This window comes from Candoia aspera, chromosome 14 (assembly GCF_035149785.1).
Source record: "Candoia aspera isolate rCanAsp1 chromosome 14, rCanAsp1.hap2, whole genome shotgun sequence".
NCBI lineage: Eukaryota > Metazoa > Chordata > Lepidosauria > Squamata > Boidae > Candoia > Candoia aspera.
In genome coordinates, this window is record NC_086166.1 from 4,615,882 (window position 1) to 4,675,034 (window position 59,153).

At 43.0% G+C, this 59,153-nt stretch overlaps 2 protein-coding genes across 3 annotated transcripts; both read right to left on the reverse strand.

The window, feature by feature from the left end:
- Nucleotides 1–318: 318 nt before the first annotated feature.
- SMURF1 (SMAD specific E3 ubiquitin protein ligase 1) lies at nt 319–44,594 on the reverse strand. 2 transcript variants are annotated; one of them, XM_063314602.1, is made up of 18 exons: nt 44,276–44,594; nt 25,949–25,987; nt 24,907–25,015; nt 23,480–23,613; nt 23,289–23,354; nt 21,136–21,211; nt 20,158–20,402; nt 19,426–19,510; nt 19,042–19,188; nt 17,771–17,972; nt 17,209–17,312; nt 14,152–14,266; nt 10,887–11,065; nt 9,946–10,083; nt 7,395–7,515; nt 5,826–6,027; nt 5,076–5,151; nt 319–4,123 (listed from the first exon to the last, which is right to left on the reverse strand). In XM_063314602.1, the coding sequence occupies exons 1-18, from the start codon at nt 44,328–44,330 to the stop codon at nt 4,024–4,026; spliced, it is 2,193 nt and encodes a 730-aa protein (XP_063170672.1). In that variant the 5' UTR covers nt 44,331–44,594; the 3' UTR covers nt 319–4,023. The 2 variants fall into 2 exon arrangements, with proteins under 2 accessions (XP_063170672.1, XP_063170671.1); XM_063314601.1 differs by having other exon boundaries at nt 5,076–5,160; nt 44,276–44,593.
- A 3,532-nt stretch (nt 44,595–48,126) lies between these two features.
- KPNA7 (karyopherin subunit alpha 7) lies at nt 48,127–55,738 on the reverse strand. Its single transcript, XM_063314687.1, has 10 exons — nt 55,673–55,738; nt 53,722–53,856; nt 53,035–53,120; nt 52,237–52,505; nt 51,624–51,706; nt 50,663–50,926; nt 50,285–50,518; nt 49,535–49,717; nt 48,686–48,835; nt 48,127–48,210 (listed from the first exon to the last, which is right to left on the reverse strand). The coding sequence occupies exons 1-10, from the start codon at nt 55,736–55,738 to the stop codon at nt 48,127–48,129; spliced, it is 1,554 nt and encodes a 517-aa protein (XP_063170757.1).
- Nucleotides 55,739–59,153: the final 3,415 nt, after the last annotated feature.

Consider the following 59,153-nt stretch of genomic DNA (forward strand, 5'->3'; position numbering starts at 1 on the left):
CATCACCATCATAACTATGATGGTCACTAAATGAGGCAGTTGCTAAATGAGGACAACCTGTATAGCCATAGAGCTCCATACTCTACATGCCTGCAGAAGACTCTGCTTATGATCCCCAATTAAAGGATCACACAGAAAGTGATAGGGAGACTCTCCATTTAGGGACCCTGTTAGGCCTTCCCCAGCAACGGAAAACTCAGCTGGGATCCCTGGACACGTTGTTCAGCATGAACTGAGAAAACTGCTCATTTTCCCACAGTACATTTTAACATCATATTTCAGAACATGTAGTAAATAATAAAAGTCAAGACGCAGAGCTAAAGTTGTGAGAGTTTATTGCATATGTAACAAAAATGGACATGACCTTCCTGGGCCCAGCCTACTACACAATCACTGTTTATTCCAGCCGGCTCCATAACACATTAAATAGAACTAGCATTTCTTTTAAATACTTTGATTTAGACATAAAATGACAAAAAAAAAAACCATTAGTGTACAACTTTTTTTTTTTTTTACAAAATAAAATCTGCAATAAAAATGGTGAGAAGAGTAACAAGTGTAGCAGCAATATTTAAAAACCCAAGACATTACAAAAGAATAAGTTAAAAAACACATTATAAAGTGGTTAAAGAATGATGATAACAACAACAAAAAAACGAGAAAAAGACGTACTGCAATTCTGGAAAACTTTCTGGGCTCTACAGTGCAGAATACTGGGTCATGGTTGAGAGAGGGAGGGGATTTTGAACAATTGCTGAGGCCTGAGAACCAACGCCGAGCAAGCAATCCCTTTAAAGCATCAACAAGCAGGACGTTGGTTCAAGAGGTACTACTCTGAACTTGGAGCTGTTCACGCCCTTCCAATTTGTAATGCAAAACAAGTGCTGATTTCCTGCGTCCCTGAGTGCATCAAGGCAGGATGAGGCATTTCAGGGCAAGTAAACAAAAAATGCACACAGAGAGATTTTTGCATCCCTGGACCAGGCGCTGCTCATCTCTGGCTACAGGTGCTGAAGGCTGTTTCAAGAGGCTCCGGATGGGATAACCTGGCGGAGGAGGGGACTAGAAACGCAAGCCCTTTCCCCCTTCTTTTCCCTCTGAGCTGGCATCACAACTAAACCAGAGTTTCCTATCTCCTCATGGAAAAGCAGCAAATGCTTCTCACAGGGAAGACTTTGGGGCAGGGTCGGGAGTTTCACGCTCCGCTCGCACGTAACCCAGACTTACGGTGGGATCCTGCTGGCCTGCCCTACCACCTGCTGCAGGTGGTACCTGTTCATCAAGAGCAACACCAGGGCTTTAACGTGTCTCCTGTAACATGTATGCTTTGCCTTAAGAGTTTACCCGTCACAAAGCTTTCAGCAGAGGGGATCCTTCAACCGACCTGACGCTAAGAGAATTCCACCTCCCCGTTCGTCTTTTATAGATGCTCTCAGGGGGAGGCAATGTGGAGTGCTCAGCTGGGGCAGAAGCCGAAGGTCCTCCAGGCCTCTCCTCAGAAACAGGACGTGGCTCCTTAGTTTGCCTTGCCCTGCCCTCCCAGCCCCAGCCGATCCTGCCTCAAAACCTCAAGGGACAGAACAGCAGCTGGGTCTTGGTTAATGACCAATGACACCGCTAGGAGGAGAAAATTGGGGGAGTGAGTAAAATTGTTAAGGGATACTTTTTCCCATTCTCCACACTACCATCATGGAGAACCCATTCGCACCACACTATCCTCTCCTCCTCAGGCGAACTTTCATGCGATTTGGGGACTGCGACAGCCTGCCTTTTGCATTTCAAGTTCCTTGACTCGTTCCCATGTCCTTGGTTTTGGACGTGACTGATGCAGAACTATGAGACAAGAATGATGGAAGGATTGGCCTGTAGATGCCATGGTCATATTTTTTGCTAATATTAGGTGGCCAGCCAGTGTAACGGTCTGGTTTGAGGAGAATTTCCCACCCCTTACACCTGGGAAACAGGCGGTGGAAACAATTTTAGTGGGAAGAGGAATTCACATCTTTACAATTCTTTGCATGCTTGAATGCCACCAATAGGATGAGTCGTGACCCACAGAAAGCATATTATCTTCAAAAGCCCTTGGAAAATCAGGGGTGGTTGATTTCTACTGTCCAGAGGTCTGTTAAGGTACTTAAAGATTTGAAAAACCCTCAAATTCTCTCGATCTAATCCCAAATTATCCACAATGCATTTAAATGGTCTCTTAAGTGCAAACGGATCCCCGAAGGTCACTGCAAGTCAGTTAAGTCAACCACAAAACCCAATCTTTTGCCACGTGGTGCAAATATCACAAAGGTAGATTTCCTTTCTCAAATGGACTGGTTCGTTTTCCATCAGCAAAATTGCGAGACTTACAGTCAACTGAATAAACAGGAGGAAACGATTTTGGGATTCGGACAAGTATCTAATTTTGGTTTGTCCTATCACAGTTTAAAGCTATTATCAATGTCAATTTGTTTTATAGGTGACGATAAGAAATATCCTTGTAGACAGACAAAAACAAACAAAAACAAGCCCACACCAATATGACCCACGTATGAAGTTCGACACCTGTTAATATGCTTCTTTGTAAAGGGGGGAAGGAAAACTCTCACAAAGTGTCAAAGTTACACTTGATGATTAGTGGAATTTTTTGACCCCAAGAAATGTTATGTTGTTACAATGACTGCCATCTTGCCTGTGCAAATTAAAAAGAAGTGTTTGACAGGGGGATCTTACCACTTTTGATTCTTCTCCCCCTGGAAGTCGCATGGAGGAAAAACACATTATATCAATCGTGAAAATTGGGCTGAGATGTATCAGGGACAGGGAAAAAAGGAGAGAAGCTGGAAACAGCTATTTGGGTTACTCAGTCTCTGTAGGCCAGTGTTTCTCAGCCTTGGCCACTTGAAGGTGTGTGGACTTCAACTCCCAGAATTCCCCAGCCAGCCTTGCTGGCTGGGGAATTCTGGGAGTTGAAGTCCACACACCTTCAAGTGGCCAAGGCTGAGAAACACTGCTATAGGCTAAGGCCTCTGTTAGAATTTTTCACAAGAGCCGCTCTACATTCCAGATGGCTCAGAAACGGAACCAGATTCCGTTATCTTTGCTATTAGCTATTTCCTCTGGAAAGAATTTCTGCCATTTCACATCACAATGAAAGCATTTAAAAAAAAACAGAGCGAGAAGAATTTTATTTGCGGGGTGGGGGGGGAGGTGGATTCTCTTAAGAATCTGAGCCATGCCCTGTTTCTCTTAACCTACGCCAGGGACCACAAAAAGAAAAAGAAAAAAATATTCCACAGAACCAATCTATCTTCTGTGCAAAGCATACCCCCAAATGAAAAAAAAACACAAGAGTATTATTCAAGATGGCTTGATTCTCTTTAATTTTTTCCTCTTAAGAGCCAAGTCACCTCATTCACATAAAAAGCTTCCTGTCAAGGAATAATCCTCATTTGCCTAGGCTTACAGAGCTGTGCTCTGCTAGCCATTCCTTAACGGGTCTCCTGAAATGTGCTATTTGGAATTACAGTGCCAGTCTCATCTCCATCTCCATTGCTTCTGGACTCTACAAGGGTTCAGGGCTGCGTCGAAGACAAACATCCACGTACACCTACCAATCAAAGTCCTCAGCAAACCAACGGCAAGATACTCAACTACAGTTTGATTCTCCTATAAAAAAGACCACAGGTCGTTGACCTTATCACAATATGTGTTACAAATCTAGCAGAATATCTCGGGTAACCAAAGCCAAATGCTGAACCTGGCTGCCTGTTTTGCGTTTTTCCGGGGAATGAAGAAAGGAAGGGGAAGATTATGGTACGACGAAAGGGAGGAAGTATGTTTGGGAACTTCCAAAAAAAGAAAAAAGAAAAAGAAAAAAGTCTCCCGCCCTTCCCCGATGCTGTCACAGCCTTAGCACCCCTCGTCGTCAAGCATCCCAACACTTTGGACAAAAAGAAGTTCACAGCAAGCCTCTCCTTACAGCTTTTGATTTGGTGGTCCGTGAGCTAGTATCTGTTTCCTTTGGTTGCCTGTTCACTCCACCGCAAAGCCGCAAGTCTCCTCCACGGCTGTCAGTAGCTTCTCGTAAAGCTTCTCGTAGGACTCGTAAGGCGGAATGTCAATTCGGTTAAAGCTGCGGAAGGTAAAAACAGCAAAGGGGGTACTTTTCTGGTCAACCCTTTTACCTCGAAGACAGTGCCGCTTACAAGGCACGTGGGTGTGGCACCCATCGAAAGAGGAGGAAAAGAGCCGCGAGCCGCAGCAAAAGAGGTCAGAGGTGTCGGCTGGGCGGCAAGGCAAGGCACGGGCTGCGCTTTAAGACAGTCACAGCAGTCTTGGAGTTCTTTTCCTGGGAAAATTACAAGGCTTTCGCAGAACATCCTTAAGATTTTCTGGGTCACAGAGCGTCCAAACATGTTACTTTGTGGACCGCAATTTTGACCAGAGGAAAAAAAAAACCCACAGGCGAACGAAGACGCCATCGCTAAGGCAGGCCTTTGATCCTCTTGCTCTACGGCACATCGCAAGAATGCATGCGTCCCTGGCCTGTGTTCTTAAACCTCTCCCTTTGAGGAAGGCACACAGCCAGCCAAGCCACCTCTGCCCATAAGCAGAGAATAAATCGGTGTGAGTGTCGGGCTGGAGAAGGTGAATCCCGACACGCTCAACACATCTTGGCGCAACCACTCCACCTGACCGATGTCCATAAAGTCACCATGCCTGGAGTGGGGAGAGGAAGAACCACTCTTGAGGCTGGTTGGTTCCCTAGTCCTGCCAGGACCGGTTTTGGTCCCCTTTGGGGGGAATTAGATCTGCCATCGCTTGGATTTTATTATATTTTATATGCATATTTATTGATATTATTCTGATTTTATTGTATTTTATACTGTTTTATTGTGAACCGCCCAGGGTCCCCCGAGTGGGGGAATTGGGCGGTAATAAAAATATGAGGAAGGAAGGAAGGAAGGAAGGAAGGAAGGAAGGAAGGAAGGGAGGGAGGGAGGGAGGGAGGGAGGGAGGGAGGGAGGGACAGACCTTTTGCAGCACCGTCTGCTCCCGACTGGCAGCCGTACAAATAGACTTACCAAGTATGAGCTTTTGGAAGGTTGTCTGTATTTGCGTCTATCAAATGGATAGTGAACAGCCTGGGTCCTGCGGCGCCTGTAGAACCTTGCAAACAGACATTCTAGTTAAGGCCCTTCAAAAGTGTAGCTACATGCCATGCTGCCCTCGCCTCCGATAACCTCTGGTATCAACCAAGCAGAGAACAGGACGTCATGACTCCTGGTTTAAGGGCGTGTACATGCCTGCACCGTGTGCTAGGAGTTAGGAAGAGGCCCTTCTCAAGGCAGTTCTCTTTTGGCCCAAGATTCTGGAGGGCAGCTGCTTCTCAGAAGAGGCCAGAGCTGTTCAACCAGAGGCCCGGAAACATCCGGGACCTCAAAGCTTTGGTCTGCTGCCAGATGGTCATTTTCAACGTGGGAGAGATGTTAATGCAGAGGGAGTTATCCTATTAACTAGGTGTCATTCAGGTTTTTGTCCTCACCCACCCCCCACCTCTTTGTTGCGACTCCTCCTATTGCTTTTAAAGGAGAAGCCCCGTACAAAGTCCATGTGGGGCCCTTTCCCAACTGGTTAACACAAACTCCTGGCTTGATTCATTGTAAGGCAGCTCGACTTGTTTTAAATGGGAAGTCACATGTTTTCCCCCTGGATGATTAGGTGGGCCAGTCAGGAAGTAGACTGGGAAGTGAAGGCCCATCAGCTGGACTGGGGAGGGAGGTCCCCGGCTCCCTCTGGCCCAGGTCTGCTAACTCAGCCACCTGATCAGTCACCTTGCAAAGCCTTGAAACCCTGAAGGGGGACCCGTGTGGAGCCTGTCACAAACTGGAGCAGCCGCGCTCTCCTTTCCTCGTCAAAGGCCTCCACGGCTTGCCAGAACCACTTGACAATATTGCTGTCAGCCATGCAGTGCTTCAGACGCGTGTTGGACTTCCAGTCATTCAGATCGATCTTATCTAGGCCGCCAATTATGAGCTGGGGGTAAAAAAGGTCCGTTTCAAAGTAGCAAGCACCAGGACAACAGGGGACCACACATTCACACTTGCCACCCTTAGCTGCTATGCTGCTGGCAGTTTTTGAACAAAAACACAACTTTCCATATCCACAGGGGTGGGCTTTCCATCATGCTTTTTTTTTTTTTTTTTAAGTTTCTTTAAAAGATGAGGTTCGCTAAGGACATGGCTATTTAGATCTGTTAACTGCTGCACGTGTAGAGCAAAAGATGTTTAGATGGTCAGCTGAGTCCCCACACAATTTCCAAGCAGTCTACGTACATTAGAGCAAGGTTTCTCAACCTTGGCAATGAAGATCTGTGGACTTCGACTCTGAGAATTCTTCAGCCAGCATGTGTGGACTTCAACTCCCAGAATTCATGCTGGCTAGGGAATTCTGGGAATTGAATCCACACATCTTAAAGTTCCCCAGGATAAGAAACACTGTGAGAGAGGACAAATGAGCTGATCCAAGTGGCCTGATATTTCAGGATTTTTCCAAGTTAGGAACCAGAAACTGGGCTTCCAGTGGGGAATGGAGGACTGAGTGGCTGTGCCTGCAGGCTTAGTAGGCAGAGCTGACATCGTGGCAACTTTTTTCAGGTTCAGGCAGGTTCTCCTGAAGCCCAGAAATGTTTTCCGGATAAAGGAAAACACCTGGAATCACCCCATCTGTCCTCTGGATGGCTGCTTGCAGCCAGAAGATCGCAAACAGCATTTTGCAATTGATTATGGAAATTTTTGTATATCCTTGCTGTTAAAAGTCAGAAGCCACATTTTTTTTGTAAATTTGAAAAAAATTCTCTTGTGTTTTTGCACCTTTTTAGTCTTTTTTTTCCTTTTTTGTAGTTTTTATTCTTCTCTTGAAACTTAATAAAGTTTATTTTTTAAAAAAAGGAACCAGAAACTGCTTTCACGGCTATTATGACCGCTTTGAAACCTATTTTACTCTTAAGCCATGAGTCATATGCTCCGAAAAAAAATCTTGGGAAATTGACTCAGCAGCGGAATCTCCCAATTCTCTACTAGGATTTTGCTTCTGCATACACTCCCATTCTCCCTAGCATTTACAGAAGACCATATATAATAAACAGACAGCAGATAATTTTTCTTTCACTGTAAGTTTTAGTACTGAAACTGCCCCGAATTGGAGCTTGCCAAGTCAAGGCCTCCAGTTAAGAAATATTCTTTAAAATTAAGCTTTCTGGGCATTGCTCCTTATCTATTAGTTCTGGACAGAATTCTGTCTGCCACATAAATTCAGAACAAGGAGAAGGCACGTAAAGCTTTTTTCACTTTTGGAGCCACACAAACCACAGCAGGAGTTAGCTTGAAATATGCAACTGATACCTCAAGTTCCTTCTGGTCAAAAGGCTTCAGCAGGTGTTGAGGAATGAGTTCATTAAAACCTTTCTGAAGGGCCAGGAATTGGGCTTCAATTCCTCTCATGAACCGCCAGTTCACATACAACCTGGGAAGTAGAATGATAAATCTGAGAATTATGCTCTGGAATGGTAAGAATTTTGCAAGCGGATATAAAATCTGGCCCTCAAGAAGTCACAGCTTGCCCAAAGAACAAAAGAATCAGGTCTCTTTTGAGGAAAGTCCAAACCCTGGTGACATCATGGACATGTCCACATGGTATTCCTGGAAGCATCGGAAGCAGCCTCTTCCGGGACATTGTTCAAGTTCTGTTGAGTCTATAACTCTGATGTTTTTTCGTGGTCTACCATGGCTATCACTGTTTAGCTTCTGAGCCTAGACAGGTTCAGACTTGCTTCAAAACAGGCACAACACCAAGAGAAATGAACTGGCACTTAATACAGATCTGATCCCCGTAAGTGGAGGAGGCATGTCTTCACCTTATTCTATATCCAATATCCTTAGACCAGTGTTTCTCAACCTCAGCAACTTGAAGATGTGTGGACTTCAACTCCCAGAATTCCTGGCTGAGGAATTCTGGGAGTTAGAGTCCACTCATCTTCAAGTTGCTGAGGTTGAAGAACAGTGCCCTAGACAAAACACCAGTAAAATTTTTAAGGAAAAAAAAGGGGGGAGGGGAAGAGAGAGAGAGATGGCACTAACATATTGTAGCTCGAGAGTCTTAAATTCCCATCCCTTATAACACCATCTAATTTGTTTTTTTAAGAAAAGTTTCAAATTCTATGCTCTGATTTTACTGGTGAACAATTTTATCTTTTTTAGGTCATACCATGTCCAGTTTTTATCTCTTCTGTCACTGACCAATATAACAATCTCACTTACATATATTTAGTAAAGGTAAAGGTTTCCCTTGACGTAAAGTCCAGTCGAATCCGACTCTAGGGGGCGGTGCTCATCTCCGTTTCTAAGCCTTGGAGCCGGCGTTGTCATAGACACTTCCGGGTCATGTGGCCAGCATGACGACTCGGAACGCCGTTACCTTCCCGCCGAAGCGGTACCAATTCATCTACTCACATTTGCATGTTTTCGAACTGCTAGGTGAGCAGGAGCTGGGACTAGCCACGGGAGCTCACCCCGCCGCGCGGTTTCGAACCGCCGACCTTCCGATCGACAGCTCAGCGGTTTAACCCGCAGCGCCACCGCGTCCCTATACATATATTTACATTCACATTAATTCATGTTTCTCTATATTTACTTAAAAGTCTAACATTTCATAGGTAGTGTTTTAGTGTTTTACAACTGGAGTATTTTATTAATTAGCCATTTTGTTTCTATTATTCAGACTTTGCTTTTAGTATGCTGCTAGCTGTACTCAGTGCGTGGCAGCAAGCTGTTTTATGCATTCCTACTGATATTTTAAAAACATTTGGGGCCTTCACCATTTTTATTGTCTTCTCTAGACAATATTTTCTCTACTTATGCCATGGGTCCTTGCACTCTGTTTTTTCTATTCTTTTATAAATCCAACAAACTTGCTGGTCAGTGACTATAATAAAGATTTTCTTTCTTTTTTCAAAAAACTGAGGTCTCACCTATGCTGCAGGACCAATGGAGGCTACCGCAGACCTCCAAGCCTTCAGCAGCAATGGTGCTTCATAGCTCTACCTGTGATCGTTCTGGATGCTACCACTGCAGCTAGATTTTAAAGTCAAAAATGGAATCTTTCTAGCAATAAGCAGGCAAATACAGCACCCAGAGTTGACACAAACCTCACCAGCTGCACTACAGAAATTCTGTATTCCTTTCTCTTTCCGACTGAAAGAGAAAACAAGAGCTAGGCCATCTGTAGAGGGCACAGGGAATGGCCTTGAAGGGCAGGAGGAAGAGCCACCAACGAAGGCAACAGTCTAATAAGTGGGACTTGAGCCGGGGCCAAGAAAATAACTTGAGAAAACGTCTCAGACAAGCCCCTCCCTAGTTCACACCAAGATAAAGGGAGCGAAGAGGAAGCACATTCAGACTTGCAAGACTCTGTTACTAGAGCTGTTGACTACAGGTACTCCTCACTTAGCAATAACCAGAACTTTGGTTGCTAAGCAAAGCGGTCATTAAGTGAATCTGACCCAATTTTACCACCTTTTTTGCAGCAGGCGTTAAGCGAATCACCGCGGGCATTAAGTGAACCAAGTAGTTGTTAAGCAAATCATGCGGTTCCCCATTGATTTTGCTTGCCAGAAGACATCCAGGAAGGTTGAAAATGGCAATCACGTGACCACGGGATGCTGCGACGGTCGTAAATGTGAGCTGGTTGCCAAGCGCCCAAATCGTATTCACGTGACAGTGAGGACGCTGTGATGGCTCTAAGTGTGAAGACCAGTCGTAAGTCTGAACTGTCGCTAAATAAATGGTTGTTAAGTGAGGACTACCTGTACATGTTATTGGTATCTTAGTCTGATCTACCTTGTTGGGCTGTCACTATCTCATTGACAGGGGAAAAATCATCCTTCCCTGAGGGTACCTGACATATTCTTTCTTGTTCTCCTCCGTAACAGAAACATTCCTCCCATTCGGTTTGAGTTCATGTTGCAGAATTCTGCCAAAAGCATTGTGTTCCACGCAGAACGTATGGTCCAGAACCGGAGTGATGTCATTCTCTCTGTCAACAAGAATGCAATGTCTACAGTCATTTCTGCAGGTGAAGGTATTTTTTATTTACCCAGACCTATTTAAACATGTAATTTAAGCATGTAAAGAGCAGAGCTCTCTGTGGCTGATCCACATTTTACTATACGGTTGTGCTGCTGTGTGGGCTTTAATATTTCTCCTCGCAGAGGGGAAAAAAAACCTATGCTGCTATTTTTGATTATAGCGCTGTGTTTATGTATTTCAAGTTACTTCTATCAACTGCATGCAGGAATACTGCTGTGCAGCTGATGCAATGTGAATACAAAATAAAAAGACCTTTTATGATCAAACTCTGCCCCCAAAGATATTTATCAAATTTTGCCACCACCCATCTCCCTCAAAAGAGGAACTTGGGGCGGTTATTCCTTTGATGTACTGTCTGTTGATTTCCAGAGATGCCCAGCAATTTAAAACAGTTTTCCATGCCTCTGTTGTGAGCAAGGCTGGTTCTGTTGCATGGCTGAAGATTAATTGAGGAATTACATGCAGATCAGGTCAATCCAGAATCAAAATTAAGCCAAACAGTTTTCTAATGAAGTTAAAGGATTATTTTCCCCTATCAAGCAGTTATCCAGAAGTCTCACTGCTGGTTGTTTATAAAAATTATTCCAACTTTTTGCCGGGCACTTTTGCAAACCCTTGAGTACCTCCCCTCCCTAGGGCAGCTTTAAGATCTATGTATGCACCGGGGATTGAGGTCATGGAAGCTTTCTCGCTGGAGCTGGTCCTCCTGGTCCAGTCAAAGCATTACACGTTATTGGACTGAATACTTACAAAATCCAAACTAGGCTTTTATGTAGCTCTGGGTCAACTGATTCCAGGTCAGATAACTGGATGGGCTTGCCCAACAGCTGTTTGTAGAAAGGAACCGTGAAACCCCCATTGATGTAGTGCCCGTGGAACACCGCCAGCCCCATTATTCGACCAACAAAGTGGAAGTAAGACAGGTGATCCTGAAAGACACGCCAAGCCACAAGGCTTCATTCCCTGGAAGAGATGCCCACACCTGACATCATGGGGCTACACGACTGGCTTTTGCCAGACTTGTACAATTATGTTTTTGCACTATAGGTAGACCTGTGTCTCTCAACCTCAGCAGCTTGAAGACGACTGGACTTCAACTTCCAGAATTCCCCAGCCAGCATCGCTGGCTAGGGAATTCTGGGAATTGAAGTCCACACATCTTCAAGTCGCTGAAGTTGAGAGACACTGAGATAGATTTTCACTAATCAGCCACTTGTAAGAAGCCGGAACAATTCTTTTATGTCTCGTTGAAGAGTCACCTAGCATATTCTTAGCTTCCTGCCCTTGAGGCTTGATGTCAGCAGGTGTTTAGCCAGTAGCAGAGCGATTCATCTTAAATGCCAGGTTAAGAGAGATTGTAGTTACTACTGGAGGGCAAACTCAAGCAAAGCAAACTCAACAGTTAAGGTGAAGCCCTCCTTGGGAAGATTGCTGTGCCGGTCCTTCTCTAACGAATTTCCATTCAAAATTTCACCTCACTCAAACTCCTAGCACATGATGGCCACCACTGACTATGCACTGTCCTCAACCGGGCTGTTCTCATTTTTGCACTTCTTCACGGCATGGGGTTTCTTGAAGGTGTCAAATAGCAACCTTCCTGCACCGGGATGGTGTCCTTCGGGGTAAATTATGACTGACAGTGAAGGAATGAATTTATTAGCATATGGAGTGGCGTCTTCATTCTCCACTGCTTCCGTTAATGCTAACTCTGCTCAAAAGCAGGGACCCAAACTTCTTACCTTTGAAAGAAGGGCTCAGTTAAACAAAATTGTGCTTCAGCTATCCGTGACCTGGTATTTGTATCTTGCCTTTCCTCCAAAAGCTCCAGGTGGCATATTTAGCACCCCGTTCTTTAATTTTAACTCCACAACAACCCTGCAAGGGTTGTGATAGGGTGAATGTCTATTGTTATGGGTAGCCTTGTACTTGGATCTCTCCAATTCAAATCAAGCGATTGGAGCATCACGGCGGCTTTACAAGTTCCGCCCCGAACTTGAAGGTTAAAAAAAAAAAAACTTTAGGATTTAAATTTCGGATTGGATGGAGAGGCTTTAGAAAATACTGTTATATAGTAATCCAATATGTACACAGTGTTTGTGTGTTTATGAAGCTGTTAATATGTGCAATGTTTATTTGAAGAGGTAAATTCTAAGGAGCTACATATGCAATTAATATGTAGTGGGAAACTTTTAAAACAGGGGCGGGCAACCTATAGCAATCACGTGGTCCTCCCCTCCGACCGCTTCATGCAGCCTTCCTAGGGTTGCTGTTCATTATGAAAATTGGATTGGGAGGGGAGGAATTCCTTCCCCTTTGAAAGAGAGCCTGGAGCAGCTGAGACAGCTAAAAATAACACATTCCTTTGGGTTGCTGCAACATCCTAGGATACTTTTGGGTGCTTCCTGTGATGCTTTAACCACAAGCTGCAAGTCATGGCTGAGTCACAGTTTGATGCTGAACTACTATGGCAGGAAAGGAAGTCTCCCCTCCATGAGAAACATCTCCTTCTTCTTCCTTAGGGAAGCCGCCCCCCCCCCCCACAAAAACCACAAACCTAGCTTGGGTGACTTGGTTAAACACAGGATTTGTTTCCTTCCTCCTCTTCTTGCCAGGCATCTTCCCCAGATCTTTCACTCTTCACGACTAAGAGAAAAGCTCTGTCTTCTCAAATGCTAACTTTCTAATTCTACTCCCCCCAATAACAGCCACAAGAAAGGCCAAGTCTTACCCAGGGAGGGAGGACAGGACTGGAATAGGCTGGCAACCATCTATTCTAAGCCACTCCCCCTTTGGCCTTGCCGACTTTTTGCCCAAGCTGATTCCAAAGGGGGAGGGCAATCTGGACACGATCACCCCCAATGTTGCCCACTCCTGCCTTCATGGAAACAAGTCAAGGCTGCACAAATTAGTCCATTAGAAGCAAGCTCATCTAGGTCAGTGATCCTCAACCATGACAACTTGAAGATGTGTGGACTTCAACTCCGAGAATTCCCCAGCCAGCGATGCTGGCTGGGGAATTCTGGGAGTTGAAGTCCACACATCTTCAGGTTGTCCAGGTTGAGAAACACTGACCTAGGTAAAGCTCTCAGCCCTATTTAGTACGCTTACCTTCAGCGGTCTACGAGGACTCGACTGAAAAATAGACATTAATCGGTTCGCAGAATGTACAGAAAAATCAAGTAAGTGAGGAAAAGCTCAGATTTCTCTTTGGGGCCCCCACCCCAGTACCAGATTGTGCGGAAAATCAAACCGTTGGTGGACCATAGAAACCAGGATGCCTTAGCTTGCCCTAAAGCAGCAGACTGGGCCTGCATGCCGCAGTTCAAAAATCTGCCAGCTGTGCAAATGTGATGGGAGGGATCTGCCCAAGTCCGCTGTTTTAGGCAGAGAGTTTCAGCGTCTGCACAGAGTTTACAGCTCAAGTCCAAGGCCTACTGAGTAGCCCTCAAAAGCATCTGCCCTTATTCTCAGTGAACTGCTTGAGCCTATTTAGATTCTGAACAGGAGAACCAACGCAGGGATCGGCAACCTTTTCAGGCAGTGCCCCCCCCCCTGCAACCTGAAGCATCCATTTAATTTAAAAAGTTCAAATTTCACAAGATTTCATCTGTAAGGTCTCAAAAGAACTCATGCAAGAGTACTAATCGAGGCCACCTCGGGAGACTAGAGCTATTTAAATGTATTTCTTTTAATTTGGGGGCCTTGTGAGCACCATTTACGAAGGTTGAGGCGTTCTGTGACAATGGGCATGGGGCTGCCAATCCCCTACTCTACGCCACTTTTCATCTATGCCACTCTTCAAACTGCTCTGAAACTTCTCCAATTCAAAAGGGCTTTGCTACGGAGCACAGGAAGCTACAGAGTCTGCTGTAATATCGTGGTGAGATCTAAAGCCAAACAAGCTGATCATTGAACTTGTCCTACATACAGTTCCCCTGGTTTCAGAGATGGTTGCTCGTTCTAATGTATATCTTCAAATTAACACAAAAAGATCCTTGGCTTTTAGAATACTTACCGGGTTGATGGAGGAATCTGGATTTATTTGCAGCGTGTAAATATTATCAGTTGAGTACTGGAAAAGCCCATAATATGGATTCAGCATTTCGTGGCACAGAAGGTACAGCCATTCCCTGCCAGACATAATTTTCAACAAGATTAAGAGATGGGGGGAGAAATGAAGGTTAAAGTTTACCCCACTTCAGAACTAGATCAGTTTCCATGACTTGGTGATGGTCTGTGACAATGTTTTTCAACCTCAGCAACTTTAAGATGTGTGGGCTGAGGAACTCTGGGAGTTGAAGTCCACACATCTTAAAGTTGCAGAGGTTGAGAAACACTAATCTATGAGACAGTAGGACACTTTTGAAAAAGGCTGATTACATATACAGCTAGCAAGGTTGTCAAAATTTAAGAAAAATAATGTGGATCAAGTGTCCATTCACAACACTATCAGCTTTTCTGGATCCTTCTTGCTTTATTAAGGAAGGGCCTTCGACAGGAAATAGCATAAGGACAGACAATAAAAAAACCAGCTACCTTTTAAAAAATCGAGTGCCTGTAAAATTACAAGCTTTACTCAAGGATCAGTTAAAAAAATAAAAAATTGTTCCCAATAATAATCTGTACTATTAATCTGACTTGACATATCCAGTGCTCTTTATTCATATTATTTACTGCTATAGTTCAGAAAAATAAGACCAAAAGAAATGGTTAAAGGAAGGAATGACTGCATGGCATATGGCCTGGATATCTGAGAGGCTGCTTGCCTCCAATCATATATTCCAGCAGAGTGGGTGAGCTCCAGGTCCCCTCTGTTAAACATTGCCATCTTGTGGGACCAAGGAAGTGTGCCTTCTCTGTTTCACCCTCCCCAGGACCAGCATCCCTCGAGATAAGGACGGTGCCCTCTCCCCTAGGGTTCCGGAAAGCTTTGAAACCTGGCTTTGGTCCCAGGTCTGGGGTTGATGGTTATCATTTGTTTAACAGCCCCTGTTTTGTTTCATGGATTTTGTTATTTATTAGATCATTTTAGTCCGGGTTGTCTGTTTAATTCTTTTTAGCCGTTTTTACGTGGTTTTTTCCCCCTAGTTTTGTACGCTGCCCAGAGTCCACTGGAGTTGGGTGGCCAATAAATTTAAACAAATAAAACAAAACAGCAACAACATTTTATAGGAAGTTTTTTTTTTAAAGAACTGCCAGGATAAGTGATGAGCTAAACACCTGAGATAACAGAGGAGCTTAATTGCATAATGAGGATCTTCTGCCTACCCCACCCCCAAACCAAATGGAGACATCTGGTTAAGGCATGTTAGAGGATTCAGCATTTGTCTAGACAGTATTAAAGTGCAGACGAGATAAACGCTGAAATTCTTGCAAGACAGTGGTGATGACAAGGGAGAGGTCAAAAGCAGAGACTCCCCGACTGGAGAACAAAATTAAAGAACATTATCAGGAGAGTTAGACAAAAAGAACACCACAACAAAGTATTTCAGCAGCCATTTAGTGGCCAATGGATTCAGCCCCCAAACCCAGGAAATGAGAGCTTAAGATGCCAGAAAGTGATCAGCATTACAACAGGATGCCAGGAAGAAATACAGCCATATTCTTGGGTGAGAACCACTGAAGTAGGTGGATCAGGAGAATCTCCTCCAAACCAAGTTAGAAAGGGTGGCTTGCCGACGCACATTAAAGGCAAAGAGGTCTATGGCAGCACATCTCACATTTCAAAACTGGCAGGGCAGAAGCAGGGTAAAAGGGAAGAACCTGTCTTTGGGTGTCTCCCACTGAACTGATGCCGACGTACCATCAGCCTTCGTCTGCTTGAATATGATTCCGATGGTTACAACTGCATGAATCTCAGGGATGCCACACCTTTGTTCACACTAAGGTAAATCACAGGGCAGCATCTAAAGGAATAGCCTGGGGAGTCTTAGGCTCACGTGGTTCTCCGTCCCTGCTGAAAGCTCTCAGAAACTTTTATGCCTATCTTAGGAGAGGTGTGGCTTGTTCAATTGATAGGTGTAATAGGTTTAGCCATAATTATGCTGTATTCCACAAACCAATCTGAATGAATGAAAACTGGTATCTTTCAGTCAACTCTGTTTTAACCACAGATAGGCTTTTGGATGTCTCGTTAAACTGCATTTATTCCCCCCCCAAAAAAGAAGAAGAAGAAAAAAAGAAGCAGTTGATTCTGATGTCTCCTAAAAGATATGCTGGAGGGGAAGGAGGATCCATGTACTTGGTAAATCTTTTTCAGTACAGGTAATCCCCGACTTACAGCCACAACTGGGACCAGAACTTCGGTCGCTAAGCAATGTGGTCAATAAGTTAGGCATCACATGACTACGCCCAATTTTACAACCTTTTTGCCACGGTTGTTGTCAGGCCCAGCCCAAGAATGATAAAGAATCAATCCAGTCAAACTTCAGTTCTTTATTTGCTCATACCGTATAGACAGAATCTTGCCAGGCTAAAGCAACTCTACCTAACCGAAATAACCTGGGAAGGCTCCAGGGCGGGGCTATTCTGAACCTCTTCGTTTTCCCACAATTGCTTCCTGGACTGTGTTTCCTCTTATCTTGTCCCCCTTCTTGGAATGTGCTCCCTCCTTCCTGAGAACCAGCAGCATTACTGAAATCCACCATAGTCATTAAGTGAATAACGTGATCATTAAGTGAATCTGGCTTCCCCCATTGATTCTGCTTGTCAGAAGCCGGCTAGGAAGGTCGCAAATGGCAATCGCGTGACCCTGGGACGCTGCAACTGTCATAAACATACGCCAGTTGCCAAGTGCCTGAATTTTGATCATGTGACCACAGGGATGCTGCGACGGTTCTAAGTGCAAGGACTGCTCCTAAATCATTTTTTCAGTGCCACTGTAACTTTGAACGGCCGCTAAACGAATGGTCACAAGTCAAGAAGTACTTGTAATATTAAACCAATACCTTGCAAAGCAGCCATTTTTCACTGGAGTGACAGCAATTTCTTTCATTTACAACTGAAATATTTGAAGCTCCCTGTCAAGGTGCTCTTGGGTCAATTCAAGCCCCTTTAGGATCCTGGCGTTTACCTTGCCACTCCGCCATAATCTAAGCCTTCTTCTCCCCGAAATTTCACCATCAGTCTCTTCTTCAGATCTTTTGGCCTCATCTTCATTATCTGACGGTAAGATTCCTATGTACGGAAACAGAAGCACATTTCAAAAACAAAAACCCTGTTTTACCAAAAGCAGCTGAACTTCTCACACCTCTTTCCTACTAATATTAGAGGAAAAGGACAACCTTTTGGCTATTTCTTATCTAAACACGGTTTCGTTCTCAATACTCAACAAGTTGCTTGAGCCTCCTGGGAAACTGGCATGATGTAAAACTGGGGCAGACTACCTTCTTTTAACCGAACTGCTGTTCTTAGCCCTTGGAGGTGCATTGCAGTTCCTGCACTGTTCCACTGGAAAGGATCACAAGTAAATGAAAACACCAAGTACTTGGAAATATCAGATCCACCGGTTTCTAGCTTGGACGTGAAGCACACCCGTAGCGCTCTTATACGTTTAGACCTGACGGAAGCAGTTTGTCTCTTAATGCATACAGAAGAAACCCAGACCTTTTCCAGCTAAGCTCACGTTGGCGTACCTCAAATATTTCTTCCCTCGATACTTCGATGCGGCAGTGACCAGCTTGGGGTTGCTGGAGGGAGAGTTCATGTCGGAGGACCTTCAGCTTCTGCACCAAGTCACGCTCGTATCTCTGAGCAGGCAACTCCTCGCCGTCATCCAGCGACCCCTCGTTTGGTCCTTGCAAAGGCTGGTTGGGTTCTTTTAGTTGGCATTGGTGACTTGAGTGGGGAAGGAAAGGAAGAGAACGCATTACTTTCAAAAACAGAAAAGGAAGAATGAGGTAATGGTAATGTGTGTTTATTGGTTTATTTAAAAGATTTGTATGGCCATCCATCTAAAAACACAACTCTGGGTGGCTCACGACAACAGTAAAACCCTGACCTCTAGAAACCATAAAACACAACCCAAACCCAGGGCCTCAGTCATCCCTTTGGAATGCCCCACAACCAACTCCAGACATCCTCACCCTATCCCAGAGCCTGGGTAAGAAGCCAGGTCCTGATGGCCTTCCAAAAGGCTAAAAGGGTGGGGGTCTGCCAGATTGCCGGGGGGAGGGTCTTCCATAATGTAGAGGCAGCCACAGAAAAGACACACTTTTGAGGTTCCACCAGATGGCAACATTTCAGGGGAGGGACCTGGAGCAGGCCTATCCTATCTGATCTGGCTGGCCGACAGATTCTCTCAGGGAGAGGTGGTCCTGCAAATAACCCAGTCTCGTGCCACGTAGGGCTTTAAAGGTGACAACCGGTGTTCGCATAGGGCGCAGGGAGAGATTAGCTTCTTGACAGCAACAGTTCACTAAAGACAATCAGACAGATTTTTCATTTCTTTCAAGCAACGTGGCGCCTTCTAGATGGGTTGGCCCTGCAATTCCCCACCAGGTTAGCTGCATTAAAGAATTACGCAACAAGAGCAATGATCCAAACATGTATTAAGCTTGGGATGAGAATGACATATTGCAGAGGGGAAGCCGTGTCACCTGTTACAGCAGGTCTAGTGGTACCCTTTAAAAGGTAATCTATTCTGGCGTAAGACTGACTCATACTGCAGCATTCAAAGTGGGAACAACCTGTTGTAAAAAGGTTTCAACATACCTTCCATGTTATTCAAGCTTCAACATTTGCTTAATGGGATCTGTTTTTAGGGATCCCAAAAGGTATTGAAATGATACTTTCTTACGCACCCAACTATTTCACTAGCTTCACATATATTTACAGGGTCCTGATAGGACTAATCTTGTTCTGATTCTCAGCCTCAAAATCAAGCAGCAACGTTTGAGTGGCGTACTTCATTATGTGATGCAGTCTTGGGTCTGTGAACTGTGTGGTTCTGTTATTATGATCTACAAAATATATTCTTCCTGATACTGTACTTCTAACCTCCCAGCCTGGAGGCAGAGGCCCAAGTTCATCACAATTCACACTGTTAAGGTCTCTGCAAAAAAAAAAAAAAAAGGAAGAGGAATAAGGTTCAGCTCAATGCCAACATTACCGTAATTATCTGAGCATGTCTAGAGAAAAGAGATGCATTTTAAAATCTCGAAATCTTAGGATTCAAAGGCACTAAAAAGCATCTACGGAGATGGGGGCGATATTCCAAAGCCAGGGTCCAAAGCCCAGTTTAACTTCCTGCCAAAATCCAAATGAACTGAAAAGAGGCAAATCCACCTACCTTGGTATCCTGGGATCATGCCAGGTGCTAACCCCAGTTTGTGTATGCAAAAAGTAAACTTGTCCCTGTACTGTTGTCCTTTGCTCTAAAGAGACAGAAACAAAAAAGAGGCTAACAGAGAAAATGTCCAAATCCCTCACAAAACCTTGTGACTGAGGCCAGACCAAGTAAAACTGAGCTGAAGAACAGCAACGGCAAGAACTGCATCGCCGTTTCCTCATTTTTATTTATCGCTCATTCAGAAAACCGGTGCTCTGTTGGAGCAATATATGGTCTTTTTTGTTTGTTTGTTATTCGCGTTTCAGAGGGCAGCTGTTGGAGGAGCTGCAAAATATTTGCCTTGCCCCCTCCCAACGATCACAACAATCTGGTTTTAATCTTTGCTTGCCAGTATACCATGTGAACAGCCCAGCTGCGAAATACCGAGAGATTCATTTGAGAAATACAACACTGACAGTGTTAAACTATCATCTGGCCGGCTCCAGGAAAAACCCTCCCACTTATTCTGCCTCTTAGACAATCACACATCAATAGACATAAAAATCTCGGGGGGTGGGGAGACTCAGAGCTACGGCTCCAAGTGATAAATCCCTCAAGGGAAGTCTCCAAAGTGAGGCTGTGCCATCTCTGGGTGCACGACAGGACACAGAGGCCTCTCCCCAGCACCCCATCCTTTGGCCTTGCCTTGGAACTACCAGGACAGGAACAGGAAGGAACCCTATGCAAACTCACCATAGCCTTCAGGCAGGTCTGGTGATGGTGACTGGTGGCCGTGGGGCCTATTCTGGGGGGTCTGGACATGGCTTCTTACATCAGGACCCCTCAACCGCTGGACCTGCAACGTCTGATCCTGGCCAGGGGATTCCACAAATCGGCAGTTCCCTCCCCCAGCAGCTCCGGTGCTGTCCGTATATGGGGCTGGCTCTTCCATGTAGCAGCTCAGGGGCCTCCCAGGTCCTGAGTCTTCATAAACCGTTCTGAAAGGAGGGAAGCTCATGCAGTCAACAGATTTTCCCACCAACTGAAGAAAGAATTCTCTTTAGGGGAACGGGCCCAGCCTTTCCCAGAAGCCCTCACTCTCAAGGCCCGCGAACCAAGAAAAATGTCTTCAAACACAAAACTCATCTAGTGCTCAACTGCGAGATTTGGGGTGGGATGGGGGAGATGTGCACCGAAGACTAAATTTGCATTTATCTCTTAAATGGCCCGATTTCCTCCAGTGAGTCTCTTAATGACGATAAAATGCTGAGGGAAAGCTATTTTGCTTTCTGCCCCCCCCCTTTTTTTGCTAAACTGATTTTCGGCCCAATAGCTAAACCTAGCTCTCAACTGCTAGTCAACACTAGAACAGTCTTTTGGGGGTGGGGGGCAGAAGAGAGGAGAAGAGAGAAGAGACTGTGATCTGTGTGTCACAACGCAAGCCACAAACGCAAGCCACAAGCAGATCTCTGTACTGGGGGACGCAGCGCTCATCTGACTCTTGGGCCGGGATGGATTAAATCACACTTCAAGCAGAGATGTAGGAACAGTGACCAGCTGAGCAAACTGTTGTTCACCTAACTGAAAGAGATTCGTTTCAGAATTTTGCGTGCTATTTTGCTTAATGCACGGCCATCTTCAGAAAAGGAAGAGAATGTTCCAGGAATGCGTTTAATTATGCAGCAGTGACGGGAAGAGAGTCGTAAACTGACCAGAAGCCAGGATACCTACCCTTCATTCTCCAGGAGCCCCCTGCAGTCTACTACAGACCCTCCAGTGCCTATCCTGTCTCGTGTCTGTAGGCTGACTGGAATGAGAAAAAGGAAGACCAACATTCAAATCCAAAGCTTCCGTTTGCAAACAAAGTACAGCAACTAACACGCAGGAGCATCCTGGGGAGTGGTTTAATTTGATGTGGCAAGCATTTGTACATTTTTTTTTTTAATACTCTCAAGTATTTGGCCAAGACCCACAGGCAGAGTTCCTCCCTACAAAGGCAAGTCTGAGTAGTTTGCGGGGTGGGGTGGGGTGGGCTTGTGTCTTAAGAGGCCATGCATTTTCACATTCTAGTAATTCAATCAATCCTTAATGACAAAAAGGAAAAAAAAAATAATATAGTAAGCCCTCTATTCCAAATGCATCCTTAATATTTCAGGGATTAAGACCAAGATCAATTGAAAACAATTAACAAAGCACCCACTGCACAATCATTTGGACTAAAGTCTGTTTCCAATGTATAATACTAAAACACACAAACCCTTCCATTTTAATATGCAATTGCAAAATTATCTTTTTCCTCACAAGAGCAAGGATACCAACTTTGTCACACTAGGTGGCACTCTAAAACGGAAGACATTTTTTACCACCTCTGTATTTCTTACTTCACAGAAAGCAGTTATCACGTCATCCCCCTAATCACAACAACAATCTCAAGGCAACTAAATATTAAGATGCTTAAGAAAATTTACAAATTAGTCTTACTAATCTTTGGTAAGGGTATTCTGCTTGCATTAACTATTCTGTATTTGCTGCAATAGACTATATGTATGATTATACATTCATCTGACTGGTTATCACTTCAAGGGTTGATCAAGAAGACATTGGGGGGGAAGGGGAACCAAAGGAGAAATTACCATTAAGCGAGGAAATTGAATAGGAAAGATGTTTTTTTCTGATAACTTTTAAAGCTTCCCTGTGACGGAGCTTGGAAGTTTGCTGAGAAACAAATAAGCAATTCAGAGAGGTATTAATTGTACCACGATGCTAATCAACAGTACAAGTAGTCCTCGTTTAGTGGCTGCCTTGTTCAGCAACCATTTGAAGTTACGATGGTGATGAAAAGTAACTTTGCGACCAATCCTCGCATTTATGACCTTCAGAGGTCTGTAAAGCAAAGGAAATCTGAAATGAGATCGTAAGCACAATCACTGTTTCACCTAGCGACTGCTTCACTTAACGATCAAGTTGCCGGTCCCAACTGTGGTTGCTAAACAAGGACTACTTGTAAGGTTCCACATCTGGAAATAATTTTAGAACTGTAGCACTGTTAATGGAGAAATGCATCCTGAGGCCATCGTTCAGCATTCCCAACCTGACACCCTCTACATATATTGGATTATAATTCCTAGAATTCCCAGCAAAACTGTAAGCACAAGATCTCTAATGGCTGTCCAGCTTCCCAGGGTAATCTGTTCCATTTTTTAATAGCTCTGTTATCAAGTGTCTCCTCTCATGGAACTTTGCTCCAAGGAAGATCTCTAAAAGTCTGCAGAATACACTTTTCAGAATGAACTAGCCTGATTTCCTGGTGTAACATGTGAATTAGTAGACATTTAACCCTTGCTTTGTGCATTCCTACCAATTTTTAGATATTGCTTCTGCAATTTATCTACCATACCAATCCTCATGGACCGCAGGCAGTTTAAAAATACTAAATACTAGTAAGGAAATACAGGACATTTGAAATCTTGAACAAAAAATGGAACAAGTAATATTAAATAATTAGTAAAATATATACATCTATGGTTTTACAGTCAGTCTCTAAAGGCTTCTGGAAAAAATGTATCAGAATGTGTTAGGTAAAAATGTATGCACTTTATGGAAAAGTACATGTTAAAATGTGTGTGTGTGTGTTTTAAGCACAACTGATGCAAAAATAGGACAGAACAGATTTGTGAATGAACACATGCAAAACTAAGAAAGGAGGGAGCTAGACTGATCTGCCTAATTTCCTCCCACTGGGTTGTGGGTGCAATAAACAATCCTGAAAGCTGAACATAGAGTACATTCCCCAGATACTCTGATTTGAGTGCCTCCATTATATCCAGAACTGAACAAAACCAGCTATATTTTTGTTATCTGTGCAGACAGAAATGTCTTCTTACCGACTATCTGGCCTCGTACTGCATCAGTGTCTGTGGGATTTAGTTTGCATAGATCCAAACGCTGGTCTGAAATGAACAATGGGGGGAAAAAATTCACCCAGGAATGCATACAACTGGGAATCAGTGTTCAGAACGCAGACACAAAAATATTGCCAAACCCAGAAAACATTTGGTGAGAAAGACATGCTTACATCCCGTATCTTTTAGCCTGCTGATGGCGTTAGAAAGAAGCCGGACACATCCCAGGAAGCCAGCTCCCTGTTTCTTGTGAATTTTCTTATGGTTCCAGACACTGATGGTGATAGAATCTGACTTTCCAACGTATCTAGAATAATCAGTTGGAGGGTGAGATTTAACCGAGGTTCATTGTCTGCTACAGTACAACTATCCCATTTGTGAACACCAAACTCATTTTAATAATGCTTTGGTTATACTACAGCTATCACATGTAACTAATCATTGGATTGCTGTAATTTTGCACAGCATGTTAAAAAGATAATGCATGAACATTTGTTAATTACAGGCAACCTTGTTACAAACTGCAGAGCTCATTAGGTTTTGGAAAGGCTGCTTTTCCTTAAAATTGGAGCTACTCCATCGATGCACATTTTTGTACTATTACTACATAGAAATAGAAGGTGCCTCTTGTCCTAACAGCCAAGGAGTTATGTAAGTTATTTCTATAAAGTGATTACAGGCTTCAGTTTCTGAAACTCAGAAGTCAGACAAGATGCCATGTTTTAAACTAAGGGACTTTCAAAAGTACATTAAGACACTGAAACTTGGGCACACCTAAAACAATACCTTGGAGTCCAGCCAATATCTCAACTCGCGGCCCAAAAAATTAAGCCTTGCAAATTGTTACACAACTATATTCTCTAAAATAACAGACTAATAATCATGCCTGTGGAGTAGGCATTGCCTCAATAACACCTGGATCGGCACTATCATAAAGTCTTAGATGACCAGCTGTGTAGGAGGAGACATAGACGGAATTGTTATTTTATGGGTTCATTTTGGAACTGCTTTACAGGTAGTCCTCACTTAACGACCACAATTGGGACCGGCATTTTGGTTGCTAAACGAAGGGGTTATTAAGTGAATCCAACCTGATTTTATTACCTTTTTTGAGGCAGTCATTAAGCAAATCACCGCAGTCATTAAGCAAACCACGTGGCTGGTAAGCAAACCACATGGTTTCCCACTGATTTTGCTTGCCAGAAGCTGGCTGGGAAGGTCAAAAATGGCGATCACATGACCACAGGACGCTGTGACGGTTGTAAATGTGAACCGGTTGCCAAGCGCCCAAATCATGATCACATGACTGCAAGGACACTGTAATGGTTGTAAGTGTGAGGACCAGTCGCAGGTCGGTTTTTCGGCACTGTCGTAAGTCTGAACCATCACTAAACAAATGGTTGTTAAGCGAGGACTGCCTGTATTTTATTTTGTGAGGTCTTCTACTTGCATTTATTGTATTAGTTCTCTTTTGTTGTAAGTGACCTTGGAGCCCAGTTCCCAGGTACAGATCAAGGCTATAAATACTTCATGTAAATAAAGAAGAGGTAAGAAACAAGGATTGAGTCTTGGAACCCCCCTTGCTGAACAGGCAACTTACAAATCATAATGCTGGTTCCATTTGGGATCTAAGGTGTTCTTCACAGTGTCAGTGGAGTGGCACTGACCAGACCCATCCACCACAATCTTTGCAAAGGGGTCAGGAAGCCCTGCAAAGAACGAAGGCAGCCCCGTCACCACAAAGACCAATGAAACTAACAGATGACTACGGAAGAGCAGCGTTTAACAGCTGCTCTCTCTGTAATCGTGAGAAGAAATGTTAAATAGTTGCTTGGAATAAAGAGTATTTTCTCTCTAGGAAAGGTTCTTCCCCTTTGGAAAGGGTAGAGCAGGGTGTAAAAACCATAAACTGTGAGCCAGATGTGGCTTATCAGACCTCTTTTTGTGGCCTCCTGGTTTAAGGCCTTTATTTCAATCCTTGAGCCCCCCAAAGACCCCAATCCTAGGGCAACTTTGGATCCAGTCCACTTTTATTGTGCTATACAAGCCTGGGATGGTCCCTGAGTTAAGGAAAGTGGCATGCCTCTGGAGGAGCGCAAGAATTTCCTGTGAAGCTCAATCAGTAACTAATTCCATGGCATGGTATTTTTAAAGTACGCTGAAGTTCTGAAAAAAGCAACTAAGCCTTTTTCAAGTTTCTAATACATGATTTTTCAGCTTGCCACACTAGGCCTGTCTATGAAAAGAACCTGCACGGCTGATAACGCAATGGTGATTCCCAAGATAATTCATTGCAACTTGATATTACCATCTCACGAGAGCAGATATTTACCGTGCCTTATATCACCTTTCCCAATTTAGAAGGAAGAGAGTGAGCATGAACAGAAACATATTTGCTCACAGTTGCCAGAATCAAGATCTGTTTTACTTAGCTCGCAGCAAAAAGAGCACAGCCTGCTGCTTTATGGTCTGGTGAACAGAAATTTCAGACTGTTGCGCTTCCGACTCTTGAAAAACTTTCCTTAAATGCCCTCAGCAGAAACATACAAGGAAAGGACGAACATCAGTATAATAGCTTAAATATGCACAAGGGATGGGGTGGGGAGGTAAGAAAAAGTATAGACATATTTCCAGTTACTTACTGAAGAAATCTTTCTTTGCAAGATTCTTGGCACAAAGCACTGCAAGAAAAAGAAAAAGGTTAGCAGATTCCACTCATATTTCAGTATAAACAACTGGAGCTGGGAAGATTTCTCTTACCCACCCAAGGGCACAATTTATAAAAAGCTAAGAAAATAATACAAGTGGATCAACAAATAGCATCATTAAACTTGATTATTTTCATGAGTTGCACAGCACCTATTTCCTGTGCTTTTACCTACTAATTCATTGGTATGGAGAAACCGTGATAGTTCCTTTGTTGTATTAGGAACTTTTTTTTAATTGGCCATTTCTCGGATTTAAAAAATTCAGATGAGGTTTGGCTTGGGTGATCCAACAAAAGCAAAGTTGAGTTTAAAGCATTTTCCAGCCAGTTTTGTGGTTTCTTACTATAGCTTTAAAAAAAAGTATTAGATGAAGGGCTTCCTCCAGCAGAAAGACTGGACACTCAGGACCGTCACAGAGGTGCTATTTTTGAGAAAGAGAGATATCTGTTTTTGATCAGTGAAAGAAGCACACAGTAACACCGCAGTCCACAGCAGAAGGGGCAGGCCGAAAGCTCAACAGGAATATTATGAAATGCTGAAGTTTTTTTTCTTCATCTTGGTTGCCCTCTTCCAGTCTGCGAGTCTCCTTCCTAAGATGTGGGCCCCCAAATGATTGAAAAGACTGACTGAAAAGCATTCCAGTGAAACGCTTCTCAGAACACAATTTATTTTATTCATAATCCTATTGTGAGTAATGTTGCAGAAGTAACTATGTAGCACACCATCCCTCCCTCTTCCTCACCTTCCTGATCATTAAGGAATGCAAACTAGAATTAACTGCAATTCTCCGTTCAATCTCAACCAGGGTTAAAGCCAGCTAGGTCTAACTACCGTCTACTCTGTAACATAAATCAACCATTTAAAAGTGTATTTTACAGTTATTGATATGGCTGTTATTTGGGTTCTTTCCTGACATTTATGGCTTGACTGCAAAGAGCGCTTCCAGCCTGTAACATGTAGAACTACCTCACATTTGGCAATTGCAATTATATAAGATAGCTGCGAAGAAAGGACGAGTCAATTCGGTTCTAAGATGCACTTTTCGCAGAATAAATAGGAATCTTTCACCATTACTCACAATGGTGGAGGAAGACTCACAATGGAGGGAGCGTGGTAAAATGGTCCTCCACACGTAAGATCTGTGTGTGGAAGATTTAAGCTCTCCTTCCTATCTCCAGAAGAAAATCTCCCTGCCTTTGGAAAACAAACATGCCAGGAAGGTTTACCTTTAAGTGTTCGAATACACTTTATGAAACAGTTCTGAAATAGGTGTATCGTATGATTGATTATGTGCCATCAAGTGAGAGTCACCTCTGAGCAGCCACATTGATTCTCTCCAGGAGGATCTCATCCTTCAACTTCTAGACTGACTCTCTATCAAAGTACCTCTCCTTATGGACAATTAACCTATCCTCAATAGCCTTAAAACATATACCTTTTGCTGATACAAGCACTCAACATACTATACTACCATTACTTTGGCTATGTGCTTCGAAAAAGCATTTCCTTGCTAGACTTCAGTGACAAATAACTTTGATTTCTAGCATACATTCTTGATAGGAAGTTCAGAGGGCTGTACTTGTGCATGCATGGGCAAGCACATCAATAAAAACATAAAGAATACTTTGAAAGGCAAGACCAAAGGTTTGTTTAATCAGAAAATCCATTTCTAGTACTGCTCTGTCAAATACACCCCTAGCTGCCAACATCTGGCCTTTAAAAGTATACCCTGAACATGAAGAGTTCATTTATATACCAAGGTCAATACTAAAGGCCAAAACAAGTCATGCTCTCCAAATTAGATGAATGTGACAATAGGTTTTTAGCTTTACCCGAGTTATCCAAAGCATTTTATCGATTATGACGAGACGAATTTGACAGGCTAAGACTCGGGGCCAAATCCAACACAGTGAAATTAAAAATTCTGCGTTTAGACAGCAAACGCCCACACAAAAAAGGCACAAGCAGAAGGTGTTTGGCTTGGCAGTGGTACATAGGGAGAAGGACATAGGTGTCCTAGCCAGTCACAGGCCGAGCAGCAGCGCAGTGGGGTTGCAAAGTAAGTCAGAGCCATCTTGAGCTGCTTTAACAGAGGCAGAGCATCCAGATCGTGACAATACAGGGGTTAGGCTACAACTGGAGAAACGGGTCCAGCTCTGGATGAAACAGTCAAAGAAAAAGACTGAATAAGTAAGACAACTCTTAGATGGATGGGTAGGATAACAAAAGGTTCAGAATCTAAAAGTTCTGAAAAACAGTTGGAAGAGCTGGATAGATTTCGCACGGAGAAGAGAAAATTAAGGGCTACCAGAACAGCCATCAGGAGATGATCCACTCACCTTCGCTGGAGGCACTTAGCAGAGGATCATTAGCTACCTCTTAGTGATGCTGCAGTCACAACATCCCTGCACTGGGCAAAGGGTTGGGCTGGATGATATCCAAGGCCACTCTCAGTTCTACGATTCCCTGACAACTGATAGACCACGGAAAACTAAATGAGTTGGGAAAGGGTTATCTCCTCTTCAATTACACACGATTAGGCTAGAGCTTTAAATGGAGGAATCGGCTGCCACCGTATCTCGTTTGGCCCTCAACCGGCCACAAAGAAAATCCAGTATCCTAGTTACCAGACGACATTAAAATAGTCCAGAGCTGGATTTTTTCACCTCTAAAGAATCTGCAATCTCGCATTTTTCTTTTCTTTTTGTTTTACAGAAATAACACATCTTTGGCAGGAACACCAAAACATAGGAACATTAATCTGGCTACTTTATGAGATCTGATTGTGGTTCAGTCAAAACAGTACTATTATTCCTTTTATTCAGATCTTATCAATTGCAAGCCAAGAATGAACCAACGGATACGTCATTTCTTTAAGTTGGAATTACAAAGCCTGACTCCCTATAAAAGTGACCTCCAGGTTGGTGCCCTCAAAATGACCCAAACTTCAATTTCCAGAATTCCCAATCAGCATGGATTTTACCTATATATTTTGCAAATTCTGGAGAACTCCGGACTGGGGAAGGGCTCTCTAAAATAATGGTGGGGGTGGGGGGATGTTATAAAGCAGTATGTTTATTTTATGGAGCACAATCTTTTTGTATCAAAAGTTACCCAGTCTTGTAATGGAAACACTCTCCTCTCAACAATTTAATAGCAGTAGTGCTATTGCGGTTTACTTACTGAACTGCCCAAGTTCCCACGGCAAAATCAGAATTTGCTCTATGCTCTGAGCAGCCCAAAACAGCATGTACTATTGCTGTTGGGGTACACACACCATACCACAATGTTCGCTTTTGTCACAGCTGAGAACCACTGCAGGTTGGAGAGAGAGAGAGAGAGAGATGGATGAAAGGAAAAAACAGTCGAGTAACACTTAATTCGGTTTGCAAAAATTCTGCTGGGACATCTGCAAGATGCTTCAACAATTTCATTCTTCCAGGGAACAATTTTAATCTTTGCAGTAATAGCAAAGAAGCAAAAAAGAGATTGCTGTAAGCCAGAACTAACAATAGGGTAGAAAGATGTAAAGCTAAGATGCAGGTCAACCTTAGAGGTAGCCCTGATCCAGTGGAAATTTTGGAGATTGAGACTTCCATTAGCTGCAGTATCGGTCAGCTTCCTGTGCAAGCAACTCGAAGCTCTGTAAGGAATTAGAGAAAGGTTTTGGAAAGGCAACCAGTATCAGAAACAAGTCTAAGCCAGCTGTTCACAACACGCTAACAACTTGTCAAGCACAACTGACCAGACTAGTTTTTGCTTCTAAGCAAATCACAAGTTTTACTCCATGCTTTAAACGTTGAAATAAAACATCCTGACAACTTAATTCAACAGCTCGATAAGACCCATAGGGATGTCAGAACAAATTAAATAGCTCAACAGAAAATTCTGCTATTTTCTTCTTCCAACAAGAAGCAGGAATGTACATCATTGGCAGATCCAGAATGATCAAACCACTTCATTACCCCAAAAGCAGGTCTAAGTAAACAATTTCTTATGTATGTCAAGAAATTCTTGTTATCAAAGACATTTGGCTGGTGACACAGGGATGGAAGGCAGAAAGAAGCCTGAATGAAGCAGAATGCCCTCAGGGTATTATTCCTCCCAAATTAAAACCAATTCTCTTCATTAATGTAGTTAGTTACTCATAGATGACCATTTCTCTTATAAACAATAATGAGCATCCATCTTGGAGAGTAAAGCAGTCTTTTCAGGAGACCAAAAGGACTACCTTTTTTTCCTCATTGCCAATGGCAGTTGATATACTCTGGGTTGACATCAGTACTTATTTCCAGTTCCTGCCAAGCACTAGGTCTTAAACTGGATGTTTGGTACCTCTTCCTACATTGCAGCCATCCAAAATGCTATTATTTTCTGTAATAATCTTAAAGGCAGCATTATTCCTTCTGAATAGTACCAAGGACTTTATCCTACCATATATTCTACAGAAACCACTGTAATTTCTGGGTTGGATAAATGGGCTTGTAAGAACCTGTTTTAAGGCTGCCTGGGTATTTGCTGCTATCTCCACAAAATATACCAAGCTAAATCATTCAAAAAACAAACTACAGTAACATATAATCTAATGGTTCAACCGCTAATATTCTCTAATGTCCATTTGAGAGCAGACAATATACAATTTCTGTACATTAAAATAGGATCAATTGTGTAGAATAACACCTATATACTCAACTGAAGGCAACTCAGTTAGCTATTAAAGAATAGCAGATCCTCACTACTCATCCAGCAAGAAGCTAGAACTTCTCAGAATTTATTCACAACTTCTTAGCCACTTAAATTAATTTCTGATAGTCGATCCGTACAGTACTCACATCCAAAATTTTAAAATAACTTGTCATGCTTAACGTTATCCATACTAGACAGAATTTCCATAGAGCAGAGTTGGGACCTAATTATACCACAAGTGTTTCATTAAAGTAACAGATTAAAGACTCAATGGAAAGATAATCAAAAAGAAAAAAGAAGGCTCAGTAGCAGACATTTCAGGGTTGACGTTGATCATCTGTATATTCCATCATCTGAAGTCTTTACCCCCACTACCACAAAAATCCTTGCAGCATTTCTGCACTGCATTTCAAGAAATACTTATTTTTAGTTTTCCATATGACTTTCCCTCCTTAATTCCACTTAAAGCTATCTCAGTGCACCAAATTTCCCTTAATGGCTTTCAGATCTGCATAATATGCAATTCCCCAAACTCAAAATTCATCAGTGACCTATTTAGGAGGGAAAACCTTTTCTAATAATTCTATACACAACTGAAAGCTATGTTTTTAAAATTACTTATTTCCTACTTTCCAAACTAACATTATATTTTGAAGAACTGTACAATGTTAATTAAAATGTAATACAATGTACTACAATAAATAAAAAGTCTACAGATGACCATCGACCTCTCCTGCTTAAAAAAAAAACACCAAGTGCATTCAATTGGAATAAATTTTCCAAAATCTATTGAATGTGAACATGGCAAACAGAAGCAGCTTGAAATATCCTACAGTAAATCCCACAGTATGCTAACTCAAATTTAAGTTTTAGCTGAAATTTGATAAACCGTTGCTCTTGTCCATATGAACTTGTGTGGCATTTATTGTGTCATAACACCCTCGCTGTAATACTCTTTTCTTGAAAAACACATATCCATTTGTGACTTGGCTGGCACTTGGAAATGAGGAAAATTAATTATTTGGCACCAATTCCAAATTCTGATGACTGGCTAACCATGCATCAAAAGTTTCTCCCACTCCTGGCCTGCCTGATCTCCTTATATTTTTTGCATCATTTATGCATTATTTTTCTTCATTCAGTATGTTGGCTTCTGCCTATTTTTTCTACTTAAATCATTAACAAAACAACAAAAGCTGCAAGGAAATGCAGATGCAGACAGCGAATCCAGACTTCTAATGTGCTTTTTTCTGACTTCCTCAGACTATTAGTGAGAAGGGAAGGCAAGTCCCAGCTGAACCTCTGAGTTACCCTGGTTGATTATTCACTTTCTTCAGTTGCCTGAGAGCAAACCTCTCTGTTATTGAATAAGCCATGTCACCTGAAGGAAGATCTGTAGAATAAAAAAAAAAAAATCAAGCAGTTTTAGAATGCTTACTGCTTGCATAATTCAGAAAACATTATCCATGGATGAGAAGCATGTTCTTCCTCCCACTAGCAAGCATAACTCAGATTCCAAGTTTAATTTCATTTGCCAAAAATAATTTGCATACTGAATGCTTATAGCTCATTGAAAGCTTTGATTCAGGGCAATGCTGTACGAACAACCATATGGACAAACGAAATTAAGAGTAGGGATGCCTCAGCCAAGGTCAAAGATAAAAACATTTGGGTCACAGTTGAAATCCAAGCATTTCCCCAAGCTTTAATTTCATCAACACATCACTAAGGTTGGACAACACTTTAGAACGGAAATTCACCACTTGTATTAATTGTTAACAACATGCACTTGAACAAAACTGGAGTGGAAAGAATGTAGTTCATGTAAATCCAGATTGACCATCCAGTCAGCCATAACCAAATGATTTTAAAAAGTAAATAAAGTTAGACCTGATTAGATCTTGAACAGAAGACAACCACGAAGTCTCAGGGCTACAAGCTAGACTGCAAAGATATGCACACAGGTAGTACACACACACACACACACACATACACACCCGTCCAAAGGAAGACAATGACCAACTGCTTCCATAGAATTGCCAAGAAAAGCCCTTGCAATTTTTCTTTCTTTTTGAGGCATGACAATATGACTATATTGTGACCCTCAGAAATCATCCAGATCTCTGAAAATTATCTTGTCAAATGGATAACTGACACTGGATAGCCACTTCTCCTTCCAAAAGAACACCTAGAAATCCATTCCACAGTTGAAAACCTGAGAAAATATTTGTCTTTATTTTTTACAATGGTATCTAAATCAATTTATTCATATAAAAGTTTATATCGTCTAATCAACATCCATCTCTATAAGAGCAGTAAAGAGAGGACACCAACCCTCTCCAATACATTTGAATCCCAATCATAAGGGTTTTTTAAGTCTTCAAATCAGCAAAACTCATTTCAAGACAAATTTCAGTTGATTAGAAAACTAATTTTCCCATACATAAAAATATCTATTCTAAGCAAAATGTGATTCGATGAAATATATATTTGTTCCACATTGTGGCAGGTTGCTTGCTATTTACCCAATGCTCTTTTTAAGTAAAGATATTTGCACCTTCAAACATTAATGCTGAGAGAGCAGACTTGGAGTGACCCAGCAGCAAGTGGATTACAGGAAAACTCTGTTTGCAGGGCACATTCAGGATAGATAGCTGAGGATACTGCCAGATTTGAATGAACCTGTTCTAGCATAATTTATACCCACTTGTGATACAGACATTCAGGAAATGTTGTCTTTAGCATCTATTGTGACAGGAGAGCCTTCTGAAACTTTATGTTAAACTGTCTTTAAAAAAAAAAAAGCAATTCCTGGCAATTGATTTATGTGGATTCAAAGATAACAGGCGCAATTCCTTGAATTGTGTGGTTAGAAATCAATGGGTGAAACAAGTTCCTCGAGCATTTCAAATAGCACTTCCATATCTATTACCCTAACTTAGAAAATGGAAGTAGCCTGAGGGTTTATAAGTAACTCTTGTTGAAAGAGAGAAAGAAGGAGAAAGGGAAAGAGAAAGAGAAAGAAATGTACCATTCCTAATCAAGCCTGTGTTTTACCTAAATTTGGTACTATTTTTGGTACTATAGTATATAGTACTATTTGGTGCTATATTTATCATACCAAATAATGCTAAATATACTATTTGGTACTATATTTAAATCTATGCTTCTAGATAGTGGCATCTTGAACAAAATTGCACGGAATGTAAGGTAGCTAGTAACAATGCGTGCCATTATGAAGGAGGGTCTTTTTCTAACTAAAGCTGTATCAGCCTATGTAATGCACTTTTGTTCCTCAAATATGACAGCATTACTTCAAATCTGAATCTATAGTCTGTTTGCACAGAGTAGATCTTCACCAACAAATGCTGGGCTAACAAAACAAAGCTGAATATAAAATTACTATCTAACCACTGAAGAGGAAAGCAGATTGTACTCAGAACATCCAAAATGACAAAATAGCCAATTTTCTAACATGTGTCATGATAAATTTACTTGTTCTGAATTATCTTAACAATATTTATGCTTTTTTTTTTTTTTTGCTCACAACAGAATTGCATATTTAGGGCACTTGAGCATATTAATACTGATAAAATGCTACAGTACTGTGGGAACCAGCTCTGTCACTGTATGCAAGCAATGTGATGGCCCAGGTTGCAACAGATATATTTCTACTCCATGGGGCAAGATGAACGATAGCATCCAGTTTTAGAAAACTTAAACATGCATAGCTAATATGGTGAAGATGGTGGTATTATAACACAACGGTCATATAACAAAGCAGCCTTGTGGGCTCTTAATTGCGTGTATTATGGAGTGTTTGTGTAGCAGACACATAAAACAAAGACTTAGACAGACATCCTGGAGCAGCAGGAAAAATTCTAAACAGTGGCATCACAAGGGAATGAAAAGCAAAACGTACTATAACAGTTGTTACAATGTTTTTCAATGTTCACTGTTAATAAAGTAATTAGCAATGCCCATCTAAAGAAATTGTTGGGCAGTAACTGAAATCCTTGCATTGGTGGACTAATTAAAACACTGTGAGAAGCAAAGATACCTGAAATACAACACAGTCCATTATCCTAAATCAGCTTTCCCCAACTTGGTGCCTTCCAGATGTTTCAGACATCAAGCTTCCATAATTTCTAAGGGGGATCATGGTGACAAGAAACCACTGAAGCACACTAGAGGGCAATCAGGGAAAGCTGTCTGAATTAAAATGGCAGGAAGAAACTGATTAAGATCCAAATCAACAGATACAGACCATTGATCATTTAGATACGCGATTTAGGAATTAACAACCTATATTTCTAACAAATGTCCTTAATTCTGTTGCCTAAATTCTGCAAAGTAGTTAAAGGTGGCCCAGATAATACTTCCATTCTTTCAATGTGAATTCATCTGAGCCTTTCCATATCCATCTCAGTCATCTAGAGTTTTAGTCTTCATTTTAATATTGAATGTTCCACTAGAAAGAATGCAGTTATATTCTCCACTTCTCCCTTCACTCCATCTTCTTTTTCCTCCACTTCTATCATCTGGGAACAGTTTACAAATGTTCCCTGATTCAGTTAAAAACAAACTGTTCTGACAATTTAATTAGAATTCTGCATAAGAAATCTCAATTGCAGGTCGACACATTTCAGTTTCCCTAGCAAATTTTTCAGATTTGCTGAGGGGTAGATGTGTAATTTTAATGTTTAATTTTCACTGAGGAATTCAACGTATCATGGACTGATATGCTATTATAAATAAAAAAGAAAGAATACTGTATTGGCTGCAATATTGGTAGACTGAAGGCAGGGTAAAAATTTAGCAATACCAAACAAACATCTCTAGCTAAGCAACAAAGTAGCCTTCCAGATGTGCTGGATTTGCATCTCCCGGTATTTCCAGCCAACCTGGTCCCAGGCCAAATGTCAGGGAATATGAGAACCGAAATCCAACTCATCTGGACAGCACCCGTTTGGAGAAGGTTACAATAGAGAAAAATGTCAACTGCTTGCAAAAAGAGCTTTTTTCCTCATTATGTTTGAAGCTTATTTTCAGGATGTTCCAATCTATAAAGAAGGTTCCGAGTTATCACTTTAACCGCCTGACATATTGCAGGCACATTTTACCATATCTGGGAATTTCTTCCCTATCCCCCAAATTATTGCTGTGTGGTTTCATGAAATGAAATAGTTGTGATAATGAGTGGTTTTAATAAAGCTACTGTACTGTTTGGGTATGTGCCTTTTGAGGATAATGCATATATTAAATAAAGAGAAAGCATACCACAGAAATATCATTATTCCCCTGTTTATTTATTTCCCACCTTCTGTAACAGGAGCTCAAAGCCGCATGCATCACACTCCCTTCTCCTATTTTTCCCCCAAAACAACAATCTTGTTGGGTTGGGGTGAAAGTGAGTGATCCAATAAGCTTCTGTGGCTGACGGTGAACTAGAATCTGGGTCTCCCAACGCTTAATCCAACACCTTAACTCAGTGTTTCTCAACCTCGGCAACTTTAAGATGGGTGGACTTCAACTCCCAGAATTCCCCAGCCAGTGCGGACTTCAACTCCCAGAAGGCTGGCTGGGGAACTCTGGAAGTTGAAGTCCACCCATCTTAAAGTTGCCGAGGTTGAGAAACACTGCCTTAACTACTACACTGGCTCTCACTGTACCGAATAAACACACCGACTCCTATTTGAACAAGCTTTGAGAAAATTACTCCCAAATAAACATAAGCAGCACTCCAGCAATTTAGAAGAGTGCTACAAATTTACACTTTTCCATGAAGGAGCAACATTAACCTACATTCTACAATTGTTCTTAGCGTATTTGACTGCAAAGCATTAAGGGGTGATCATGTCAATTTACACATCCCTTTATAATTTTATTGGTGGGAGATCTCCAGATTAATTATTAGGTATTAGTTAGCTAACAGTTAATCATTAGCTATTTGTAAGTTATTTCTAGTTCACGACACAAGAAACTAGAGGCACGCCTGATCTAGACAGAATTCTGCTCAGCTGCAACAGAGGTGAACACGGCTGGAACCATGCATTACCACGCCCTTTCTATATTAGTTCAGTTTCTTGAAGAACGGATCATTTCGCTTGCAAAGAGAGGCAGAAAGACGAAAAATAAATGCTTGAATTGTGTTTAGCCCTCTTAGTAAACTCAGCAGATAGGATTCCAGGAGGCACATTAAATATGTATGAGAGGACTTTGGCTTTTCCCATGAACCCTTGGAAACGAAAAACTTCATTTTTAAAAGTAGGGTGCTTTATGACACGGGAAGAAGGGCTGCACTTTCAGAAACAAGCCCCAGTAAATAGACAGCCACATGAAATTACTTCTACAGTTCCTTGGAATTCAAACAGTATCTTCCAGAAACAAGAGATTTCTTTGAGCTTTAAATTGGATGGCCCAAGGGATTTATCTCTGCTGTACGCAGGCTTGCCTTTGACACAAGCCAGTGCAAGTTTTGGCCTTTAACATGATTAAATGTTGCTGAATGAAAGTAACCCCAAACCATATAGTGCGTTAGAATTCAGTGCATTCTCACCCAGAAAAATTTCATCTAGCCATCAACCTAGGGGCTATTTCTCTCTCTTTTATCATCCTTCCATGTGTCAACTTTCATTCTCTTGCCAGACTTAGAATACAAAAGCAACATTAAGTATTTAGAACATTTCATTATTATTTTCATTTTTATCTTGTTTTTTGCACAGAGAATTCTATATTTGGAAGTTATTCTCTCACTATGTAACGTTTTTATTATTCAGAAATTAAACAGAAACTTTCTACCAGATGAACAGGGCAATCTAGTCTAAATAATTTGGAGAAACAATTGTTTCAAAGTGTTCCGACATAGCCTGTTCCCACATTTCTCTAAGCTAGGAGAAGAACATTTTTTTTCTCAGAAGGGCAGTTGTATACTACTGTAAATAGTTAACACTTTAATAATAAAAATCTGACTAGAATTCCAGCCTAAACATCATTTAAAAGCTTTGCTGAAAACAGTAAAGAAACACAATGTAAGGATGTATGCAGAACAGTTAGCAAGCCACCTAAATTTCCTACTTCCAGGTTATTTTCTGAGTTCAAATCTTCCTGGAGAAGGTCTACCTATGTGATCACTAAAAGTTGGCACTGATTTGATGGCATATAATCATCTATGAAATGATTTACTGGAGTCAAAGAATCTAAGGCTAAGCTCACCTGTTCTGCAGAATTTGTTTCCAGCTCCAACAAAATAAAATGACAGCAGAAGCACTAATGTGCCATGAAGTCCAAAAACATACATAACATGCATGCCACGTTTTTGAAAAGATGGACCCTATCATTTCTATTCATGATTTTTGAGAATGACCAGGGAAAAAAAATCAGCTGGGCCACTCAATTTCAGTGTCAAGACCACCTGGTTAACTATGCAGCATCAGTCAACTGGAGATGCCAGTATGCTGGTCATAATCTCTTGCATCTCTTTTTACATACAGCTCCAATGAGCTTAATTGCAAAATCTGACCTAATATAGTTTGTAGCTTCAATTATAGTCGATTTATGTAAGGCTGCAGAAGAACTGTCTTTGTGTTAATAAACAGAGCAATCTCTTATACTTCAAATTTCCAAACTATATTTTTCTTGGTATTATATTATAGTGCTAATTAAAATCACCATCCAAGATGAGCTTTTAAAAATAATTTCACCTGTCCAACCATCTCAGATCAATGGTTTGTTTTGTTCATTAGAACGTATTTAGCTGTACTCTTCTGCTAATTTAATAAATATTGCTGGTGCATTGAAATTCCCTTTCCCTGCTGTATTCTCAAATCTACATCAATGGCACGAATAGAAGTCCATTTACGTCAAATCAGGTGAAAGTTAAAAAGAGAGAGCAAAACAGGGAATTAAATCAACAGAAATACTTGGGGAAAAGGAGGAATCAACTTTAATTTGCCCAATGCTAGTAACTGCAATTCAGAACAGTATTTGGTCACCTGACCAATGCAAAACTCAATGGATGCAATGCGACAGGTCACCCTTTGCCTTTAAGTGGTCAACTTAAAAAACAAGTCTCTTCAACTACATCTGGAGATTTGCAAACAAAAATACAAGCAACATTTAAACCATTCAGAAACAAAGCTAAGTTTGTCCTCGAAGAACTAAATCATCAGACTGCTAACAAACATATATGTTGGATTCACTTTTGAATGGCAACAGTTTTGAACTCTCTTTGAAGGCTGAATGGCACAACAGCAAATCATTGCAGTTAAATGTATCAAATAGTAGCCTCCAAAATGCCATGTATGTAATAGTACATACCAAGATACAAAGATCTGAATGTGCCTGCGAAAAAATATGAACCAGAGAGCTTTAACTGAAGCAAGGTATTAGAAAGTTGCAATTTTCAAAATTAGTTGAGTATCTGCAAGCTAGAAACAAGCTAAATAAGCTTGCCAAGATTATTCCAAAAGAATTAGACACCAGGCCCCAACCTACCTCTGTAGCCATACTTATATAATAAAAATTAATTTTCATGGAATGCTAGCAAGTTAAAAACTACTAGCTTAATTATTGCCTAAGCTTTCACAATTCCCATCTCATTTATCAGGGATTATCCATGAAGAAAAGTAGGGCTGGAAAAGACACTCTTGCTTTGGGAGATAGCCAGCTCTTACTGATTAAAAAAGACAGTACACTGAAATTCATACAGGTTGTCCTCATGTAACAACCACAATTGGGACCAGAATTTCAGTTGCTAAGCAAAGTGGTCATTAAACGAATCCAACCCGATTTTGCAACCTTTTTTGTGGCGGCTGTTAAACAAACCACTGCAGGCGCTAAGCGAACCATGTGGTCATTAAGTGAATCACGTGGTCCCTCACTGACTTTGCTTGTCCGAAGCCAGCCAGGATGGTGGAAAATGGCAATCATGTGACCGTGGGACGCTGAAACAGTCATAAATGTGAACTGGTTGCCAAGCGCCCAAATTGTGATCACATGACCAGGGTGGCTGTGCACTGCAACAATCGTAAGTGGGAGGACCGATCACAAGTCAGGTTTTCTAGCACTGTCGTAAGTCTGAACCGTCAGTAAACAAATGGTTGTTAAGCAAGGACTACCTGTAGACTAATGGTTTGAGGCAGCATAGTAGCTTCCTATGTTTCTACCAGTCACATCAACCCAAACAAGACTTAAATAATGCATAAAGATTCATTAACTCCGTTATTCTCAACTTTCAAGCATCACTTCCGTCTGTTATAAGTAGGCTGACCATATGCCCCGTTTTCAATGGGACAGTCCCGTTTTTTTAACATTTCCAGACCATCCCATCGTTTTAATATAAATGTCCATTTTGTCCCATTTTCTTAAAAACCTTACTTAAAAATTTGAAAGTTCCCGCGAACCTGTCAGAAGGCAGTCTGACTTTGAGGGGAAGCCCAGCAGAAATGGCGGGAAAAAAGTCACAGAGTTCAAACCTAGAAAGAAGTAACAGGATCAGCTGATAGGTGGTGATCAAAGGGTGAGACAATTGGCTCCTGCCTTGAAACGGCGGGAAGAACGTAAAAGCACGGCCAGAGGAGAAACGGCTTGTCGGGGAAAACCGTTCACCAGACTCTCCAGCCCAACCTTGCCTCTCGCACACGAAGGAATCCGAAGATTCCCAGCCCGAGAAAACCGGAGAAGTTCCTGCCTGCCGATCCAGCCTGTAGCCCAGCCCAGCCCTGCCCTGTTTTGCCATCCCAATGTCCTGTTTTTAACCCTGTCCTGTTTTGCCATTCCAATGTCCTGTTTTTGTCTCAAGCAAATATGGTCAGCCTGGTTATAAGCTATATGTACAATGTCTGATGCATATTTTCACACACATGCAAGTACTGACCATGTCAAGTTGTATTATCATAAGCAGCCTCTAGTTTGCATAAAACTGTTTCCAGACGAATATTACTTGTTCATTCTTTGAAAGAAGTCTAGCTTTATATTTTACTACTCAAACTGTTTCTATCATTGAAATTCAAATTAGTCCAAGTCTGATTGGACTTAGACTAAACAATTCTTTGCCACTGGCCAAGCTGGCCAGGCTAATACACACTGACATGCAAAACTACCAGAAGGCACCAGACTACTCACCCCTGATACATCGGATTGGATGGTTAAAATTAGTTCTGTTTTATCATTCAGAACAATTCTGTATCTAAAAATATTTGCAGGTAAAATAAGTCACCTAAATGAGCATTAATAATTTATCTTTTACCTTTGTTTTCTTTAATTTTTTTTATTGCAATTCCCTTGTTTTGGTTGTGAGCTACCCAGTCATTGGGACTGAGGCAGCATACAAATCTGATAAAAAATAAATAAAAATTAATGAGACTAGTTTCCAAGTACAGTATCTATGATATCATTTACATAGAGCAAAATATGTACATGTACATGGAAACAGACACTGACCATGGTTCATTTTAGAGCATAATATTATCAAGCAGTAATTTAGAGAAGAGAGCCAGCTGGGTGACCTTGGGCCAGTCGCTCTCTCTCAGCCCAAGAGCCAATCAGGCGTGGTATGAGAGTTCTAGTCCTGCCTTCGGCATGAAAACCAGCTGGGTGACCTTGGGCCAGTCACTCTCTCTCAGTCCTAGGAAGCAGGCAATGGCAAACCACTTCCAAAATCTTGCCAAGAAAACTGCCAGGACTCATCCAGGCAGTTGCCAGGAATCAACAAAGACTCAAAGTCACACAAAAAAAAAAAAAAACAGAGGAGCAGCATGATGGTTAGGTTGAGAAGTCTCAAATTTAGAAGCTTCAATCACGAATTTGCTATTCAACATTAGACAAGTTACTACTTTAACAGTAACTTCTTCATTTACATGATAGCAACAGTTGCAGACTTGCTACTAGGTGCCTAAAATAATTACATGAAATGCGTAAAAGTTCCATGATAATGCTAAGTAGCGACAGACCTAAATTAAAGAGATATATAAATGCTGAAAGGCATAGAAAAATCAGTAAGACTATAACAGAAGGAGAGGAAAGCATCATGGTGGCATGAGAACATTATGACTTCTATATAGCTTTAAGTGTTCCATTCCTTTTGCATCTGAAACGCCTCTTCACTTCTGAAAAAGGACTTGTTAAATAATTAAATTAGTGAAGATCAGGAAGAGAGAATATCAAGGGTAGTTCCACAATCAAGACTCCCATTAAAAAAGATGCAACAGTTGATTTGTAGTTCACTGCGAGCAATACAGGCAAAAAAATACAATTAATCCTTGTCAGGTGCTAAAACACTTTTTCCCATCATTTACCCTGGTAGATGGAAGCATTAATTTTTTGAGAGGAGTGAAAGAACTCCCAAGCTTTTTCACACAAAATATAAAAAAGAGAAGTTGGTTTCTGAATTCCATCTGGCAAGCAAAAGACACTGGGATACTGGGCTTCGAGGCATGGCTTCCTGAAAGAATTGTATCAAGCTTTTGCTAGTAATTCTCAATGGAATTAGCAGATATTCCCAGGGGTATCTGAGTTTCATGCAAAAAGGGAGGGAGTGATAGACAGGAAGTTAAACACTGTCTAGATTCCAATGGCCAGTTCACACATTGTGTCTATAGAAAACTGTGCCAATTACAAGGTACAGGCCATGAAATCCCTATCCCATGTGTACTTCACATATATTATCTCAGTAACACACCAGTTCTATAACATAAATCAATGCTATTAACCTTGTGTTACGAGAGAGAGAGAGGAAGCTAAAGAACAAAAGCTATCCAGCAAATTCATGGCTAAAATGCAGACTAGAAGTTTCCACGTTCAGCTTTCTGAAGAGGTACATTTGACAAGTTTCTTAGTGAAGATGTCCAATTAATGTTTTCACCCCAATAAATATACATTAAAAAAAAATCAAATACTTGGTTTCAAAACCATGAACACGTACCCCAAGCGACTGATCACTTGTTGAGGTTCCCTACTAGCCTTTTTTGAAAGCACCAAGTTTCCTTCTGCAGTGTCAAGGAATCCTCAGTGAAAAAACCATGGATGCAACCTAAGTGCACCTTAAGAATCACCTGAAAGATGTTAACACAGACCACATAGGACCCCTCTCCAAGAAGTCTTGAACAAAATCTGTTCTTCCCTTCAAGCCTCATAAAGTCTGGTTGGCCAGGCCAAGTTTTAAAAACATAGCCTGTTTTTTTTTCCCACATGAAATTTCTTCTGTCAAATATTAACAAACAGCAATGCTTTAACATGGAAATCCAGTTATATTTAATACAATCCCCTGAAATAATTTTAAAACAGCAAGGTGCATCCAGAAAAATCCAGTTATTCAACGTCCCAAAGAAAAAAAATAATCAAATCCTTTACGAGCTTTATTGATTTGAAAGTCTCCATCCCGTACAAGCTGCACCAGGGAAGGATTCTGCCTCCTTTAGAAGATCCTCTAAATTCCAACCAACAAGGGAAAAAAGCCACAACCAGCTTCCACCAATTCCACTGCAATGCCAAAAGAGTCAGAACTCAAATGTTGGCGGGGCATTTTTGCCAAGACAGCAGAGCAAGTAATGAAAGAAGAAAGGGAACAGGCTTTCTCCCACCAACCAACTGGGGAGATGGGGGGGAAGGATTCCCCACCCCCACCCCTCCCAGGAAAAGGATCTCAAGAGGGGAGAGTCATTCAATCCACAATTATGCCTTAATACTGTTAGCCATGGGGTGTATTAATGGGATCTTTGGTCATCCTGTTCTAAGGTAAAGGCCCAAATCAGAAAAAGGGCCTTCCTCAACCTGGCCAGAATAGCAGTTTGAAAGGCGAGGCCCACCTGTTCCGCTGGCCCTGCCATTCCCCCCCCCCCCCGCAAGGAAAGGAGAAAGGAGGACCGACCAGCAGCAACAGCAGCAGGACCACTGTAGCCCCCCCCTCCTCCTCCATGGCCCAACCTGCACAGGAGACCTGCAACTCCACCGGCTGACCCAAACAAGGCTGGAGAGGAGGAGGAGGAGGAGGAGAAGGACGGGAAGAAAGAGGGAAGGAGAAGGAGGAGGAAAGAAGAGAAGGAGAAGGAATGGAAGAAAGGGGGGAAGGAGGAAGAAAGAGGGAAGGGGAAGAAAGAGGAAAGAAGAGAAGGAAAGGAAAGGAAAGAAGAGGGGAAGGAGGAAGAAAGGAGAAGGAGGGGAAGAAAGAGGGGAAGGAGGAGGAAAGAGGGAAGGGGAAGAAAGAGGAAAGAAGAGAAGGAAAGGAAAGGAAGAAAGAGGAGAGGAAGAAAAAGGGGAAGGAGGAAGAAAGGGGGGGAGGAAGAGGAGAAAGACTCGCTTCACCGCCTGCTCCCAGAAACCGGGCGCCCGCCACATGCGCGGGGACTACAACCCCCATCACCCCCAGCCGCCGCAGCCCGTCATCCAGGCAGAGGCGAGGCCAGTCGGGATCCGCCACCCAACCCACAGCTGGGCGCCGGGGATGATGGGCGCCGGGGCGCTGAGGAGGGCGGAGCGGGGCCCGGCGCCGGCTCCCCCTCCTCCCCCCGGCGGCCCAGCGGGACGGCGCCGGCCGTTGTCGCCTGCGGGGCGGCGGCGGCGCCCGCGCGTCTGTACCTGTGAGGCGGACTTTGATGCTCGAGCCGGCCCTCCGGGTGCCCGCGTTCGACATCGCTCCCCTCAGGCAGACCGACCGACCGGGAGGGCGGAATCAGCCGCCGGCCACGGTCGCCGCCATCCGCGGTTCCTCGGCCGTCGCCGCCAGGCCCGCTCGATCCCGGCCGGCCTCGCCCCTCTCTGCCCTTCTTGGAAAGCTCCGCGGATGCCGATTCCCTTTTAAAAATGGATAATCGCCATCACCAGTGAGGAACAGACCGCCCCGGTTCTCCTCGCGCGGCGGCGGCGGAGGCGGCGCCGCCTCACGGAGCTCGACGCCCGCCCCGCCGGACGCGAACGGCGCCTGCGCGAGCTCTCGCCGCCTCCCAGCCAACCACCCGCCTTCGCTTTCTGCCCGCACCGCCCCCTTTCCGGCGCGCGCACGCCAGAGGACGCGCGTCTCGGGCACGTCCCGGCGGCCATCTTGGGGAGGTCCGGCTAGATAAGGCTTCGCGCGCCCGCGAGAAGGGAGGCGGAGAAGAGCGCGCGGCCTTCCGGGGGTGTGGCGGCGATCTCGGGCGTTAGGTGGAACTACCAATCCCGTCAGGCCCCGGGAAGGGGGCGCCAAGGATGGGCGGATTAGATCGGAGAGGCCACAGGTGGCACACCCCTGGGGAGGAGGTGGCTGGGGTTAGCCTCAGCCCCTTCATCCACCTGGCCCAGGATGGTGGGAGGTGGGCCCGTGGCATCTGGAAAGCAGGAGATTGTAGAGGGAAATCAAGCAACAGCCAAATCAATCCATCAGTGAGCTGCAAGGGATTTTGGATGGTGAAAGATGACTAAATATAAATTTGTTTAATAAACAAATAGCCTATGATCTGCCAAACTGTAACAAAGATTACATCAGGAGGTGGGGGGCCAGGGAAACCACTTTAATCAATTCCTGGGAGACTGCAGAAGGATTGACGTGCAACTTTTGTTTCTAATGTCTCTAGGTGCAATTACAGAAGAAGGCAAAGCAGGACTGTAAATCTGGAAAGCATCTCTTTCAAATCTGATGGCTGAAAATGTCAACTTTTTTTTTTTGTCTTTGAGCTAAGCATGCAAGTCGCATAACCAAAGCTTTCAGAGCCTCCTGTTTACACCTGTTTCCCACCAAGCTGGTTCAGAAGTTGTGCTAAGTCAGTTTGGTTAACTGAGGTTTGTGAAATAAATCATAGTTGGCTGGGTTTCCATTCTAAACCCTCATGGTTGTGTTTGCACAACAAGCTAAGTCACCATAAAGCCACATCTTGCTTCATTTATGAATGAGTGGCCGATGCAGCCAGTGGCAGGTTGCAACCAGAATCCTCATCTGTACTGTGATTTATAATCATGAAGCAGTTAGGTGGACAAACTGGAAAAAGTTCACCTGCAAAAAATAAGAGGTAAAAAGCAGGAAGCATACTTTTGTGGAGCCTCTGACTAAAAGACTGGATATAAACCTCACAAGGAGACAATGCAAGGTTTTGAGCCTCACAGAGCTCTTCAGGTAGAAGAAAAACCACCATAATCCTGATTTATGCACAAGGCTAGCAAACTTGTCAGAACAGAAAAGGGCAGCTCCTCAGAGACCATCCTGAGGTTACTGTTGTGTGCTGATTGAAATGGGGAAATTCTTACTAGCAATAAAATTTCTTTTCAAAGTATAGGCTGGAGCCAAGAATGAAAGTTATGGCTGAAGATGGACGTGTGGAGAAAAGGCTGATGGGGCCAATAACCTCTTGTAACAAGTACCTCCTGAGCAATTCCTGCTTCTCTACAAAATCCTGGATTGAATTGGTGGTTAATACCCACCTTCCCCTTGAAGGGAGCAGTGAATTTGAAACTTAGCTATGGATGGGGAAAGAATGAGCAATCGGTCCAGATCAGCTTGCAGGAGTCCATGAATGGTTCAGAGAAGGGCTTCCCGTTAGCTCTGCCTTCTGGAAGGCGGATCAAGGCGGCAGTCATTTGCCCCTAAAAGCCGATGACAAGGCAATAGATCGCACGCGTGGTCTCCCTCCGCAATAATCAACATGACAGATGAGACACAGTCCAGACTAAGTGTCACCACACCTGTCAGGGAAAGAAAAAGATGGCACTTCTTCAAAGATCCCCACCCTTGTCTTGCTACAGTGGGAACAAACAGAAGTGGCTAAGGCAGCAGGGCCTGAACGTTAAGCCTCGTGTGGAAAGGGGCAGAGCAATTTCCTCCCCCACTTCAACGAAGCTGACGAAGAGGCGCAAAGGGCGCAGGTCCTGCATGAAAGCTCGTCTTCCTACGGTTTCTCCACTCAAGAGGAGCAATGGGGGTTTTTAGCGCTACAGTGTGGCTTTCGCCCAATTGCAGACATGCTGCATCTCCAGCAGCCTTGAAGCAACGTTCAGGAGCCTTGTGATACCTTAAACACGAAATACCTTTATTATACCTCGTGCCTCAGGCTAGAAGATGAAACAGGTGGCATAGGAGAGACAGTTTGGTGCATGCCTGAATTATGGGAGAAACCCATGCAGTGCCCTGCAGCAGCATGAAAAAGGGATTTTTCTTTTTCTTTTCCAGTCTCTTCCAGTCTCTGTTCCAACCTGTTTTTAAGGTCAAAGAGAAGGCAGTGATGGCAGAGGCTGTTCCAACTAGCTTTTTATAAGGGTGGCGATCTACGAAGAGAATTTGCCTGGGTTTACACATCCCATAAAATCTTGCCATATTTCATCATGCTTCTCATGCTCATTACCCCTCTTCTGTAGTGGTCTAGAACCTGGAACCAGTCTTTGTATTAGCAGTGGCTAAGCCGGAGCCATTGGCAGTGTCTCCAGTGGCCTCTTTGCAAAGACAGGCATCATAGCAGGAAAATGAATGGCAGTTTATAACTATTGCTATAAATGGAGAAAAATCGATCCTTAATTATGCTCTATGTGCATGTTTAAAATACAGGTAGTCCTCGACTTATGACCATTCATTTAGAGACCAATCGAAGTTATGACGGTGCTGGAAAAAAGTGACGTACAACTGGTCCTCACACTTACGAACATTGCAGCATCTCTGCAGTCATGTGATCAAAATTCAGGCACTTGGCAACTGGCATGTATTTATGTGGGTTGCAGCGTCCCGGGGTCACGTGATTCCCATTTGCAACCTTCCAAGCCAACTTCTGACAAGCAAAGTCAATGGGGAAAGCTGGATTCACTTGACGACCATGGCAAAAAAGGTTGTAAAATCGGGTGTGACTCACTTAACGACCCCCTCACTTAGCAATAGAAGTTCCAGTCCCAATTGTGGTCGTATGTCAAGGAGTACCGGTAAGCCTATTTCCTACTGAATCCAAACCTACAGTTTAGGCACAAGAGGACTTAGGAGGTGTGTTACCAATTTTTCAATGATTGGCCAGGAGCGCAGAAGGGGAGTAACCAGAGGTGTCCATAATATATGGTAAAAAAAGTTAGGATTAGTGCAACGATGGTGCAATTGAAGTTCCACCTGCTTTTTAAGTGCAATGTTTCAATTGCACCATCACGTCTACCATCTTGACTTTTTTTCACCGCAGCCTGCTGACACCCCAGACACTGGGGCAGATCAGAAGTCCTTCCCCAGTCATGCCACCCACTCCATAGGAAATGTCCAATACATGGATGATTCTGCCAGGCCAGCTGAAGATGTCTGATCTAGATCCTGTTGTGTTCGTGCCAGTCAAAAGAGAGGAGAAACAACCTCCAGACACAGATCCTACAAATCCAGGTTGGTGATTTATTATGACAAACACGCTGTGTAACCCCTTTTTCTCCCCTCCCTGATAATGCTCACCCAAGAGAGCACCTATCACCACGTTTGAAGGCATGCAACAAGTGGAGCGCTTTCAGAAGTTGTAAAAGTCCTGCTGTTTGGCCACAAAAGGCAGAGTTTTTTTCTCTTCCACTTCGAGATTTACCTCTTCAGCTTCCTAACGTTGGAGGGAGAGAGAAGAAACAATAATTCAAAGTTTTATTTGCAGACTTTTAAAATGTGTTACTTTAAGTCATCTGCCCCCTTCCCAAGCATTCCAAGCATTATAATTTGCTGAAGATTTATGGGGAATTCTTCATTGCAGATCCTTAGCACCTGTCACAGAAAGATGGTGGCTTGAAAAGGAAACACCAGACACAACGTTCTACAGGTCAGGTCTGCGCATTGTGCTAAGTCTTGCTTTGCTTTTACTTTGTTGAATAAACCACAACTTGTTGCATTTACCCAACATACAAAATCAAAACTAAAAGCCATATCATAACCTAGTATGTAATGTGGGAATCAGGCCTCTGTCTGACCTGTAAGACAGAGTTCCTCCATCATGCTAATAACTCTTTGCCTAACTATGGTTTACTGAATAAACCACACTTTTCAAAGAAGAACGTGGGAATTTGATGCTGGCATCCACTTACCTCACCAGAAAAATATTTCTCAATGAGGCCCAGAGCAGCGCGATAGACCAAGTTGTTCTCGTGAGCCTGGAGAACTTCAATCTTCTCTACACCCTCCAGCTCCTCAACTAGAAGGCACAACTTTTCTGTCTCACCCAACTTCTCAGCTGACTAGTATGGAAGGAGAAAACATGAGCAGTAGGTCAAACACTGACTTCCTATGTTGCACAAAGCCGACGGTCATTAAGTGTGAGGACCGGTCGTAAGTTGTTTTTTCCAGCACTGTCGTAAGTCCAAACCATCACAGAACAAATGGTCATTAAGCAAGGACTACCTGTAATCATGTTCAGTGAAACAAGACACCTGGGCTGGATCTACCCTCTGCCCTAAGCATAATGTGGTTTGTTTGGTTGGGTTTAAGGTACAACTGTGAAATGAACCGCCAGGGTTAGGGAAACATGATTTTACACAGTGTGAGACCCAAGTCACTTAAGGGCCCTGCTTACATGTCAAGGATAGCTTTGAAACTAGCACTTCAGACCTTATCAAGAGGAGCAGATTCATCAGCCACTGAAATGTCTTCTGGTTTAGCGTCTTAGAGAAACCAGGTTTTCTGATTTCTCCCTCCATTCCCAGGGCCCACCAAGCCAAAGCTGAAATAAGAGATCCTACCTAAGCCACACACTAAATTTATTTATTTATTTTTATGTATTTATTTGTCAAATGTGTCACTGCCCATCTCCTCCCATCAGAGACCCATCCTAGGTCAGTTTCTGGCAGGAGGACCCAAAGGGGAGCAATGGAGTGGCTCACAAGAATTCTCAGCAATTCCAATTTGGCATGATGTACCATTTCCTTCCTTAGCCTTACCAGGAAGAAGTTGGAGAGACTGTCCAAGACTACAAGGATGGTGGTACTATCCTTGACGGACAACAAATTGAGCAGCGGCTTGAGTACTCCCGCCTGGATCATCTCCACCACTTGCTCCACCGTGCCTCCCGTTGTGAAATTGGCCACAGCCCAAACACCTTCCTTCTGAGCCTTGAAGTCTCCCTATGAATGGCAGAGAAGTACAGCAGCTTAAGAAATGTATCAACTCAGCTACTACCATGATTATACATCTAATACCTTCACAAAAGCACTCTACTTGAGGCTGGCAGTTACTGGCAAACCTCTCTTCGCTGGAGTTGAAATTCTCTCTCAAAAACTCCAGAGGCTCCACTTTTAAAATCATGGAAGTTCCAATACTTTGGTGAACCCTACATGGTTTAATTCTAGATTCAGCTTTCATTACGAGCAGCTGCCATAAGCTGGAATGAGCAGTAAGCTTCATATATCCTGCTTTCTACACCTGCATAAGCAGGCATTTCCCCCAAATCAGTAGCTATAAATTTAGAAACTTGGATTTTGCCTCTACAAAAAGAAAACAGAATCCCAGGAAATGCCTCTGCAAGTTCCTGCAATATTAGATATTTCATGTTATCCAGACCAAGATGGTGGGCATGTCAGTTGACCAATACCAATATGTAAGCATGAAGATCTTACATTACATAATTGTGTCTGCGTGCATTTTTCGTATGTCTATAATCAGCTTGAAATCCTGGCAGTGCAAAACTCTACCTTGGCCAGCAACTCCACCAGGGGAGGGAGTAACCCGCAGGTGATCAGCTGCTGAATTTGACTGCATGGCCCAGCAGCAATGTTGCTTAGAACCCACGCCGCCTCCTTCTGGACTGTTGACTTCGGATGACGCAGGAGCTGTGGTAGGACTGACAAGACGCCTGCATCAATGGCCATCTGGGTCTGTTCATCTGTCCCGGTGACTACATTGCCTATAGCACGTAGAGCTGGGGTCTGCAAAGATGTCCAAGAGGAAGACAGATGCCGTGGAGGTTCATCACTGAACGTTGCCACAAATGGAAAGGGGATGATCTTCACGGGGGCTGATCCCTCCCTAGCGGAGCATTGCCTTCCCTCCGAGAAATAACTCTTGCTTACCAGAATGGGCAACTCTGTGTTGCTCATAAGCTCTACAAGCCGTGGCAGGACCCCCGTCTCTACCACCACCTGGATGCGATCATTGGCACCATCAGTCAAGTAGGACATCGCCCAGCAGGTGTCAGAGAGGATGTCTTTATCTTTGTGTTGCAGGAGGCAAGTTAGGGTGGGGAGCACCTGCTTCACAGCATCCAGGGGAGGGTGTGGGTTTTTGTTTCTGCAGAGGTTGGACAGTGTCCAGGTGATATTCCGCAGGAAGCCCACCTAAAAATAAGAGTACACTGGGACTGGAACTTCCGTTGCTAACTAAGAGAGGTGGTTGTTAAGTGAGTCAAGCCCAATTTCACCTTTTTTGTAGTCGTTAAGTGAATTGCTGTGGTGGACAAGCAAATCACCATGGTCATTAAGTGAATCTGGCTCCCCCCACTGACTCTGCTTGTCAGAAGCTGGCTGGGAAGGTGGCAAATGGCGATCATGTGATCCCAGAATGCTGTGGCCATCATAAGCACAAGCCGGTTGCCAAGCGCCTGAACTTTAATCACATGACCACAGGGACACTGCAATAGTTGTAAGTGAGAGAACTGGTTGCAAGTCACATTTTTCAGTGCCGTCGTAACTTTGAATGGTCACTGAACAAATGGTCATAAGTCGAGGACTACCTGTATGCTCACTGGCTGAAAACAAGGAAACGAAAACAGAGGGGAACAGAGTTCCCACGCTCTCAAGGGTAAGGCATGACCCAGGTGAGCCAGACAACAGATTATAAACTAAATATTTTACTTCATGGCAGGTGTCATTGGGGGCCTGACTTCACACTCCTTTATACCATAACAAAGATAGGTATATTTCCCAATTTTTTTTTTTAATTCACCAAGGTGAACAGCTTCTAAGAACATTGATGAGCTCGCCAGATCAGATCAACAAAACCCACTAACCCAACTGAGCAGAAATTTCTACGTACAGGAGTAGCAGGTGTCACCAGTGACAGAAGAGGCGGAATCACACGGAAGCTGATCAAGGCATCTCGGTACACAGGGCCGTCCCCTTAATGGAAGAGTAATTGGAAGAGTAAGTGGGGCTGTACCTTCAAAAACAAAGCAACTATCCTGAAACTATATATCAGCTCAGCTAACTTAAGCTGGTCAGATCCTGCCAACGTAGAAGAGGTCCTCTTCCCAATCTCCAACTTCAGTGGTGAGGCTAGCCAGCTTAATGAAAAGCAGCTGGGCTCATACAGTACCCCAGAGCTGGAGTAATAAAATTACTGTGTGCATCTAATGCACAATGGCACCCCAAAACAATCCAATGGTGCCTTCACCGCTGACCTGGCACATCTCCATGCAGAGACGATGGCTGGGTTCCCACAGGACAAGAACCGATGGACATTGTGGGGTATCAGAGAAGCAATTTGTATCCTCTCCATGAAGATAAGAATCAGTGGGAAAGAAGATAAAAGGGGACAGGGGAGCCATTCCTTAACATACCCGCTAAGCAACGAGAGCCAAGGTATACCTATCCAGTTTCCAGGATTCTGAAACCTGCCATCTTCAAAACGAGGCAGCACCGCAACTTACCCGCAATGTTGCCTAGTGCCCACACCGACTGCTCGCAGATGTGGATGTGTGGAGAAGACAACAGAATAACCAAGCCCTGAATGCCGTTGGCTTCTACCACAGCTTTGGTTTGCTCAGAGGTCCCTGAAGCAATGTTGGTGAGTGCCCAGGCAGCCTCGAACTGCAGGTTGGGAGCATCATGATGATACAGGAACTCCACCAGTTTAGGAATGACCCCAGATTCAATCACTTGGTTGATTGGTGGATTCTTCTGCTTGGACAGCAACTTCCTATTGGGGGGGGAGACAAGGGCAAACTTAATGTGGCCTCACCCTGCTGGTAGAACCACACAACAGTGGCATTTCTCAACAAACCTCTGGAATAATGGAGGCACCTTCAACATTTACACCAGGTCGTCACTGAGGAGTAGAGTTAACTATGCCTCTCCAGCTGCACCCTGGTGGGATTCCCAATAGGCAGTATGGTCCTTAGAGACAGGAGAATGCGGGCATTGAGAGCCGCTCAGACACTTTAGATTGCCCCAGACTGCCTTTCATGTTGGACCATGCTATCTGGATTGAGCCAGCCATCTTTAGATGGAATTTATGGCCCTGTAGCAGACACTTCAAGCAGTCATATGCTACCTGTCAAGAACTTCTCTAGAAACCTAGTGACCTCCATTAACAAACATTGCCCAGAGCCTGTTTGATCCCCTGCTCCTCTCCTATGCCTGAGAATCAACCAAGTTACTTAAATAACCAATGGCAACTGGGACTGATTGATGAGGTACGTAAGCAGCAGCTTATGGCTTTAGCATACCTGACTCCTTGTGCCGCCTTCAGCTGAAGAAATGGATCCTCCGATTGGATCACCCCGACTATTTCTGTCAAAGAGAGCTGAGCAACCTTCACCAGGAAGCAAAAGGATTGTAAGAAGACAACAGAGAAGTCATCGGGATGCAGATGTTTTTGGCCATGCTAGATGTCCAACCACAAGAGGCCAAAGAACTTCATCTTCTAGTCAATGCAGAGCTCACACCTGTTCACACTAAGCCCAAAAGCAACCCACCTCATAGTTTAGTGTGCCACATAACTGAGCATGCCAGAGTCCCCAAGTCTTTGTCACAGCCTGTTTCTGCTTTCATCACACATTGAGCTAATCACCACCACTCCAAAACACTAATTCTCAGTGGGTGTGAGCATTCTACAAGCAGCCCTGCTTGTATACATAGATACGGAAATGGCCTTACAGACCAGGGTCCTTCCAGATGTGTGCAAATTACAAACCCAGAATTCACAACCAATGTGACTGAAATTTGGAATTCTGAACACTGCAACTCCGAAAGATTTAGACAGTGCTGGTTGGAATGGGCTGGTGCAGGAAATTAGATATGTGATTAGACATAAAATATTCTTGGGCTAAGACTAAGATCTAGAGGAGGTGGTGAACATTGCTTTTACTATGGAGCATGTCTCTTTATCACACCACCACCACCACCCCACACACCATGTTCTTCTCTTCTTTCTCAGGAGACAGGCTGCCTTCTGCAGAAAAACAGATGTTCCTTCGCTTCAAGATCTGTTCGTCTTTCCTTGCTTTGCGAAGTTCAACTCTCACCTCAATTTTTCTCCTCCTTATTTCCTACCAAGGAAGAGAGTTGAGCATTATGGTTTTTAAAACAACCAAGTATGAGCCATATGATTGGTAGGGCAGAGATCAATAGGAACTCTGGTTTATCAGTATTCAAGATGCATGGAGAAGATCTAATGTCTTCTGGAGTAGAACCAATTTTTATCTGCTAGTGTCAAACTTCAAAGGAGGACAGCCAACAATGTTAGATTTCTCCAAATCAAAGGGGACATGTGATCTGGGACCTCCATTGACTCTTAGGGAAAAAACAGATTTTTGCTGAAACCTCTCATCAGAAATTGTGCAAAGGAAAAATGCGCAGTAGCTCCAGCAATTATTACAGTGCATAAATGTAAATTTGCTCCTGAGTGGCCGTGACAATCTAGCATGCTTACCTGTAGTTCATTGGATCACAATATACTCAAACAACCCAACCGTTTTGTTCACAAAAAGATGTGGATCTAGCCACTAACCAAACTTGCATGAGTTCACACAACTGCTAAACTTCTAGCTCTCATTGAAATGTTAAGAAAAATTTGAGAGAGAATTGTTGGGACTGCTCTAAATCCACTAAGATAAAGTTTGGTGTGATGTGAACACTAAATAGAGAAACATTAAAAAATAATTTGACAAGATAGATGAATGATCCTTCTCATTCAAATACAAAATAGTTTTCATAAACAATTCCCCAGAAGGGAATCCATAGAGTGCGTAATATGCTTTTAAGCATTACTTTTCAACCAATTTAAGCTCTTACTCATATTTTAAGACACCACAGCATAAAGCCACAGCCTACAATAAAGATGCCCAAAATTATCTTTCATACCTAATGAAGAACTGCACACTGAAATCTCTTTCCCTTAGCATTATGCCTTCACCCACTTAAAGCAGTGTTATATCAATTTGCTTTCTATTTTATGAAACCAGGCACTTCTAAAATTGGCAAAGGCAAGCTGGAGAAGGAATAGGGTCTCCTGAACAGAAGCACCCTGCTCTATGACACTGCAGTTCAGAGCCTCCATGTACAGGTAGTCCTTGCTTAATGACAACTGGGACCAGAATTTTGGTTGCTAAGTGAGGAGGTCATTAAGTGAATCCAACCCAATTTTACCTTTTTTGCAGCAGCCGTAAAGTGAATCACAGCAGGCATTAAGCAAACCACATGGTTGTTAAGTGAACCATGCGGTTCCCCATTGATTTTGCTTGCCAGCTGGAAAGGTCGAAAATGGTGATCACGTGACCATGGGACGGTCGAAAATGGCGGTCACGTGACCATGGGACACTGCAACGGTCGTAAATGCAAACCGGTTGCCAAGCGCCTAAATCGTGATCACCTGACCACGGCGATACTGCGACGGTTGTAAGTGTGAGGACTAGTTGTCAGTTTTTCCAGCACCACTGGAAGTCTGAACCATCACTAAACACAGGTTGTTAAGCAAGGACTACCTGTACAGGCATAGCTCATTTTATTGCGCTTTGCAGAAACTGTTTTTTTACAAATTGAAGGCTTGTGGCAACCCTGGGTTGAGGAAGTCTACCAGATGATTATCAGCATTCTTTAGCAATAAACTATTATTTTAATTAAAGTATGTACATTGCTTTTTTAGACATAATGCTGTTGCACACTTAACGGACTAGAGTATGTGTAAACATAACTTTTATATGCACTAGGAAACCAAAAAATTCATGTGACTCGCTTTATTGCGATGTCTGCTTTATTGCAGTGGTCTGGAACCGAACCCACCATATCTCCAAGGTATTCCATGGAGTATAAATCTGGCATCTTGCAACTTTCTGTCCTTGAGCAACCCCTGGCCCCCATACTTACTGCAAAATCTTTGCCTTTGTTTTTGAATTTCCTCATGCGTTCATCTTGCTCATTCGTGGTAGGCATGATTGATGTTCTGGAAGCATAGATCGGTTGGCCTCCACCTCACACCTAAGTGAACAGAAATAGATTTGGCTCAGGAGCTCAACCCCCCACCCCAATCCGCTGTTCTACCTTAGCAAAGAGCCATACAGCTGCTCATTCCTCTAACTCGTCCTGCTGCCCCAACATTGTGCTTCTAATTTATTCAATGGTATTAATAATCCAGCCCAAACGTGGGTGTCTGCAGGGTGTGGTCAAAAAAGATGGCAGCCTCAATGGTGCAATCAAAGCTCGGCCTTCGTTATGGGTGATACACGTCAAAAACACGCAGGACTTCAATTGCACCATCATGACTGCCATTTTGACCTTTTTTTAATCACACCCTGCAGACACCCCTGACCAGAAATTAAAAGAATTCTGGGCAGCTACAAGATGTACACACACACACACAGCAATAGTACAAACATCACTCCTTAGAAATGATTTTGCTGGAAAGCCAACACATTTCATTGTGCATTCTGAAGATACACAGACAGACCAAGTGTTTAAGCTTCTCATCCTTGCCAGCTTGAAGATGTGTGAACTTCAACTCCCAGAATTCCCCAGCCAGCTATGAAGCCCACACATCTTCAAGCTGCTGGGGAATTCTGGGGAATTCATGCTGGTTGGGGAATTCTGGGAGTTGAAGTCCACACATCTTCAAGCTGCCATGGTTGAGAAACACTGGTTTAAGATGTGCTTTTAAAAATCTGGAACAATGATCAGAAATAGCTTGTGAAAACTTACTAACGTATGGTGAAGCTTCTATCAGCTGGCCATAGGAAAGACCCTCTCTCACAGCCAAAAAGGCTGCTGGCCTAACAGGGTTCTTAACTCAAACATCAGGTTCCCCTCACTATTAAACCATGGCTTGTTGAATCAGCTACCATTGTCTGTGTTCACACAACAGAGAGTCAAAAGCATAGAAACTACATTGTAGCTTACTGCAACACGTGACCGTGTCATTTTCTGGGAAATGGTTCTGTGGATACCAGAAGGGAAGGGAAGGATATGTGCTGTAATAATAAACCCTTTGCTGCTTTCCTATTTTATCAGAGTACCAAGAAACTCAGATTCACAAAAACCCACAGCTTGAATCCAGCCCTTCCAAACCAGCAATCATTTCCAACTGAAAACCTTGGAGAAAAGAGTTTTTTTTTCATGGAAAAGAAAAGATTGGTATTCCTTCTGCTTTGCAAGCTGCAACGACTTAGTTCTGGGATGAAGCAAGGGGCATTAATCAAGGGGGAGAGAAAGAATTTTAAAAGGGAGAGCAGTTTGGTTTCAAAGTAACCAAACCTATCACTCCGGAAAAAAGAAGTAATAACTAGCCCACATACAGCTGCAGAAATGACTTTTGAACAGACTCAGGTGCTGTACTAACATCTTTAAACAAGTCAGTCGCAAACCCACCAGCTATACTTGCATTACACACTGAGCTTTCTTAATTTTTCACTTTGATCAGGTGAGTTTTTGTCCCTCTTACAAAGTGTGATGAACCCAGGGCACCTAGCTGTTGTATACTCTACAGCTCCATGCAACCCCTTAGGGGTCAATTCAATATCCAGGTTAAGCCTATGGCTTTATTTATTTAATATGGCATAGCAGAATGCAGCATTAAGCCTATGGCTTAAACACAGCCATTGAGAATCACCTGGTTAAAAACCTCGTAATTATGGATAGCCCCTAAGTTTTAAGGGACAAATCAAACCTTATCCTCCCTTCATTTGTTTGTAACAACAAAATTGCTATAAGCAAAGCACAGAATAACACCAACATGTCTTGGACATAGAAATGAATAAATTTATAAGCTTTCCTTCCATGCCTCCATTCCTATTCCACAATAAATTCAAAGGCGCGCAGAAAAAATTACATTCCAGCTACTCACTGTCTCCTTCAACAAACCACTTTCAAAGCAGCAGCTGCTCTGAAAAATACTTAAATTTCCCGGGAAATGGGTCAGTCCCTCCCCTCTCGCCCTTTGATTGGTTCAAACATCCAAGCAGCTCCGCCCCATTTCAAGGTTCGGTTCTTCTTACAAGTCTCCGGGAGATCGACTCGGTGGGTAAGTGGGTTTCCACTGCGCCTGCGCAGGACAGGTAATTCTCATTTTTTGCACGTGTGAACAGTTACTGATCAAGCCCGTGATGAAGGGCGTTACTTAAAAGGTTGCAGAGCAGCGTTTATTGTCATGCTCACCTGGAAGTAAACCTCTGTAAGTTCAACGGCTTTCTCCAGAGCAGACCCCTATAGGCTTGAATCCCCCTATATTCAGTGGGGTTTACTCCTAAGTAAAGACTTCAGCCTTGGTCTTTCATTCTTCTCAATGGAGTTACTTTCAAGCTAACATAGATGCAGAACCTGGTTACTGAATTTCCTTTTTCTTTCCATCCCAACACAGTTTATTAAATCATTCCTCTGGAGATCAGTCAATTTGATTGGGTCCGAATGATATGTGCTGAGTCACAACTGATTTGGGGAATCACTGTTTTCATGCAAACCTCAGTAATTGGATTAATTTGTTAAACTAAGGTCCAGTTCATCATGACTTAGCAAGTGAGGTGAAGGTGTGTTAGCAGGCATGTGGTCTGGACCAAATCTCGGCCTGGTGGATGTCAGGAAGGATGCCCCCCGGGCATTCTAGATGCTGCATTGCCTTCTCTGGAAATAATTTCAGAAGAGCAATTTCAAGAAGGAAAAGAAAAGGAATCACCGTGCAAGTTGGATTCTTTTCTCTTCCAAACTAGCATCTGCTTTTCTGCAAATTATAATGAGTTGTTGCCCAGGCAATTCCAGACCTTCTTGGCATTGGTCAACCAGCTCTCAAAATAGATGGCCAGACAAGTGTTTTGCCCTTCTTTGGACCAAACCCCAGCTTCCTCTGGGGCTGGAAACCCAATGGGAATGCTACCAACGGGTTGCAACAGCTGGGAATGATGCTGCCCCATCAAAATAGATGCCTCTGCCTTTCTTGGTATTTATTTAGTGGCAAATAAAGCACCTTCCAAGGAAAACAGCCCAGCCACCCTTTCTCTCAGCCTAGAGTTAGGGATGAAAGAGGGCAAATTGCTGGGCGCATGACTTTTCACTCTGTGGAAGAGGAGGAAAGAAAGAGAAAGAGAACCAAGATTTTTGTTCCTACCACCCAGCCCTCTTTCCTCTTGGTTGCCAAGTGCTCCTTCTAACCCCAAAATGGTAGTTCAGAGTAACTCACAAAATAAATATTAACTGTTCTAACGTGCTAAATAAATATTGACTCTTGGCTCCTTGGAGAATTAGCCTCTTTATTTACATGGGTGGGGATGATTTTGTGCCTTGATTCCTTTTAATAGTGACTGATAACAGGCCTTTTTTTCAGCTGTTCCTCCACCTGAGTCTTTCCCTCTTCCCCATAAATTGT

Coding starts and splice junctions, on each gene's coding strand:
- SMURF1 (XM_063314601.1), bottom strand. CDS start 44,330: ATGTCGAACGCGGGCACCCGGAGGGCCGGCTCGAGCATCAAAGTCCGC. Junction 25,016..25,948: donor TGCAAAGAAAGATTTCTTCA/GTAAGTAACTGG, acceptor CGTTCTTTGCAG/GGCTTCCTGACCCCTTTGCA. Junction 10,084..10,886: donor AAAAGCCTAGTTTGGATTTT/GTAAGTATTCAG, acceptor TCTTGTTGACAG/AGAGAATGACATCACTCCGG.
- KPNA7 (XM_063314687.1), bottom strand. CDS start 55,738: ATGCCTACCACGAATGAGCAAGATGAACGCATGAGGAAATTCAAAAAC. Junction 53,121..53,721: donor AGAAAGAAGAGAAGAACATG/GTGTGTGGGGTG, acceptor TTCCTGGTGAAG/GTTGCTCAGCTCTCTTTGAC. Junction 49,718..50,284: donor TGGTGGAGTTGCTGGCCAAG/GTAGAGTTTTGC, acceptor TGCCATTCATAG/GGAGACTTCAAGGCTCAGAA.